Genomic DNA, 72089 nt, shown 5'->3' on the forward strand with positions numbered 1-72089 from the left:
AAAACCAAGGGATATATATTAAAACCCTGAAACAGGGTAAGCACATGGTATGGCATTCATTTAGGCACACGACTGTACTCCTAAAACACCAGCAATACTGTGTTTTGTGTCGGTATCCGTACTTTGCGATGCATAATTACCACACGTACATATTAGTCACGGGAACAACATTCAAAGAAAGAATATCAGAGCTATTGTTCTTCATTGTTCACTTTTTACCGTCTCACTTCCTTCTCGTTAGCTGAAATGATTTTGGTGCGTGAGCTGTAAACACGGCCATTATTAGATGGTACAACTTGTGCTTCAGGTCTCTGCTTTGCGCGTATCCCCCTGTGCAAAAGCCTGGTTTACCAACAAAGGCACAACAAAACATGGGAGCTCTGTCACCAAGCTAAAGAGGCAAACGGAAAAACAAACGGCAAAAACGCTCGTGTGACAAACCTAACGTTGCAAACTTTCAGCAGCATAGAAAAACTGGTCTTGGCCGACTAACAAGGCTATGGGAGGTGCTAGGCTAGCGTATTGTCCTTTTTGTGTCGTAAAAACAAAACAACTAAATCACGACAGTACTCCCCCAGCATTCATAGGTTGTTTTTTTTTTGTACAAAATAAATACTTTCAACTCATCGAAATACAATACATGTATATATACATCCTGTATATGCATGTATGTTAGCAATTAGCAATGCAGTCATCGGAAGTGCCGCGCATCTCCAGTCCCGCCAAATCAAAACTTATATTCAAGCAGCGGCACGTGTCCCGCCTCGCTGGCCTCCAATCTGTTGTCCTTTTTGTGTCGTTCCCTTGCAACGTTTTTCTAAGGCTGACTGGTTGAGAAAAATCAAGGAAGGGGGAATGGGGGGGGCACCTCCTCTGGGTTAGGCATTACTTCATTGGCTCGTTTTCCTTCAATCACATATTGTGCTGGATATATTAACTCTTGTTTAGCTTAGTATTAATACAAAACATTAAAAAAAACACAAAAGGTGAATTGCAAAGTGTCTTCCTCAAGTTTTTTTGTTTTTTTTTTTTTTAGTCGATCCTCTCCACCTTCCCCAGGATCTTGCCCTCGTACATGGGCAGCACCGAGGTGTCCTCCCACACCTCCTCGAACACGGCGCCGCACTCAAACTCATCGCTGGCCTTCTTAAAGTAGTACCTGTGGAGGGGCGACAAACGGAAAAATTTTTTTTTAAAAAATGTACATCTTATTATAAGAAGGAGTCTGCAAAGCAAAGCGCTAAGCGGTTATTCCTCGGGTTAGCATTTTGCTGGATTTTATCTGTGTTAAAAAAAATTGAAAATGATTTTGATGAGTATCAGGAATTTTCGGAATTGGGATATGGAAGAACTGATTCAAAACTCAAAATTTTCCCAAATTCTTCCAGAATGGAAAATACCTCAGATTTAAAGAAGTCTAGCTACTTCCAAATTCCACATCAAAGCATCACCTAATAATTCCATAATTGAGGACATTCGTGTCATTTTTTTTCAGACCACAAATTCCCATTTTTCTTGACATTCTTTTTTTGGAATCTAAAGAGTTCAAGCTACGTCATACATTAGGAAGTTGTTAGCATGCTAGCATTGCTATCATGGATAGACACATAAACACTAGAACTATCATGCTAACATGCTTAATATTAGCATAGTAGAATTTTTTTTCAGACCACAAATTTCCATTTTTCTTGACATTTTTTTTTTGGAATCTAAAGAGTTTGAGCTACTTCATACATTGGGAAGTTGTTAGCATGCTAGCATTGCTATCATGGATAGACACAAACACTAGAACTATCATACTAGCATGCTTAATATTAGCATAGTAGAATTTTTTTCAGACCACAAATTTCCATTTTTCTTGACATTTTTTTTGGAATCTAAAGAGTTTGAACTACTTCATGCATTGGGAAGTTGTTAGCATGCTAGCATTGCTATCATGGATAGACACATAAACACTAGAACTATCATACTAGCATGCTTAATATTAGCATAGTAGAATTTTTTTTCAGACCACAAATTTCCATTTTTCTTGGAATCTAAAGAGTTTGAACTACTTCATACATTGGGAAGTTGTTAGCATGCTAGCATTGCTATCATGGATAGACACATAAACACTAGAACTATCATACTAGCATGCTTAATATTAGCATAGTAGAATTTTTTTTCAGACCACAAATTTCCATTTTTCTTGACATTTTTTTGGAATCTAAAGAGTTTGAACTACTTCATACATTGGGAAGTTGTTAGCATGCTAGCATTGCTATCATGGATAGACACATAAACACTAGAACTATCATACTAGCATGCTTAATATTAGCATAGTAGAATTTTTTTTCAGACCACAAATTTCCATTTTTCTTGGAATCTAAAGAGTTTGAACTACTTCATACATTGGGAAGTTGTTAGCATGCTAGCATTGCTATCATGGATAGACACATAAACACTAGAACTATCATACTAGCATGCTTAATATTAGCATAGTAGAATTTTTTTTCAGACCACAAATTTCCATTTTTCTTGACATTTTTTTGGAATCTAAAGAGTTTGAACTACTTCATACATTGGGAAGTTGTTAGCATGCTAGCATTGCTATCATGGATAGACACATAAACACTAGAACTATCATACTAGCATGCTTAATATTAGCATAGTAGAATTTTTTTTCAGACCACAAATTTCCACTTTTCTTGACATTTTTTTTTGGAATCTAAAGAGTTTGAGCTACTTCAAACATTGGGAAGTTGTTAGCATGCTAGCATTGCTATCATGGATATACTTAATATTAGCATAGTAGGATTTTTCGCCATTTTCATAGCTAGACGTTTAATGTAAACACCACAATTGTCTGCATCCTTTCATCTGTGAGTTCATCAATTATGTGCATATTGTTAGCCTTCCAATCAGTTTAATTAAACTTTACAGTTCAGATTGAAATGTAGGGTTCCTCCAAACCTCCGACTCGATGTTATACGTCCACAAACAAGAGGCATGCCTAGTCTCAACATGGGACTGTCGTGACCAGAACGACCAGAATGTTCTTGGTCAACCATCGTTTTTTGGGACCGCTGTCGACAAACCCAGCTCATGATATTAAAAACACTTCTCCGAAGGTCATAAACAGGTTATCGATGCGCTAAGTAGAAAAATATTCCATTTATAAATAAATTGACTTGTGACGGTCGGGTCTGGAAGCAATTACCGCCATCAACGAAAGGGATTGTCTATGCCGTATCGCCATTGGCTATTTCTCTGTTGGTTGGATTTAGAATGGTGCGACATTCTCCCTCGCAAATACGTCAAAGTCATCACTTTGTTTCAGAGCGTGAGGGACTCGGACGCACACACGGACACACACACACACAAAACGAAGCCTTTCCATCCAGGTTTTTTTTTTTTTTATGTGGAAGGATTTTTTCTCCCTTTGCAACATCTGGCACCAATATTGTCTGGCAGAGCTCTAGCGTAGTGTTCTCTGCTGTACCAGCGCCATGTCCAAATGAACCAGTTCCACACATTCTGCTCCCATTCAAGCCAAACGCATCACCCCCCACCCCCACCTTTTCTCCCTCGTGCAACGCCTGGAAAAAAGTAACCATTTATTTATTTCGAAATTGTAATTAACAAAACAAGCAAATGCATATGTATTATTATTAAGTCCGTCTTTATCTGACATGGATGGATGGGAGTTTTCAGGGGCGGCAACTGATTCCACTTCAGTCCAGTCGATGTGGAAGAGGAATCTGAAGGCCTCTCAACAGCCTTTGTGCGCCCGCTCTTCAAAGCCGTTTTATTAAGGCTGCCTTGCCATCAAAATCAGTACCAGATGTGTAAACAATATTGCTGCAGAACACCCCCCCCATACCCCCCCCCCCACTCCAAGTTTCTTTTCAACTATGAGGCTCCAGCACTTCACATTCCCTTCTTTTTATCCTAAGAGCATATATTACTGGTGTCATTGAACACAGCACATCTAAAACGCTGGGAAGAGATGGTGCTTTCAATTCACCCTAACATGCATTTGCTTTTAATTATGACTTGGTTAGAACTTTTTTAATCTAACTTTTCACCAACGCAAATTTCTCAACCTGCTTTGTTAGTTTACCCCAAATATTAGGACTTAAATAAGTCATATTTAAATTATATGCAAAATGATATTTTCCTCATTTTATTACCACATTATTCTTCTAAAATCTCCTTAAATTCTAATTCTTTATGTTTTCTTGTTCAGTTACATTTTTTACAATGTGCCACAAGTGGCCCCTGGGCCGCAAATTGGACATCCTTATGAGCCAAAGAAATAGTGATGATCAGCAACACAGCAAAAACCCCATTTGAAAGTGAAAACAGAGATTGTTTATATGTTTAAATCAATTAATTCATGAATTAATCAAATACCAAAATAGTTGTCGATTACTTGACTTTTCTAAGAAAGAAAAAAAAATGTACTTTTACACCATTTGAAAGTGAAAACAGAGATTGTTTATATGTTTAAATCAATTAATTCATGAATTAATCAAATACCAAAATAGTTGTCGATTAATCGACTTTTCTAGGAAAATATATATATATATGTACTTTTACCCCATTTGAAAGTGAAAACAGAGATTGTTTATATGTTTAAATCAATTAATTCATGAATTAATACCAAAATAGTTGTCGATTAATCGACTTTTCTAGGAAAATATATATATGTACTTTTACACCATTTGAAAGTGAAAACAGAGATTGTTTATATGTTTAAAACAATTAATTCATGAATTAATCAAATACCAAAATAGTTGTCGATTAATTTACTTTTTTAGGAAAATATATATATGTACTTTTACCCCATTTGAAAGTGAAAACAGAGATTGTTTATATGTTTAAATCAATTAATTCATGAATTAATCAAATACCAAAATAGTTGTCGATTAATCGACTTTTCTAGGAAAATATATATATATGTACTTTTACCCCATTTGAAAGTGAAAACAGAGATTGTTTATATGTTAAATCAATTAATTCATGAATTAATCAAATACCAAAATAGTTGTCGATTAATCGACTTTTCTAGGAAAAAAATATATATGTACTTTTACCCCATTTGAAAGTGAAAACAGATTGTTTATATGTTTAAATCAATTAATTCATGAATTAATCAAATACCAAAATAGTTGTCGATTAATCGACTTTTCTAGGAAAAAAATATATATGTACTTTTACCCCATTTGAAAGTGAAAACAGATTGTTTATATGTTTAAATCAATTAATTCATGAATTAATACCAAAATAGTTGTCGATTAATCGACTTTTCTAGGAAAAAAATATATATGTACTTTTACCCCATTTGAAAGTGAAAACAGAGATTGTTTATATGTTTAAATCAATTAATTCATGAATTAATACCAAAATAGTTGTCGATTAATCGACTTTTCTTTTGTCTAATTACGTGTTTCTGACTCGGTGGACTATTTCCAGTGTTTTTCTTCATTTTTGTGTTTGTGCTATATTTACCGGTAGTTGCCTTTCTTGCTGAGCTGTTCTTTAAAGTGTCCCAATGTGAGGCAGTGGGTCTTCATTACGCTCCGGTAAGGAATCTCCTCACCACAGAAGAAGTAGGTGATCATGAGCTCCTTGGACCTGTGTGCGCAAAATCAGTCCATCAAACACAATCTTTGCTGGGTTCCGTGAAAAAGGTGGACGACTTGGTCGTGAGATCCTTACTCGTCTGACTGGAGTCCCGAAGTGGCTTTGGCGTTACCGCTGGCGGGCACGGCCGTGGCTGGATGGTTCCTGTCTCTGAAGCTGAAGACATTTTGAATTAGAGACAAAAATGTCATGCGATTGCGACGCTTTGCTGTCATTGCAGCTGAGACCAACCTCTGTTTTGGGGGTTTAGAGACCCCCTCCAGTCGGCGACAGGCCTCTTCGAGCTGTGCTAAAGTGTTGGGCGGCGGTAGAGGCGGAATGGCCGGGTCCAGTATGAAGGGATGGCCAGGGTGGTGCCCACGGAGATGAATGCCGGAACCGATGCCACCTCCGCCCCACAAGGAGTGAATTCGACCAGGCTTGGAGTCCAGAGGGTTGGGCTTCTTAAGGCCGTGAGAGCTGTTCAAAACGGACCATACGGGTAAGAACTCACGCTAGTAGCACTGTGTCAGGTCCGTATAGGTAACAATTACCTGTGGGCCCTGTGTTTGCCCTGCCTCTCGCTCTCCAGAATCCACTGCCAGACGTTCTGAGACCGGTCAGATGCGTCGAGCGGAAGGCATGGTGAAGACCAACCCTCGGTGGAGGATTTGATTGGTCGTCTCGTCAGCGTCCTGCAGGGAGGCCGTTCAAAAAATAACGTCTTTAACATCCAAGTACAAAAAGCGAGCAAACGCTTTGAAGTAACACTCACGCGGGGCTAAAGTCCGAGTAATTGGTGCCTCCTGACGGGCAGAAGCACGGCACACGCTGAGCTGCTTCAACCTCAGCCTGCTCCTTGGTCTTGGGCCCGGCGTGATGGTGGTGGATGTAGTGGTGGTGAGTGTGTTTTGTGGATTGCCGCCCTGACGTTGGAACCCTGGCGGCCCCCGGACAAGCGTGGCCCGAAGAGAGCGAGGCGTTGCTCCGTTCGGGGGATTGCGAGCGTGGCGAGTGGCGAACCACAGCGGGCGACTGGCAGCCGGGCGTCTTCAGGACCCGCAAGAGGTGCTCATCTAGGATAGCTTGGGGGTCTTCCTCACACTGGCTGCCGGATGGAAGAAGAGCATGATGGGAGTCGTTGCTGATTTCTTCTTCCTGGTTGGGCAAGGAAGGGAATACAGTTAAATGTGGGAACTGGAAACCACTCAAAATAAGACAAAATAATCTACAAAGCCAAGAAAAATGAGTGGTTGTCGTTTTAAGATGTCTTGGTAGGCGGCCCATCACATGCATCAATGATCTCTTTCTATCTGTTTTTATATCTTTAGAACTTTAGTCAGCGTAAAACACAACACCATGTAAACAGCCTGAATCGCACAGCCGCCCAAGCATGCTCTGCTAAACTAAGCTAACCAAGCTAGCTTCCGTTCACACTCCGTAAAGCCACCGTGTGGGCTTCTACGGCTGGTCTACGTTCACAAAAACAAACTTTTAAAAATTTTTTCAAGTTCCAATACCAACTTTGGTCATTTGTACGTTTTTCTTATTTTCAAAAATTAATCGCACTTGTGACGTAGCCATAAGAGATGAGTTTCTATGTTTTTACGGCAACTTTTACAGTTTGCGCTAACAACGACTTTAGGGGAGTCAAACAAACTCTACAGGCGCCGACCTTTTTTTCAAGTTCCAAGACCAATTTAGGTGATTTGTACATTTTTATTATTTTCAAAAATTAATCGCACTTGTGACATAGCCTTAAGAGATGAGTTTCTATGTTTTTACGGCAACTTTTAGAGATTGCTGTAACATCGACTTTAGGGGAGTCAAACAAACTCTAGAGGCGCCGACCTGTTTTTCAAGTTCCGAGACCAACTTGGGTCATTTTTACGTTTTTCTTATTTTCAAAAATTAATCGCACTTGTGACGTAGCCTTACGAGATAAGTTTCTATGTTTTTACGGCAATTTTTAGAGATTGCTGTAACAACGACTTTAGGGGAGTCAAACAAACTCGACAGGCGCCAACTTTTTTTTCAAGTTCCAAGACCAACTTGGGTCATTTTTACGTTTTTATTATTTTCAAAAATTAATCGCACTTGTGACGTAGCCTTACGAGATGAGTTTCTAAGTTTTTACGGCAATTTTTACAGGTTGCTGTAACAACGACTTTAGGGGAGTCAAACAATCTCTACAGGCGCCGACCTTTTTTCAGGTTCCAAGACCAACTTATGTCATTTGTACGTATTTGTTATAATTTTTTTTTTTTTTAATCGAACTTGTGACGTAGTCTTAAGAGATGAGTTTCTATGTTTTTACGGCAACTTTTCCAGGTTGCTGTAACAACGACTTTAGGGGAGTCAAACAAACTACAGGCGCCAAACTTTTTTTTCAAGTTCCAAGACCAACTTAGGTCATTTGTACGTTTTTTAAATTTCTTTTTCCTAAATAAATCGCACTTGTGACCTAGCCTTAAGAAATGAGTTTCTATGTTTTTACGGCAACTTTTCCAGGTTGCTGTAACAACGACTTTAGGGGAGTCAAACAAACTACAGGCGCCAAACTTTTTTTTCAAGTTCCAAGACCAACTTAGGTCATTTGTACGTTTTTTAAATTTCTTTTTCCTAAATAAATCGCACTTGTGACCTAGCCTTAAGAAATGAGTTTCTATGTTTTTACGGCAACTTTTCCAGGTTGCTGTAACAACGACTTTAGGGGAGTCAAACAAACTACAGGCGCCAAACTTTTTTTTCAAGTTCCAAGACCAACTTAGGTCATTTGTACGTTTTTTAAATTTCTTTTTCCTAAATAAATCGCACTTGTGACCTAGCCTTAAGAAATGAGTTTCTATGTTTTTACGGCAACTTTTACTGGTTACTGTAACAACGACTTCAGGGGGGCGGGATAGTGTTTGTGGTGAGATTCCGCCATGATGGAGCTGTCCGCCCGGGAAATACTTCCCCGCACAAATGACAACATTTAATTCACATTGTGTCAATTTCCGCGAGTTCCCGCGTTTAACAGTTGATTCCGTTTTTTTTTGTCAATTCTGCGATTCGGTGGAAATCCCAGTGTCCTATATCTATCACTCTCTGACAGCAGATGCCTGCAGAACGATTAGAATTTCCTTTCCGCTGCACCGTTACGGCGGCTAACAGGCTTCATCTATAATGCAGGGTGTGCCTATGCATCACAAAGAGTGGCGCCACACATATTCAGCAAACGTGCCACCAGAGAGTAGCTAAGTGCCGTTTGAAGAAACTTCCAAGTGCGTCGAGAAACATAAGTTTGAGAGTTCCGCCGGATGAAATATTGGGAGGACGGCGTGGAAATGGGAAGACGGAGACAAGACGACACCGCTTCTTCGACATTCTCGAGCTGCCGCTGCCGCCTCGCGCCGCATTGGAAATTGGTTCGATGTTAGAAGTTGAAGTCAAGCGGCGTGGAAATGTAGAACGGCTCCCCGGGAGTCTACCTCTCGGATCCGCTGCAGCCTCTCCGCTAGCGAGCTCACGGTTTCCTGTTCTTGCTTCAGCTTCTCCAGACGTACAATGAGTTGGGCGGCAAAGGCCGAGGGCTCAACGGGGGTCATCTCCTTGGGCAGCCGATGCGTCCTCTGCGGGGTAAACAACACAGCGGCACATTAGCGTTACACTTTCATATGAGCTAGCTTAACCGCGCGGTTTTCCCGACAGATCCGCCGCCCTTGTCCTAATCCGGACATGCAACCGTTCCAAAAAAGGCCCGATGGTCCAGATGCCCTCGCCCTCAAGCTCACCCCAAACTTCACCGCCGCCCCTCACTCCCCCCCCCGGCTCTCCTCACGGCCAACGCGCCCTTGGCAGCGCCGGGCTGGCGACCGGCAGAGGGAAGCGTTAGCGATGGCGGTGTAGCAGTTGGTCGCTTGCTCGGAGGGGCGGCCCCCCGCCTGCGCCCTCTGTAGCCCGACCGAGCCATCAGCTAGGCAGCCTCTGAAGTCAGCACACTTCAAAGGGCCCTTGTCAAACATCAAACGCACGCTCGGGGTGGGAGGGGCCGCAGCTTTAAAACCTCGCAATGAAAGCCAGTTATTGACAGTGAAGATGGGGGCAAGTAAAGAAGGCAAGAAAATGGGAGAATTATGACGAAAAATGACAATAAGAAACAGCGAGCCGGAAGCGGCGACAAGAGAGCGAGCGGGCGAGCGGGACGGCGCAGGCAAAGCTCAGATAGAAGAGAATCTGTAGAGATACTCGGAGATACTGCGACAGTATCACATTGTACTACTTTTCCTTGAAATATATGTAACTTTCATTTGGAACGCTGGCTTTCTTGACTTTGACTCTTTTTGTTTCTCTCGTTTCTTTGTATACCAGGATGAAGGGAAAAGAACAAAGGCGAGAGAAGGCTGCTGGCAAAGGAGCGCCAGCCCTACATGGGGCCCCCCTGCCTGGGGCTGGTACATCCTGGGAGACGGAGCCATCTCCAAATCAGGAGGGAGACATTAAAAGAGTGCAAGTGGGGAAGGGGGCAACAAAAAAAAAAAGAGATGGAGACAAAAAAAAAAGTGAGAGGAAGGAAAAAAAAGTGGACCAAACAGCCACATGGAGTGCACATACAGAAAGCACACAACTTTTCTACAAACAAAGACGCGTTAGATATGAAGACCAAAAACGTTGTCTGCAGACAGAAGAGGCTTTTTTTGGACGTTCCACGACAACGTCAGAGAGTCCAGTTCAATAGCGCCTATTAGCTGTTAGCAACGTTTTATATTGTTTTTGAATTATGCTCCACATTAAGAGTTCAGGGCGGCACGGCGGTTGAGTGGTTAGCGAGCAGACCTCACAGCTAGGAGGACCAGGGTTCGATTCCACCCTCTGCCATCTCTGTGTGGAGTTTGCATGTTTTCTCCGGGTACTCCGGTTTCCTCCCACATTCCAAAAACATGCTAGGTTAATTAGCAACTCCAAATTGTTGAATGTGAGTGTGAATGGTTGTTTGTCTATATGTGCCCTGTGATTGGCTGGCCACCAGTCCAGGGTGTACCCCGCGACCCTCATTTAAAAACAAAACAAAAACCTTAAACTGTATTATGGAAAGCAGGAAGTGAACAAATGTAATAGTTACTGATTTATTGGAATATTCCTTTCCATGTATACCAAAATGTAAAATGCTATGCAGCCTTGTCGCTACCATGGAACCGTGTTTAGTAGACGTGACTGCTCTGTGGCAACTTTGACACGGTGGTCATTTTTCCTTGTTTTGTGCACCGGCAGAATAGCATCCCTTTCCATCATGCCTTTATAGCGTACTTTCCCACTCTTCATACAGTGTGGACGTGGGCGTTAGAGAAGTAAGACTTACGGGAAAGTGGGGAAGTGTAACCTGTCCATTGATCTTGACGCTGCGATTCATCTCCCGCTGGAGATGCTTCTTGGTGCCCAGCTTATACGGAGGTATTCCATCTCTGTAAAGTACAACAATGGCACGTTAGCATTTATTTACAAAAAAACAAATACTCAAATCTCTCATGTAGACGATGCCTGCCACCCATTCCTATCTGACATAACCCCGTCCCAGCACAAACCACACATCCTTGGTAGGCAAGGCAACAAAAGGCGAGGCTTTTTTCCCGGTGTCTGAAACGCTCGTATTTTCTGGACTATAAGTCGCACAAGGCCAAAAATGCATAATTAGGTAGAAAAAAACATACATAAGTCGCACTGGAATATAAGTCGCACAAGGCCAAAATGCATAATTAGGTAGAAAAAAACATACATAAGTCGCTCCGGAGTATAAGTCGCACAAGGCCACAAATACTTAATTAGGTAGAAAAAAAACATACATAAGTCGCACTGGAATATAAGTCGCACAAGGCCAAAAATGCATAATTAGGTAGAAAAAAACATACATAAGTCGCACTGGAATATAAGTCGCAAAGGCCAAAAATGCATAATTAGGTAGAAAAAAACATACATAAGTCGCACTGGAATATAAGTCGCACAAGGCCAAAAATGCCTAATTAGGTAGAAAAAAACATACATAAGTCGCTCCGGAGTATAAGTCGCACAAGGCCACAAATACTTAATTAGGTAGAAAAAAAACATACATAAGTCGCACTGGAATATAAGTCGCACAAGGCCAAAAATGCATAATTAGGTAGAAAAAAACATACATAAGTCGCACTGGAATATAAGTCGCACAAGGCCAAAAATGCCCAATTAGGTAGAAAAAAACATACATAAGTGGTACAAGACCAAAAATGCATAATTAGGCAAAAAAAAAAAACATACATAAGTCGCACTGGAATATAAGTCGTACAAGACCAAAAATGCATAATTAGGTAGAAAAAAACATACATAAGTCGCACTGGAATATAAGTCGCACAAGGCCAAAAATGCCCAATTAGGTAGAAAAAAACATACATAAGTGGTACAAGACCAAAAATGCATAATTAGGCAAAAAAAAAAAACATACATAAGTCGCACTGGAATATAAGTGGTACAAGACCAAAAATGCATAATTAGGCAAAAAAAAAAACATACATAAGTCGCACTGGAATATAAGTCGTACAAGACCAAAAATGCATAATTAGGTAAAAAAAAACATACATAAGTCACACTGGAGTATAAGTTGCATTTTTTACGTTCATTTACCAGGAAGTCCTGCTAAGACTCCGACCAACCATGTGATCGGAATCGTGTGATTTCACTCATGGATGATCGGAATGGGAATCGGCGGCGTACGTTCTAGTTTCCTGACAATGAAGTTATTATTATTATTACGATGTGGGAATCTTATTTTCTCCAGTTTGTCCTTCTGTGAGACGTTTGAGTCAAGTTGACCAAGAGTCAATCGTCTTTGGTGTTTTGGTTGCTCAGAAGTGTCTGACCTAGCCCAAATGCTACTTTTTCTTTGAAATCTCAGACACATACACACACATATATAGTATATATATATATATATATATATATACACAGTATGTGTACATGCACACGTTTGGCAAGTACTTTGCTGTGGGCCTCTGATCTGAGCAACATCAAAAGGCTGGTTTGTAAGATAAGGTAATGTTTGAAGTTGGTGGAGTAACATTCCCCAGCGTCCGAGTAAATTCATAAATAAGATATAAGCAACAACTGAACCCCCCCCCCACCCCCCCCCCCCCCCAAAAAAAAAAAATCTTATCTTGTACTTTATCTGGGAATTTTTACATTCAAAAATGTTCACAGGGCATTTTAAGCGATTTAAAAAGAAAACATGCGAATTGTTCCCTTAAAAAAACGGAAGAAGCGACATTTTTTGGTCCGTTATTGAAATCCTTTTGGGTTGATAAGACAAAAGAAGCGCAGCAGTCAAGGACAAGGACAGAGATCCTTGTCAAAGACCTTGCTGAGTGCTATTAAAGTGATGCGGTCACATTGAACAGAACAAAACGAGCTTTTATTAAATTAGGTGCCAACGGTAGTCCTGGTATCTCCTCAACTGTGCCCTTCAGAACCCAAGGCATCCGCCCTCACGGCGCCATAAGGAGCCTGGTTAGCAAGCAAAGTAAAACATCGTGCACGCCACGATTTGATCAACCTGAACCGTCTGCGACCTGGTGAACCGTTTGACGGCTCGACGCTTTGTGGCGGTTTCGGAGGAGAAAACAAGACACTCTTTCATGGCGTGGTGGCCACTTTACAAGAATCTTTCCTATTCAGTTGTGCGAGTCGTTTTCAAAGCAGCCAGCCACCCTTTTATCCCCCTAAGACCCCCCCGCCCCCTCCCTCTCTCACCCAACAATCGGCTGAAAGCGATTCAGTTAAACCCTTTATACTCCGTGTGCTTTATTTTCTCACTCCTTTGCACTTTGAGCCTCCCCGCATCTGCCTTGGAAGGTGCAAAAGGGGACGGGGTCGGATTATTGAGAGCGCCCCCGTCCGGCCAGGGCAAACATCTACCCATTTGGCACCGCAGGAGCGGCAGGAGGCTCACAAGTCTTTATTTGCAAGTCCAAGTCAAACTGTCATAGGTCATGAGTCACTAAAAAATGAATCTTTTAAAGACACTCCAACCTCGCAGGACTACGTTTTCAAGGCAGAGGATAAGCGTTGGGGAGACTGCACTGCAAAAAAGGCCAGTAAGGATAATTCATAATGCCGCCTACAGAGAACATACTAACTCTTATTTCTAAAATCAGAAATACTTCAACTTGCTGATATAGTTCATCTTCAAACAGCTAAAATAATGCATAAGGCTAAAAATAACCAATTAGCTAAAAATGTCATCCAATACTTCTCTACAAGAGAGGAGAAATATTATCTCAGGGAAGAAGTACATTTGAAACACTTCTATGCTAGGACTACGTTAGCGTTAGCATAGCATTTCAGAAATTTATAGAAATTTATAGAAATTTTAGTGATATTAGATAGAAAATAAAAATTAAAAACCCATAATATTTTGACTTTATTGTGTTTTTTAATAACTTTTTTTAACAAATATTTTGATTTTATTCTCATTAAATAACGTTTAAAAATATGTTTCTGTTATTTTTAAAAATGTTCCAACTATTTCAACATTCTTTGCGTACAATTTTAATTACAATAATCATTTAATTCAATTAAAATAACTTTATTCCCATCATATTTGGACTTAATAATTAATCATAATTTGTAAAGTGTGTTCTATTTTTGCTGTTGGTACCCATTATGGCATTGGATGCTCATATCACCGAGTACTTCGATACGAGGTACATTATTAAAAAAAAAAAACTTAAACTGTATTATGGAAAGCAGGAAGTGAACAAATGTAACAGTTAGTGGTTGTAAAAGTACCAGATGGAGGGGTAGGATTTAATAAGCTTTGCTTCTTCCTACTCCTTTTGGACATGTGGAACTGGGAACTGATTATGGGATGCATGTTCAAATGAAATAAAACCATTACCATTACCATTACTTTCCCGTTAGCACATATTTTATTTGGCCATGTTTGCATCGCACAATAACATAAAACAAAGGACCACAGGAACCTTTGAGTTCCGGGAAGCCCCATTCCAAGAAGAGTTCCTGAACATTTGGTGGAAAGGGGCTAATGAGTAACCTCTGTGAAAGCCTTGCAGACACATGATCTCAGCACGCCACAGAAACGAGTGGCAAGAAAGCGACCCACCATGTGAGTAAGCCTCCTTTCATTTGGTGCCAACATTTTTCAATGAGTCTGTCTTGAGGCCAAAACGGCCATTTATCCCCCCACCCCCGCCCCCCTTCTTTAGCTTTTCAAGACAAGAGCATTAGATGGTATGAAGGGAAAAGATCAGTTCTGTCAGAAGCATGGAGGAGTAGACACTTTTTACGTTTGAGTAATACAACGCAACACCCCACCCACATCGAGACAATCTGATATACCCCCCACCCCCCGGCCCCCGCCCTCCACCTGTGATGCACCAGAATAAACTTCAGAAGGTCTTTCACACAGTCATCTCCCTGGAGGCCTTGGCAACGAGGCATTCATGAAATTACCATCTGAATATTACGCTTTCACAAGTCATTTTTCTGCAAAGTCGTAGACCCAACTCAGGAAGTGACGATTCAACTTAATGTCCAGAGCCAAACAACTCCATTTCGGTGTTTGATCGATTGTTTTTTGATTGGAAAATTGAAATAATCTGATTTTAGCCTCTCAAATTTGAATATTTTGATATTTCCTTCATTAGCCATGAAAACAGACGTATTATATTTGGGTTTTGGGGGTCAGTTTTGACTTTGGAAAAGAGCAATTGATTATCTGATGTGATGCCAACCAAACCAGTGACAGTTTGTGTTTTTGGTCCTTCTAGAACAGTGGTTCTCCACTAGTCTGGCTGCGGCAACGCAAGCTGTGGAGCTGAGACACAGTGTCTTCTCTAGCAGATATCTGCAACTGTGTGTCGGACGGACGAAATCCTAAGTCTATACCTCATGTCCTTCGTCTCCCACTCAGTCTTGACAGTTTGTTTTCCCGGGCAAAGACCCGTGAGCCATTTTTGGGTCCCGACCCACCAGTTAAGAACCATTGGTCTAACTTAAGAACCATTGGTCTACCTCGATTAATCGAAAACAAGCTTCAGATTAAAGCCTAGGTCCCGACAGAATGTATGAGAACGTAGTTTGGGGTGACTACTGACCATGAGGGAGTAAGATCTCTACAAAGATGGAGGACGTATGAAATATATTTGGGGGTGTTTGCGTGGCGTACGACACACACAGGAGACATTCTGCCCAAACCTAGACACCAACCAAAAAAAAAACAAAGTCTACGCCTCGAAAATCATCATGCCACACAATAGAAGTGATCAACACGATGGCCACCGCGCCAACACTTACACACTGCTGTCCGTCATGGACATGGAATCGTCCGTCGCAGCATCACTGGAGATCTCGCTGTCGTTGGCACTGGTGGCAGGAGCAAAAATGTAGCCAGAGTTGACAAAATAAGGGCTGGCGTTGTCTCCTCGATGGTGCGCCCTGCAAACCCAAGGAGAACTGTTAGCATTTTTATGTCATAAAACGTATTTTACGGACTATAAGGTTGGCTGTTCCTGCGACTTATACTCCAGAGCGACTTATGCATGAAAAAAGTGTTTATGTTACATAAACACTGGACACCTTTTGTGTTCATGTTTATTTTTTGTGTAGCTTAATAAGCATTGTGTTAGCATATCTTACATCTATTCAGCCTGTTCTGCATTTTTGGTCTTGTGTGACTTATACTCCAGTGTGACTTATGTATGTTTTTTTCTACCTAATTAGGCATTTTTGGTCTGGTGCGACTTATACTCCAGTGCAACTTATGTATGTTTTTTTCTACCTAATTATGCATTTTTGGTCTGGTGCGACTTATACTCCAATGAGACTTATGTATGTTTTTTCTACCTAATTATGCATTTTTGGCATTGTGTGACTTATACTCCAGTGTGACTTATGTATGTTTTTTTCTACCTAATTAGGCATTTTTGGTCTGGTGCGACTTATACTCCAATGAGACTTATGTATGTTTTTTCTACCTAATTATGCATTTTTGGCATTGTGTGACTTATACTCCAGTGTGACTTATGTATGTTTTTTTCTACCTAATTAGGCATTTTTGGTCTGGTGCGACTTATACTCCAATGAGACTTATGTATGTTTTTTCTACCTTTTTTTCTACCTAATTATGCATTTTCGGCCTTGTGTGACTTATGTATGTTTTTTTCTACCTAATGATGCATTTTTGGCCTTGTGTGACTTATACTCCAGTGCGACTTATGTATGTTTTTTTCTACCTAATTATGCATTTCTGGCCTTGTGCGACTTATGTATGTTTTTTTCTACCTAATGATGCATTTTTGGCCTTGTGTGACTTATACTCCAGTGCGACTTATGTATGTTTTTTCTACCTAATTATGCATTTTTGGCCTTTGCAACTTATACTCCAGTGTGACTTATGTATGTTTTTTTCTACCTAATTATACATTTTTGGCTTTGTGCGACTTATATGCCAGTGCGACTTATGTATGTTTTGTTTTTTTTTTTACCTAATTATGCATTTTTGTCCTGGTGCAACTTATACTCCAGTGCGACTTATGTATGGTTTTTTTTCTACCTAATTATGCATTTTTGGACTGGTGCGACTTATACTCCAGTGCGACTTATGTATGTTTTTTCTACCTAATTATGCATTTTTGGCCTTTGCAACTTATACTCCAGTGCGACTTATGTATGTTTTTTTCTACCTAATTATGCATTTTTGGCCTTGTGTGACTTATACTCCAGTGCGACTTATGTATGTTTTTTTTTACCTAATGATGCATTTTTGTCCTGGTGCGACTTATACTTGGGAGCAACATATAGTCCAGAAATACGGTATTTCAATGTGAGTCGGTGGGGACAGTCAGAACCCGTCCGGGGACATTTAGAAGTTTATTTTGCTGACATCATGTGTAGATTTATAGATCGATTTATAGATCGATAAAGGATTTGTCAACCACGTCAGAGATGAAAGTGTTTGTGTCTTTCTTTCTTTCTTTCTTTTCTTCCCACTCTTTCTCCATCATCCAGTCTGGGAATGCTCTCATTCCTAATCTTCCTTGCTCCTTTGTGAAGTCCTTCTGTGAGACTATCTACTCTCCTGCTGTGTTGCATTCCAGTTCCAGTAGTGATGGGGGTGGACGAGGAAGAGAAGGAAGGGGGAACTTGAGCTTTTAAGAGTGTGGGGGAGATTCAACGGGGGGGAAGGAGGGCCCCTTTCTTTATGAGAATGCCTTCTGCTGGGAGTGCTGAGAGAGGAACCCCAGCGTGACTTAAGACGTGGGCCCCAAGCGCAAACCTGACCTTTGGAAGGTCCACGCAAGGAGTCAGGTATTTAGCACAGCTGGGCTTTCTGCAACCCCGCTCTTCTTCTCCGGCTCTTCTCCCTTTCATGACACCCCCCCTTTTCCTGCCTTCCCTCTTCCTCCCCTCTTGTCTCTCGCTGCAAAGCATGCTTCGGCTTTGACAGGGAGATTTTTTTCCACAACAGGGGAGATAAAAGTGTTGGATTGCAAAGACAGAGGAAGGAAAACACAAAGTCGTGGAGCTGAATCGGGGATGTTTTTTTTTTTTAACACTCTGGAGTTGTGTACGGGAGAGCTACAAAAAAAATGGAAGAATGGAACAGAAAATCTGTGCGGTGCCAAAATTAGTTCCACATGTTTGAGATGGAAATTGGTTGACCTGCAGACATGCTGAGGGCCAGGAGACGGGATGGGGGGGGGGCATGTGATGCAAGAAAGAGAAGGGGGCTCTACCAATAACAGGGTGACACGTTCACATAGTTTGGGCCGCCCTCAATGAGTGGCTTACGTTTGTAAATATACCTTTACTACTACAGTAATACTACACTTTTTGGAGAAATGTGCTCATCATGGACAATCCTGGGAGACATGAACGCATCTTCCTCGTTTGAATGCACGTACTGGGAATCGATAAACTCTAAAAAGCGGCAACAACGTCCCATTGACATGGAAAATGTGACGTGCATATTAACCGAGCTACATCGACTTAAGCGGAAGGACTACTTTAGTCGCACTTTGACACCAAGCTAGCTACGTGCCGGCTAGCGACTACTTCACCACACACTTGCTCACAACGCCTCAAGCAAGCACCCAAGGGTAACGCTACGTATCGGGAGCGCTAGCTGTTGGCAAAGTTAACTAACGCTAGGCGTAAGCATCCGTTGTGGCACCCAGGAAGGAAGTTCCGCTAATGCTTAAAATTAGCAAAATATGTCAAAATACCGTGTTACGACATAGTCAGAGCATGTAGCGTTTTTTGTAGTATGCATTGGTGTGACCTATTTTTATCTGTTTTATATCTTTAGAACACACCACCAAGAGGCAAGCACCCAAGGGTAACGCTACGTATCGGGAGCGCTAGCTGTTGGCAAAGTTAACTAACGCTAGGTGTAAGCATCCGTTGTGGCACCCAGGAAGGAAGTTCCGATAATGCGTAAAATTAGCAAAATATGTCAAAATACCGTGTTACGACATAGTCAGAGCATGTTTATAAAACTTTGTTTTTAATAGCGGTCTTTTTAGGATGCATTGGTGTGACCTATTTTTATCTGTTTTATATCTTTAGAACACACCACCAAGAGGCAAGCACCCAAGGGTAACGCTACGTATCGGGAGCGCTAGCTGTTGGCAAAGTTAACTAACGCTAGGCGTAAGCATCCATTGTAGCACCCAGGAAGGAAGTTCCGCTAATGCTTAAAATTAGCAAAATGTCAAAATATGTCAAAATACAGCATTACGACATAATCAGAGCATGTATATAAAACCTTGTTTTTAATAGCAGACTTCTTAGGATGCATTGGTGTGACCTATTTTTATCCGTTTTATATCTTTAGAACACACCACCAAGAGGCAAGCACCCAAGGGTAACGCTACGTATCGGCAGCGCTAGCTGTTGGCAAAGTTAACTAACGCTAGGCGTAAGCATCCATTGTAGCACCCAGAAAGGAAGTTCCGCTAATGCTTAAAATATGGCAAAATATGTAAAAATATGTCAAAATACCGCGTTACAACATAGTCAGAGCATGTTTATAAAACCTTGTTTTTAATAGCGGCCTTTTTAGGATGCATTGGTGTGACCTATTTTTATCTGTTTTATATCTTTAGAACACACCACCAAGAGACATGTGTCCATGTCTTGCATAAGGATTGTGGATGACGGGCAATACCCCCTTCCCCCCCCCCAAAAAAGCAGTTTTCCTTTAATAAGTAAAATTAGACACACTACAAAGAATTGTAGTGCTTAGTTTAAAAAAAAAACTTTTTTTCTTTCATGTGGCTGTAACAGTCTGGCACTTTGTGTATGAATTCATGCCTGCACCGGAGGAAGGGTTTCAAAGCACAGGAAACTTGAGCAAGCCAGCAGCGGGCTGCCTTGCCTGCAAGACAGCATTTACTTAAAAGGAAGGCAGCGATCCATTGATGTTTTGTACCCAACACCCCCCCACCCCCTAACCCCTTGACTAACTGCAAGACAGGAGAGCACAAAGATAACAGTATGTTCTTCTGAGAGCCTTTGATCAACACCCCCCCCCCCTTAAAAAGAGCGAAGTACCCAATGAAAACAAACATGTTGCGGTGCCACAGACAACACATCCGCTCTGGAACGTCTTCTCACCTGCAACCGTTCTCCACCATTCCAGCTGCTGTCCCGAAGGTCGCGGCGGCCCTCAGGGATTTGGCGGACAGTCCGATAACAGAAGCTAAAGCTTTAGCCTTCAGGTCATGACAGCTCCACTCCTCTTCCTCCAGAAGAGGAGGAAGATATCCGCACATCAGCTTGAGGTTCCCGTGATTCACGTACGCCGCGTTCTCACAGCCGGTGCGCACGTAGTTGCGGTACATGTCCGAAGTCAAAAACATCTGGTAAGCGCTCTCTTCCATGTTGGACTGGATCTCCATCTGCGCCTGGTCGAACATGGCCGAGTCTATTTGTTGCTTTTTGATACTATCCCTTATGAAGGTCTTGGTGGCGGGTTTCAGCTGCTCGGCCACAATGTTGGTGTTCTCGATGTACCTTTTGAAAATAACTTTGGCGACTCTCAGCGTTTTGGTATCCTTGAGGTCCATTTGCCGGAAACCGTTGCAGGCGAACCAAAAGTCCAACGTGTCCACGCAGTTATCCTGCTCCAAGAAGGTCCTGAAGAGGTGAGCACCATCTTGATCGCCGAGAAGAAAATGTAAAGACTTTGTCCACCGGATCAGCGGCGAGTCCGGGGACGCACTCCCCTCCGGTTCCCCCAGTCCATCCTCGTTCCTCCGTGGTGCGGAACCGGGGAGCGCGGCAACAGCGGCGTCTTTAACCTTGTTGAGGGCTTTCATTTTCCCAGACCTGCTGGAGATATAGCATGACGACTCTCCCTCCTCCCCCGGTACCGGAGGACGAGGAGCATCTTCGCGGAAGCTACTGCTGATGTGCTCAGTCAGCGCCCTGCTCATGGCTCCAGCTCCGGGTGCCTGTGCGAGAAGAGTGGCTGGGTGCCTCCGCCGAGCGCCAGCTTAATCCTCCTCGCTTCTCTGAAAGCAGCGGGGGAGCTTCTCAGCTTTTTTTCCCACTCTGAAACACACAAAGTATTGATCTAATCAAAGCCGTATCCTGCTGAACTTCAAAGAACCACATCAAGTAAACACTCCCTTTTAAAAAAAAACAGCAAAAAGAGAAATGAAAGGCTTATTATTCTATTTATAACATAAATCAGAGATCCAAAGATGTCACATCAAAAACACTTAAAGTCCTTAATGTCCACGCCAAAGCCTCCAATGACAATTACCATCTCAGTCCTGGTTTGTACCACATGGCTTCATCACTTTTACATTTTACACAAACCCACGCTAACCCACTCACAATCGCAGACATCTCACATGACCTTCCAACGTCGTCATGTGCAGGTTAGAGGTCATTACCGATAAAGAAATAACCAACAGAGAACATTTTTCATGCGTTCCGGTGCGTGCGTAAAAGGTTCCATCACCGCATAAAGCAACCTACCATCGCAGCCTGAGTCCAATCGGACTTGTTCGGAAAAAATATCAACTCATACTCCATTTCCGGTGGCCAACTCTTAAAAACTCGTAATCCAGGAACAAAAAAAATGCGCACCACATGCGTCGTGCTCCGTTCAAGAACTGACCTCTACGGAGGAAGGCTCCGTTCCTATGCGGCTCTCAGGGGGTGTCACAATCTCAGGCAAATAAACCAAAAAAGGAGGAGGCTCCGGTTGTGGAATACATCCCACTTCCCCCCCCCACAGCTATAAGAGACGCGCCGAGCGACAAATTGTACTTTCCCCCCCCCCCCCCCCCTTTTTAATCTGAGCCACATGGACGCGCGCAGGCGCACACACTCGCATCCATAGACAAGACACATAAGCCTCTTATCTCGTCGTGTTGCTCGCCCACAAACAAGAAACACAGCCCCGCGTTTCTCAACTTCAAAGCCCAGCAGCAGCACATCAAAGCGTCCGTGGAGTGGGGCTCCGTGGAACACTTTCACTACAACTTACCGTCCGGGTTCTCATCCCGCCTGATTCCGAATCGTTCAAAGTTAAGCGGTCCGGATTCACACCGAGCGTGTTATCTCGTAAGGACAATGGAAACCCCCCCATTTCCAGCCCAGGTGATGTGCCAAGAGATGAAGTGTCATCCACGGAGGATGTTTCTACACCAATGGAGCTCAACGTTCAAATGTGGACTTCATAGCGGAGGAAAAAATACAGACTGGCCTGGTCCCGGAAGACACATAACAACACGCGACTTGTTCCTTCTTTAAGAAATAGCAACAAACGCAACATAATGACACAAATGTACTTAAATTGATACATATGTCATTGTCAATCAAATGAATACGTTTGTGAGTAAACTATTGCCTCATAATCTTGTGTGTAGAATGATTTAATTTACTTGCATGTCAGGACCTTAGCAATGCTACAATACGGCCAAGTCACTGATGCTTTGGAACGTCAAAGATATCAACCATCGCTTTATATGTACTAACAACACCAATTATTGCGCAGATTAAGCTTATAGGTCGTGTTGTACTTTTAAAGGATCGGACTATATATAAAACAAATCCATATGCTGAAAAATGGAGTGACTGAGTGATTGAATGTCTATTTTTGACACTCGACTAACATTATACTCATGTTGATTTCAGATCTGGAATCATTAGGCCTATTTTAGGGGGTCTTCAGCTCCCTAAAAATGTTCCAAATCTCCCCTAAATAATTTGATAAATAATTTGTCATTTTTTATTGATTTTTTAATTTTTTTAATTGATTTTTTTACAAAAAAAATCTGACAAATTTCATATAATAGGGCAAAAGCAGGCTAATACTAGCTTACTACTACTACTACTAGTAGTAGTTTTTTTTGTGATTTTTTTTAATGTCTACTACATTCATTCATATCCTGTGCATCTTCAGGGGGCAAAGCCCCCCTAAAATGTTCCAAATCCCCCTAAATATTGTACTTTTTCATAGATTTTTTTAATTAAAATTTTTTTTTTTTACAAAAAAATCTGACAAATTTCATATAATAGGGAAAAAGCAGGCTAATACTAGCCTACTACTACTAGTAGTAGTAGTTTTTTGTAATTGTTTAAATGTCTACTACATTCATTCATATCCTGTGCATCTCCACCCCCCCCCCCCTGTCCTCAGAACCTAGTGACGCCCCTGTTTCAGATCAACATTTGCAAGAACGGCGTCGATCAGCATTTCCCGCAACTTAACATTTTGGTCACAGATTCCCTAATTTGCAGGGGCCGGGAAAGCTGAAATGAGAACATGCTGGAATCGTCTGTATACGCTGCTACATCAACCACGGTGAGCTCGCTACGCACACAAACACACACACACACACGCACAAGTCTGGAGGACTAATGGTGAGAGAAAAAGACAAGCTGGAGGGAGGGCGGGGGCCGTTTATGCCACCAGGAGACAAATCCGTGTCACATCATATGAAATAAGTCAATATATCAACAGTATACAGTATCTACTGTATAAAAGCCTTTGTTTCTCTTTACAATTTAACAAGAAAATAACACATTTTTTCATGGCCATTTCAGTTCTAAGCTACTAAAATGACATTATTCCCTCATTACTAGTTTATTCTTGTAATATTGCAACTTTTTTCTCTGTTCCCACTCCTACGTTGAACATGAACCCCACATAGAATAATAGCCGCGTATACAGAGCAGTATCTAAACAAGCTAAAACATATTGAAGTCACAGCCTGGGAAATGGTATACGAGTCCTTGTCAAACGGAAGACATATTAGTCTCAGGCCGTACCACAAAGATGTCACCCACTACAGTTATTAGTTCCACATTCAGGGAAAATGGCACACTACGACATTTTGACTAAAATTGGACAGAGAGCAAAGGCAAGAGCTGTTTGCTCGTCTTTTAATTCACATGACTTCCCTAATGTCATTGTGACAGAATCTTCTTGGAGAGGGTTTAGACAGTGATCCAGTCTCATGGTGCTTCAAAGGTCCCTTTGATGTTGAAAATCAACTTCATGGAGCATATCATCGTGGAAGTCAGACCACTGAAATTCTAAGACTCTCCTGATGGCACAGGACACAAGAACTAATGGAAGCCAGCATCTGACATTATTCCACGGTGGGTTGTGGGGAAATAAATAGAAAGCTGATAGCAGAAAGCTGAAAATGAAAGGAAATAAGTTGGAATATGAGAAACAAAAAAAAATTATAATAAATGTGCCATTTTTGGAAAATTTGGGAATAGGTTCTAATTTTCATTCATTCATTTTCTACCGCTTATCCCCACGAAGGTCACAGGGGGTGCTGGAGCCTACCCCAGCTGTCTTCAGGCAGGCTACGCCCTGAACTGGTGGCCAGCCAATCGCGGGGCACATAGAGACAAACAACCATTCACACTCACATTCATACCTATGGACAATTTGGAGTGGCTAATTAACCTAGCATGTTTTTGGAATGTGGGAGGAAACCGGAGTACCCGGAGAAAACCCACGCATGCACGGGGAGAACATGCAAACTCCACACAGAGATGGCCGAGGGTGGAATCAAACTCGGGTTTCCTAGCTGTGAGGCCTGCATGCTAACCACTGAAGGTGGTTAACAAACAAAAGCAGAAACGCCATGAAAGAATCGGTTCAAGCAAGGGTAGTGGCGAAAGCTTATTGGTCCAGGACTCCAGCCTCTTACACAATCTTGAGTGTATAAAAGGCCGGGCAGAGAAAGAAAGGGTGCTTTTTTGATAAGACCTGCTTACTTGTAGGTACACAGGGACTGCAGATAAGCCCAGACGTCTGTATTAGGTATTGTTGTCAGGAATAAACGATCTGGTTCTTATTCTTGGATTCACTTAAGAGTCCTCAGGGGGAGGACTTCTACACCACTCATCCCAAGTTGTAATATTATGATAGTAAAATCTAAATATTGTCATGATAGAGTTATAATATTACAAAAATATAGTAAAAAAAAAAGGAGGAAAGGTTTGTACTTTGTTATGTTTGTTGTTTGTTTGTTTCCTTCAAAATATAAAAAAAAACTATCTCTACTTATCTAGACCGCTTGATTTAAAAAAATGTAAAAGAAATCAAACCCTATGCAGGTAAAAAGTAATTATTGTTACAAGCAGTGAAGCACCGTACCGCGAGCGGGGAATCAAACCGACATATTCAGACAAAGAACTAATAAACTGAACCTTAAATCAGCGGCAGGTGATGTAGGCAACAGGAAACAGGAAAGTTCCGACTAGTTCAGAAATATCCGATCGCAAGTTCCATCTCCACCCAGTTATGACGATCGCGGATAGCCGCCATTGATCATTTGAGTCCACTTTCCGCGACCACACCTGTTGACCCCTTGAACGCCCACACTTGTGTTTATCCGCGACAAAGGAGGGAGCCGTAAAGTAGCCACACCAAAGCCCTTTTTTGATGTCGACCCTGCCCTGACCCCTTTGTTGGTGCCCTAACCAATTCACACAACCACCCAAAGCCTTTAAAAGCCCAAGACAGGATGGGAGGGCAATTATGCCTCAATAAAGCAGGGTGACCTGGAGGCTAATTGGGAGGAACGATGCCCGCCTGGTCTATCAGCCGAGATCGGAGATGGAGCTGTTGTTTAATTACACAACCGAACTTACAACACGGTGAAAGTGATTTCTCACTGTCGTATCATATAAAAGTGTCCTGTGGTCAAGACTGTACCATTCCAACAACATGGGGGGTTATTTGGGGTGCTTCCGAGGACATATGTTTTGTTATAAATTGTCCGTTTTGATTGAAAAAGCCTACTTTGTGTTAATAAAGAATAAAAAAATGAGGCGTGTATTTAACAGAGGTCGTTTACGTCAGTAGCCACGTTTACATGAGGAGTTTTTCTCTTTCCGAATTGAATCTTTCCGAATGACCTTTCCAAAAGCAATGGTATACATGGAAAGGAATATTCCAATCGCGCTATAATCAACCAGAATAGTCAATGGGGCATGCCCAGTAAAACGTAAACATCAACATCACGTGATACCGACTTCCTCGAGTTTTTCTTTCACTTGTTGGAATAACTAATAATTTAGTTTGAATCAAAAACAAACTTTCCTTAGTAGTCCAGCGCCGATTGATCGCCCAATTTTTTTTTTTTTTTTTTTTTTTTTTTAAATCGAACAACGTCTCGACATGCGTTTACGTCATATCTCAGCATTGGCTGAAAGAACGCACCCGGGAACAGGAAAAGATAAAGTTCAGTCTTGCTAAAATTTTATAATTCAGCTGGGCACATGTTTTATATAGATATGTATTTTCTTTTTTAATAAAAGTGGACTAGTGAATGGCGTATAGAAGGGTTTAGATTCTGTTCCGCAGATGGCGCTAATGCACACCAAAGCTGCTTGCCAACCGCCAATAAACAACAGAAGAAGAAAAACACCAGGAAGAAGAACGCAGTCTGACAACTTTCCCTTTGATACCTCGATCGGATTGGGGAAAGGAATATTCCACCCCTATGAATCCGATTATATATTCACTCGGATTGGCACTTTTCTTTGGGAATGAGGTGTATACCGTTTCCGTTTGAGCAAATAACCCGAATGGAATTGGAATATTTGGGTCCATGTAAACGTGGCTGGTGGCACAACCCAGAGGAGCTGAGGGGAGCAGTCGCTTTGGACTTTTTGGACCGTGCTTACTCCTTGATCTGAGTTTTAGCGTTTTTTTCCCTTGACGTGGAAGAAGCCGCCTTGTTTGTTGGGACTTTTCTTGAGAACTTTGGAGATGTGCATCAGCCCACAGTATCCGGCATGATTCCGTTTCATCACCCGACGCAAATCCTACAGAAGCGGGAGAGGGCGGATAATTGCACATAACCCGATATTTGGGAGTTCAAAGGCTTTGGTGGGTTGGGTGATGATTTTGGCTGAAGCATCTCTATAAACACTAATAAAATTAAGTGCGTCTGAGGGGGTGTGGCCGCGCATCCCTTTGAAGAGACCCTGTGATCAGTTCCCCCTCTCAATTAGCGTATTGTCCACTTCTCCTTTCAGAACGGGAGCGAGGGGGCAGTCTCCCCTCTAGCTTCTCTTTGAAGTGATTATCCCTTTATCTCAAGTCTGAGCGAGGAATATCTTGGGGGACAATGGCAAATTAAAGCCCATATGGAGAAAGGCGTGAATGGCTGTTTGTAGGCTCAGTGTGAAATAATGAGGGGAAAAATTGCAGTAAATAGAGCAGGGAGCGGAATCGTGCCGCTTGCATGGAATGAGTGCTCCGTGTCAAAATCCATAGCAAAAAGTCATTTCAGGCTCACGCTGGAGTTGACACTTGTAGCGGAGCGACTTAAGAAGATCTGTCACGACGGACGGCGGGAGAAAGAGACGGAAAGATGGCCGTGAAAAAGGGAGAGGACTGCAGTTGTCAGCAGAATCAGATGGCGGTCAGGCAGACGGGCTTGAAGAAGATACAATTAAAGTGTGGAGTTAAGACAGGCTTTGAAGTTAGACATGGTTCATAACACCCTTCAAATCGGGGAGGCCAGCCATTCGTCTTCGTGCTACGGCGAGTGAAGGCTGTGCCTTTTAAAAGCTTCAATTTGACAAAATACACTTTTAATTCCGAGTTTGGACTTGGATAAATAAATCAAAACTGGTAATAACTGAGGTTTTCGACGCGGCTAAAAGAGGAGGAAAAAAGGAAACGTCATCTTTTGAAACGCGAGCCCAAGAAGGCTCGGGTCCGTGTGTGAACACGGAGAATGAATAATTACTTTCTCTGCCCACTCTCGAGCTTTTTTCTCTCACAATCCAGTTTTTTTTGGTGGCTTACAAGTTTAATAATGTATAGAGACAGCGTATCTGATGTTCGGCCATATCCTTTGAAGCTTTGCGGTAAGCAAAAGCCAGCTGATGCTCACCAAGTCAGCCTGGAGCCTCAAGAAAAAACCTCAACATAAAATAAAGGATATCAATTCTTTTGGATTTGATTGAGCGGGATATGTTTTTGATCCCCTGTCAAACAAGCCGGTTGTCACATTAGTGCTGTGTTTGTAGGAAAGAACTCCTACGAAGCTGCGGGAATGAAATCATTCAAATGACAGCTACTTCAGTAGCGTCCGTTTTATACGATTACAGAATATTGTCTTCTATGGCTGCATACAGAGGAACACGTACAAACATTATACCCCGGTCTTTCACCAGAAAAAAGTTTAGTTTGACCTTTTTCCATTTATAGAACAAAAGTAAGTTTCAGGAAAATATCAGTTCCCGACTAAAAAGAGAGAAAACCAGCTTATTGCGAAAAGATATATCTCAAGCATATCTAAACAACTATACCAACGTCCTTCCATCCATTTTCTAACACTATTAACTATTTATAATGGTGCCGTTTGGAACTGAAAATGATGTGTTCATAGGAAAGAACTCCTACGAAGCTGCGGGAATTAAATCATTCAAATGACAGCTACTTCAATAGCGAGGGCACACAGAATATTGTCTTCTATGGCTGCATACAGACAAACACATAGAACATACCAAAACAAAGACTTAGTTCGACCTTTTTCCATTTATAGAACAAAAGTAAGTTTCAGGAAAATATTAGTTCCCAACTAAAAAGGGAGAAAACCAGCTTATTGCGAAAAGATATATTTCAAGAATATCTAAAACAACTATACCAAAGTCCATCCATCTATTTTCTACCGCTTATCCTCACGAGGGTCGTGGGCGGTGCTGGAGCCTATCCCAGCTGACACCCTGGACTGGTGGCCAGCCAATCACACGGCACATATAGACAAACAACCATTCACAATCACATTCTTTGGAGTGGACAATTAACCTAGCATGTTTTTGGAATGGGGGAGGATCTCCTGAAAGTGTGGCCAACATGATAACCACTCGACCACCGTACGGCCACTATTTCTACAAATATAACACCATTAACTATTTATCATTGTCCCGTTTGGAACTGAAAATGATGTGTTCATAGGAAAGAACTCCTACGAAGCTGCGGGAATGAAATCATTCAAATGACTACAAACTGTTTGCGTCTGGTCAAGCATCCCTCTTGCATGTTGCCCACTTTGTTTTAAAGTGGAAATCAGACTGATGGCACACTTGGCGAGACGCCCTGCGGCGAACATGAAAGGAGAGGAAAAAACAGCGGTTCATTTCCTGCTTTGACCTTTGCTTCTCGCTGGTATTTCATAAAAACAGATTTATGGAGGAGCCCAACAGCTGACTGCTGAGAGAGAAAGAGGGCGTCTGGGTACGAGGGTTAGACCCGTCGTCCTCAAACGTTAATGACAAGCGGCGACCCAAATTGCGGACATTTTGAAACATTTAGTTTGTACTTGTTTGCTCAGCAGACAGATACGTTCTCAACAAAGAGTTCAGTTGAGGTTCCTTTCAAAGTGAAGGCTTTAAACTCAACAGGCAACCACATAATGTACACATTTGATGTAAACAAAATGCATTTCAACACAGCTGGGATAGGCTCCAGCGCCAAACACTTCCAAATGAGACAATGAAACATATCACTAAGGCGTACGTTCCACTTCAACAGACGATACAATAAGCATAACCTCAGTAAGAGACAGGACTGGCACCTCAACCGTGTTGCTATGACAGCAGGTCTCGAGTAGCACTACGGAGCCACCAGGGGCGTCACTAGGTTCTGAGCACGGGGGGGGGGCTTAGCCCCCTGGAGATGCACAGGATATGAATGAATGTAGTAGACATTCAATCAAATTTTAAAAAATCAAAAAAACAAACAAGGAACAAGAACCGGGATATAACTTTCCCATTTTTGGACAGATTTAGTAGAGATACTCAATTGTTTTAGGCCACCGTTACATTTAAAGTACACACAATCTACACTGCAAAACCAGTGGACCGTGATCAATTATATAATAATCATTCATATATTATTGATTAGCCTATCATTATTACTATCATCATTATTCTTCTTCTGATTATTACTGCGACTACAAGTAGTAGTAGTAGGCTAGTATTAGCCTGCTTATTGGCTTGCGTATTAGCCTGCTTCTGCACTATTATATGAAATTTGTCAGAATTTTTTTGTAAAAAAAAAATAATTTTGTATTTTTTTAATCAATAATTTTTTTTAATCTATAAAAAATGACAAATTATTTAGGGGGAATTTGGAACATTTTAGAGGGGGCTGAAGACCCTCTAAAATAAAATATATAATAAATAATAATAAAAAATCAATATGTATATTTTTTTTATCAATAAAAAATATCAAATTATTTATAGGGGCTTAAGAACTTCAGCCCCCCCTAAAAAACTAATTACTTTTGTAGTGTAGTAACTCAGTTACTTTTTTTGAGAAGTAACTAGTAACTAATTACTTTTTTAAAGTAACGTGCCCAACACTGTTGATGACGCTGTTGCCGCATTCAAAAAAAATAACACGACAAGACGCGCTCCGTATTCTACCGTAACCGGACAACGTATACAAACCAAGGCAAAATTGAACGGTAAAAAAGGCTAAACCAGGTTTCACCGTCTCGTCATAAAATGGACTGTTTAATTATCAATCACATGCTATTGAGGAAAGTCTCCAGTTCCAAGTTGTTCCTTCAAGTGTGTCTGTATAAAATGAACATGACTTACAGTCGGCGGCAAAAGGAAAAGTCAGACTGCACCAATTTCTCATTTTTCAAAAGTAGTACAAAAGCGAGCCAGGTAGCATCCCCGCCAGGGCCCCACTGATGTATGTTGAAAGCCGATGACTTCTTCGTTTGCATTTGATCTTGGTCTTTTTTTAAACAGCCACGTGAGAAAGCCTGTTAAGGGAAAACTGCACAAGGCAGCCACGGAACCAGCTCCCGGGCCTTCAGAAGTCTTGTCAAAAGCTCTTCCTTCAATATATTGTCCCGCCGATATAGCGGCTTGCCAGCCCAAAACTGAGTTGGGGCTTGAAAAGAACTTTTCAACTACAAAGAAACACCTCACAACAAGACAGTCAAAGAAGCGATAGTGGGATTGAGGTGCCATGTTTGAGAACCGTGTGTTGTTTGGTCTTGTGTCAGCTACAACCAACAATATCATCTTGTTAGTCGCAATTTTGCCCCAGAAATACATTTCGATTGCAAAGATGTTGGCAGAACTTGGAATCAATAGCCGCGTTTACATGAGGGGTTTTTCCTTTTTCCCAATGGGATCTTTCCGAATGACTTTTCCGAAAACAATGGTATACATGGAAGAAATATTCCAATTGCCGCTATAATCAAACGGCACAAAAACTGCGACTTATACTCCAGCGCGACTTATGTATGTTTTTTTTTCAACCTAATTATGCATTTTTGGCCTTGTGCAACTTATGTATGTTTTTTTGTACCTAATCATACATTTTTGGTCTTGTGCGACTTATACTCCAGTGTGACTTATGTATGTTTTTTTTTTTTACCTAATTATGCATTTTTGTCCTTGTGCGACTTATACTCCAGTGCGACTTATGTATGTTTTTTTTCTACTTAATTATGCATTTTTGTCCTTGTGCGACTTATACTCCAGTGTGACTTATGTATGTTTTTTTCTACCTAATTATGCATTTTTGTCCTTGTGCGACTTATACTCCAGTGCGACTTATGTATGTTTTTTTCTACCTAATTATGCATTTTTGGCCTTGTGCGACTTATGTATGTTTTTTTCTACCTAATTATAAATTTTTGGTCTTGTGCGACTTATACTCCAGTGTGACTTATGTATGTTTTTTTTTCTACCTAATTATGCATTTTTGTCCTTGTGCGACTTATACTCCAGTGTGACTTATGTATGGTTTTTTTCTACCTGATTATGCATTTTTGGCCTTGTGCGACTTATACTCCAGTGCGACTTATGTATGTTTTTTTCTACCTAATTATGCATTTTTGGCCTTGTGCGACTTATGTATGTTTTTTTGTACCTAATCATACATTTTTGGTCTTGTGCGACTTATACTCCAGTGTGACTTATGTATGTTTTTTTTTTTACCTAATTATGCATTTTTGTCCTTGTGCGACTTATACTCCAGTGCGACTTATGTATGTTTTTTTTCTACTTAATTATGCATTTTTGTCCTTGTGCGACTTATACTCCAGTGTGACTTATGTTTGTTTTTTTTCTACCTAATTATGCATTTTTGTCCTTGTGCGACTTATACTCCAGTGCGACTTATGTATGTTTTTTTCTACCTAATGATGCATTTTTGGCCTTGTGCGACTTATACTCCAGTGTGACTTATGTATGTTTTTTTTCTACCTAATGATGCATTTTTGGCCTTGTGCGACTTATACTCCAGTGTGACTTATGTATGGTTTTTTTCTACCTAATGACGCATTTTTGGCCTTCTGCGACTTATACTCAGGAGCGACTTATAGTCCAGAAAATACGGTAATACCAGCTTTAAATCTTTTGTGACTTTGCGGATGTACAAGTTGAACAGTTTTGGTCCCAGGATTGACCCCTGGGGTACTCCACATGTAATATTTAAACTGGTAGATGTGCTTTTGACCCAATTCAAAACTAGTCCTCTTATTCTGTACCTTTCTAATTTAGTTATTCGGATGTCATGATTGACTGTATCAAAGGTTTTGTCGGATTCATAAATACTGCAAATTCTTACAAATTTCAAATCCTCTCCCGACTTGGGTTTGAATTTTGAAACTTTTTCATTCGGGTTGGTTCAGCTCGATCGGTGCTCAGCGTGCCAGGGCTTTAGCAACACTAATCAGAAAGCATGATGAGGTGCTCAGCGGTTTTGTGGAAGGACGGAAAGATGAAAAACCAAGCCTCCTAAACGCGTCTTCCCGCTTAAGAACAATTTAGTTCTTTTCACACTTTCAAGCTTGTAAGTGGAGCGAGAGAGTCGCCGTTTCATCTTTTCTCTGCGCTCTAGTTGAAAAGTTATTTTGCCGATGATAAAACACTCTGTATTGACACCTTTGAAGGTGGAAGGAACATTTTATCTGTCTTTCTATACAGTGTTAAGAGTGTGTCTGTGTCTGACCTAGAATGCATCTTGTGTTGATGCGGATGACAGCTGCTGCTTGAAAGACACGGGGAACCTACTGAAGACTCAAAAGAAGTTTTTGCCATGACGACAAGTGCTGGATGTATGCTAATCAATCAGTGGGGTTTGAAAACATACTTGCTGTGGAAGCCAAAGAAAGCGGAATAAAAAGAGGCAAGTGACAGAAACTTGTCAGGCAGCACTCACGGAGATATCAAAAAGTCACTAAGTTTGCGTCGCCGCACAAGAGCCCACATGGCATGTGGTGTACGCCATCAAATGTTTGACTTGAAACGCCTTGCGTTTGTTCAAAGGAAGAAGGAACGGGCACAGTTCTCCATATGGTGTCCGAGGAAGCTAGCTTCTTCTGGTCTTTCGACTAGGCTTTGCTTCTGTGACCCCTGCGAGGAAGGGTTTGTGAGAAACTCGACAACTAAAAATACAACAGATGATGAAACGCCCGTGTATCAGCACAAAATGTTAACTATAAATATGAAATACACATTTAAATGTAAACCTAAATATAAATGATCGTGATAAATTTAAATATGAATATAAAAGCTGAATTAACATTTAAATGTTATTATAAGATTATAATAAAATATTATAAGAAAATAGATTATAAATATAAAGACACTGTCCTCTATGGCGCTCTTTTCCAGCAGATATCTGCAGCTGTGTGTTGAATGGACAGCACTGTTCAATCTTAAATTCTAATCTATCACTGTTTTGTTGTAGATTATAATCTATTATTAGTCAAAGCATATTGAAATACAATTGATATGTAATGTTGTGGCCACAAGGTGGCAGTAATGACACATTACCTTACATTACATTACCTTAACAATGCATGACGTCATGAAGCCAGCCATGGCATGTCCGACATGATAAAGCCAAAAAGGTTATCCTCCCATTCCGTGTGGAAGTGGTACGTTTTTGTCTTCTTATGTTTAGAAGAAAGCTCACTAGCTAGTCCCTGTGATGTAATCAGTGACTAATAAGAGTGTAAAGGTGACTATAGGTGTCTTATTTCATGTGTTAAAAAACATATTTAGAAAGTCATGAACAGGTTTTTTATGCTAGATAGCTAGGTGTGATACAAGTTCATGTAGTAGGACATTGGGCTCCTAAATATTGACTAGTATTGACTGAAATATGAAGAAAATTAGTGAACTGTAACCAGAACAGACACTATCCAAGGTTCCACTGTATTCTTAAGCCAAGGAATTCAAAGAAAGCACTTTCACCAGAGTTGCATGGAAGCCATACTGTAGCCAGATGCTCACATGATGCTTGTTCTTGAGGTTCTTCTCCAGCCTTCCACATTTCAACTTGTGAGGACCGTTCCTTTCAGGCTTTAGCTCAGCTGCTGGGTCTTTCATAACAGCAACAATCCTTTCCAGATGTTGATATCTGGGAAATTCAAGGAAAAACACGAGCTTCACTGATTTGTTCGTCCATATGTATGCTACATGTACAAGTACTAAAAAAAATTGTGCTCCACTGTAAACAACCATAATAATGATGTTGCACCTGAACGTTGACGTTGCCATGTTAAGGTTGGTAATAAATGTACGCATCAGCATCAGAAGCATCAGAAGATGTCCAGGTATCACGGGAAGGGGACTCTGAGGTCGAGGAGGGTCATCGACACTTCACCCACGTCACTTCACCCTGGGGAAAGGAAGGGAGCCTTTTTGCAGCTGCGCTGTAATAAGACCCGCTTACTTGTAGGCATACAGGGACTGCAGAAAAGCCCGGACGTCTATATTAGGTATTGTTGTCAGGAATAAACGATCTGGTTCTCATTAAGATTCCCTTACCCTCTATTCGAAACCCACTTAGAGTCCTCAGGGGGAGGATTTCTACAACCCAAATTGCCCCCCGGAATCCCCCCAGCTCTGCTTTGTTGACCAAAACGCTGTGACAAATACAACTTTAACCCCAAACATCTCAAAAATGTGATTATTTGATTTGATTTAGTCTAAAGACCAAATACAGTGTGTCCCTGGTCGCAGCACGCAACCATGGTAGGTTCAAGGACCACCCAATGCCAAGGATTGATGAAAGAACGACGTAAACATAAAAACTGTGTGCTTTCTAAAAGCAGTACAAGTGTATGCTGTACATTTTTATGTATTAGTATTTTTTACTGACTTATAGTGAATGAGCTAAAAATAAAAATATACATTTTTGACCATAAATCTGTGAATTTGCATGGCTATGAAAGCTGAACGGGATATGTGTGGGGATCAAACATTAAGCCCGCTTTGTAAAGACAAAGTCATTATTCATAAATCATAGTTTTTGTATCTCTCCCAAAGCACAAATTCCCTTTCAAATCCATTTTGAAGCAATAAATCATCACATGCTGACGTATACAATCATGAATTAAACAATAGTAACGCTCGCTGAATAAATCTGCTTGCAGACACAAAGACACAGAAAGATCAAATATGATTCACGTCACGGAATGCTTTCACATCTACACTTCAAACACATTCTTGTTTTAATAAGTTGTGGTCCGAGGAGAGCTTGGTGTCCGAGGAAGTGTGCCACACCAGCCCCGTCCTCGCTGGAAACAACGCCCCTCCCTGTGAGGACAACAATGGACAGTCCAGCTGCTCCGAGCCGTGGAGTCGCATGAACGAGTGATGTCATGAACATCGGACATCAGACCCGGACACGGCCAAACACCAGCAGCGGTGTCATCGGGTCAACACGGGGGGGCGGACAGCTGGGGGGCAAGGGGGTGGCAGACGTGAATAGAGAATGTTTGTGTGTGTATTCAAAGTGCTGATGAAAGAAAAGCCAGTAGTGGATAAAATAAAAGGGATTAAATGAGAAGGCCTGAAAAAGACAAGACTTTGTGTAACAGTTCCCTTTTTGGGCCCCCTAGTGGCAATTTATTTCTTTTCCAAACAAGTGTGCTATTATTTGTTATTATTAACTAGCTAAGTAGCTAAGTAGCTAAGTAGCTAACTAGCTAATGACTAAGGCACATACATTTAAAGTACTTACCGACAGTGATGGGTTACTAACACCGTTACTTCTTTCAGTAACGGGTAATCAAACTTATTACTTTTACTGTCAGCATAACGTTGTTAACATTTTCGCCACCCCGTTACTACACGTTAGTGAAGCCGCCTAAAAATATATCACCGATTTCATCTAATCTAATCTAACTAATATGCAGCGCAGTGAGAGTCAGAGAATCAGAAAACTTGAGTGGGCGGGTGTTTAGAGCACAAAAGCAATGAGGATTGGCTAAGGTTTAGTAAGATTGCGAATTCAGCCAATCAGAGAACTTAAGTGGGCGGGTTTTTAGAGCACATAGGCAATGAGGATTGGCTAAGGTTTAGTAAAATTGCGTCTTCAGGAAATCAGAGAACTTGAGTGGGCGGGTTTTTAGAGCGCAAAAGCAATAGCGATGCTTGTCTTCAGCCGATCAGAGAACTTGAGTGGGCGGGTGTTTCGAGCACAAAAGCAATGAGGATTGGCTCAGGTTTAGTAAGATTGCTAATTCAGCCAATCAGAGAACTTAAGTGGGCGGGTTTTTAGAGTACATAAGCAATGAGGATTGGCTAAGGTATAGTAAAATTGCGTCTTCAGGAAATCAGAGAACTTGAGTGGGCGGGCGTTCAGAGCACAAAAGCAATGGCGATTGGCTAAGGTTTAGTAAACTTGTCTTCGGCCAATCAGAGAACTTGAGTGGGCGGGTGTTTAGAGCAAGTCCAAACAGCGTTTACCAAATGGAAGTACAGACGCCACTTTAACCTCGTTGATGTCAAAGGTAAAATCTACTTTATGTCTCAAAAAAAAAACTTTGTCCACGTCTTGTGTGAGCAACTCAAACCCACAGAAACACCTGTCAATTGCAATAAATGCAAACCTCTGTAATGATACCTAGTGGTATGGTACCACCTAATGGTGGTAAGTAGTTACTTTTATAGTGGAGTAACTCAGTTAGTTTTTATGAGATGTAACTAGTAACTATATCTAATGACTTTTTTAAAGTAACATGCCCAACACTGCTTACAGAGGAACTAATGAGGAACTAATGAGTAGTTAGGGTTAGCTAGGTTTATTCCTCATTGACTAATTGTATATTGTATTGTAATTGTATTTTTGTGTACCTTATTGAAAAGTGTTAACAATTGTCATTTTGCACTGGAAAACTGCACTTCATCCACAATCCTTGTGCAACCGGAGAATAAAATGTGGTATCTTCCACCCCTAACGGTCCCCTCTGTTTGGTTGGTCGGGGGTGAAGATGGTGAACATCTGAGGTATGCAGGATGTTTGACTTTCCTCCATGTTTATGCGGCGCTCAAGTAAAAAAGAACTGGAAGCAACCCGCTTTGTGTCTGTGACAACGTTCCGCCATCTCCGTTTCATGCGGATACCGGAACACAACAACGTAGGTATATTCACAGTTGCTGCTTTCACAAAGGGGAGGGCAAGAAAGACACAGGAAAGATGCTTTTGCTCTTTCTCTTCCTCGCTCGCCACCGCTCTCGCTCACTGGCAACGCATCTGACGTCTTTCGGCAAAAGAAAAATTCCGTTTCGCTTGTTAAATCGCCAGTCACAGCTGCATTTCTCTCTCTCTCTCTTTTTCTGTGTGTGACTGAGCTTCATTTCTTGCGGATGTGGGTGTTGTGATGGTCGCTTCCATGCTTTGCAAATAACAGTTCACCCCTCGCAAACACCCCAAGTTTCCTCTCTGCCAGAGCCTTGCTCATGCCAGCGCATCCTTTGGAAAGCCTTGAAGTGACAACAAACGCAACGCATTTCTCACTGCTGGGAGAAAAGACAGGCCCATTCGCAAGGCACCGACGTAATCAAACTACATCTAACACTCTTTGTTTCTCCCAGCGAGAAGGGAGGCTCTTTGTCACAGACGACAATATTCTTTCCAAATGAAAAAAATGTATATAAGTACTCTAATTTAAACTTTTAAGAGGACAAATCTTGATTGGACATCTTCATTGTTCATCTTTAAGAGTTAATGTTCAATTAAAAGCACACACCAAAAGCCAAATGGATAAGTGAAATGGTTCCCCCTACTGGTGAAAAAAGTATTGCATGTTTTTCATGACCGTCGAGGCGTCCCTCGCTACATCACGGTTCAAACATTGCTCCCTCACTGTATCACGGTTTTTCATCAATGTATGACCGTTGAATACCGCCTACAGTAATATTAGGACCTAATAAATATGCTTTTTTTGCATTATTAGAGCCCTCTACACATTAAATAACACCCCTATAGTCACTTTTACATTTGTATTGCGCAATATAGTTGACATAATAATAACAAATAAGACATTACATACACATGACATGTTAGCATTGACAGGATACATGGTGGTTATCGTTTCATCATATGCAAAACTTATGCATATATTAGCAAATTGTGCAATTTATCTACCAAAATTACGTATTTTTTCAATCACAAAAATGGCAAAATACCTTGTATTTGTTTTTACATCATCCAAGTATAAAGCATTTTGAAAATGTTAGCCTGGGAAGTGAATAGTTGCTAAGTGCGAACATGCTTAGCAATGTAGCGAGTGCTAGTTAGCAGTGAGAGTGCGTGAGACCGACAGCAGCTCCTGTGTGCATCTTCACTATGCCATTGCGCCGGCCACTAGGTGTCGGCAACATTACACTGATGAGACGATAACCACCAAGTATCCTGTCAATGCTAACATGTCATGTCTATGTAATGTCTTAGCTATTAGCTTAGCCGTCTTTGCTATTATTATGTCAACTATATTGTGCAATACAAATGTTAAAGTGACTACAGGGGTGTTATTTCATGTGTAGAGGGCTCTAATAATGCTAAAAAAAGCACATTTATTAGGTCTTAAACAGGTTTTCTATGCTCGAAATACCGGAATATACCATTTATAAATAAATGCGGAATAGTGTCTAGAAGAAATTATGTAACCAAGACATGACTTACACTCTTGTGCCAACTTTGTGATCATTCTTCAATGTCTTTTTTCCGTGTACCATCAGAATAGCAAGCTTTGTAAAGGCGTGCCTTCATAGCAGTCATCAGTGAAATGATCACTGCAAAGAACAGAACTCCAGTTGGTCGTCCATCTGTCTCTCGGATTCTGCACTTGCTTCGTCCATTGTTGCCTTAAACCTTCCTCTTGGGGGAAAGAAAACAAACTTACAGTCTGACTGGGATACTGTGAACATCCAGCAGCAACACAACATTTTGGCTTTTTGACTACTGTATGCATGAAACTGAACCATGTCGATTACATTTATCATACGAGTATTTTCACCCAAATAATATTAGCACACCACGACTGGCTGGGATACGTTACCAATAGTGATTTCAGAGAACAGGTCGTACAAAAGAAGAAATTAAAAAAAAATCCGCAGGCAATCGCTTCACCTCCACCCTTGCTTTCCTTTCTCATTGTGACGCCAAGAGGAGAACATTCATGGGGCAATCAAACACCAGTCACCAGAGCTGTCGCTGCCGCCTGCGGAATGAAACTGAATCCGAGTGCTGTCCTTCCCACGGGCAAAGTTTTTCCTGTCAAAAATAACTGACGACCTCAACATCTTCAGACGTGGCGAGGTGTTTCATCTTTCAGACTAATTACTATATTGAGAGTCCTGTAATCGTACAGTCGAATAATAGCTGGAACCAAAACGACGCTAAATTTACACGACAAGTGAAAATGAACTGTACCGTTTAGGATGCAAAAAAACATTTGGAAGGTTGGACAAAACAAAACCTTGGTTAGCATCCGCCCTGGTTAGTGTGTTTTTTGGTTAATGTTTACAATTTATGCCACAATTGTGTATTTTCCAGTTAGCGTAAAATATGTTGTGTTATTAATACGTTCCATGGTGGTGTTTCAAAAAATAATTATACAGTAGCAATAGCAATAGCAATAAATATGTAGTATTCTGGCCACTAGGCTGACATCCAATAAAAAAAGATTTGCCTCTCAATCTGTGTGGAAGTGGTAAAAACTGTTTGGAACACTTTTTAAAGTTTAGAATAAGTAAATTGGTCCGGCTAGCTGGTTAGCTTGCTAGCTTGTTATGGTCGAGGCTGCCTGTGCAATGTGATGTAAACAAAGAATAATAATTAATTATTAATAATATTAATAATAAGTGACTAGTGGAGTGTTATTGTCTTAAAACCTGTATTTAGAAAGCATTTTTCTCTATTTTTCCACTATAAAAATATTACTTTTATGAACATTGGCTCCTACTTCATGGTACTTCCACCAATTAACCACAATAAACATGGATGATGTATTTTTTAAATCACAAAACATCCTTCCTCGTTAGCGACCTGGATGACGGCAAATCTCCACGGAGCTGTCTGATCACGGAATGGGAGTGAAGAGCACATTTCATTTGTGTGTCTGCGACTGTAGCATCGCTATTTTGATTTCATGGAATGGTTTGACTTCCTTCCACATTCCAAAAACATGCTTCTTAGGTAAATTCCCATTCAGTGTTTTCCGTAGGTTTCCAGCTGTGAGGCGCTGGGGTTTGACTATCTACAAGAGGCAGATGGCAGCGACAAAAGCTTTCTTTAATTCAGTCGGCAAGGGTAACAAAAAGCAACGGGGCGAGAAGGTGCACACCGTGAGGAAGCAGGCATAAGATAAGGGCAGATAAGAGCCGAGCTGGAAGGCCAGGAACCACAGGGCAGACCTCCAGGAGACGCCGGCTGGAATAGTCAGCGACTGCAACGGAGAACAGCAGAGTTGGTTTTGAGAAAACAGAAAAAGCAACAAAGCCACAATGAGCTTAAAGGTAGTCAGTCACCGCTTGTGGAGACAAAGAAGAATCAACCGTGGCAATCAACTGCAGGCGTGCCCAGTGGTTCCGCCTCCAGTCGGTGTAGGGGTCTCTGGAAAAACTGTGGACTAACAAAACTTACTCGCACCTGAAGAAAGGAATCATAATAAACCAAAATGTATACACGGAAGTATGCGGAAGTATCAGAGCAGTCTAAGTTAAGGATTGCGCCTACATTATGTACAATGCAGTGGACTGAAGTGAAATATAGTAACAGTAATTACTGTTTGGAAGCAGGTGTGCCCTACATGAACAACAATGAAAACATGACAGTCAGGTCCTTATCCACCTGCACGGGCAAACTACGGAAAGACAGACTGTTCCGCTTAAATACCGCGACTATCTCCCGATGACAAGGGTTTACAGCCAGAATTGAACGGTTTCTAAACCTAATGCATAACGATGAGCCAATTCAAGAAACAATACAAGCAGTTGATGTTTGCTAAATACAAGGATGAAGAGTCTTGAACCAGTCATGATGTGCTATGTATATCACTATATTGACACTTACTATGGTACCCATTATGGCATTGGATGATCATATCACCAAGTAGTTTGGTACGTGACAAAAAATTTTAAATTTTAAATTTTAAATTTTAAATTTTAAATTTTAAATTTTAAATTTTAAATTTTAAATTTTAAATTTTAAATTTTAAATAAAAAAAATGTAAACTATGACACTTACTATGGTACCCATTATGTCATTGGATGCTCATATCACCTTGTACTTCGGTACGTGACAAAAATGTAAAAAAAAATTTTGATGTAAATTTTTTGTGATTTTTTAAGAAATCTTTAGAAATTTTAGTAAAATTTTAGTGATTTTAGATAGAAAATAAAAATAAAAAAATATATATTAGGAAAGCAGGAAGTGAACAAATGTAACAGTTAGTGATTGTAAAAGTACCAGATGGAGGGGTAGGATTTAATAAGCTTTGCTTCTTCCTACTCCTTTTGGACATGTGGAACTGGGAACTGATTATGGGATGCACTCAATTGGAATCTGATGCATGTTCAAATGAAATAAAACCATTACCATATTACCATTAATCAAGCTTTACGTTACAAAGTTCTGCAGTAAAATGATATAGTATTGACGAATGGGTGTTTCTTACCGTTTGCGTTTTGCCGTGTTGTTGTGTTTTTCCATGTTTTTGTCAAGGCGGTCGATACACAGCCCATTCCAAGAACGGTGGACGTCATCTGAATCCGGAATTTGAAATTAGCCCTGAAAAAAAGCAATCAAACCAGATGATTTAAATATCATTTCCATCCAAGAAGAAAAGTCCAGACTCCCTGTATAATTTGTCTCCAGCACCTCCCGGAGCATCCCAAGGTTTTCCCAGGCTGAGGGAAATAGTCTCTCCAAATTGTCCTGGGTCTTCCTATTAGCTTCCTGCTTTTCGAACAATCTCTCTAAGCGACCACCCTATGCAGGAAATGTATTTTGGTCGAACCCAAAGCTACCCAAAGCTAAAACCAGAAATCAGGATGGCTGGTTTGCCTCTTCGCCACGATGGACTGATGCAGAGTCTGACTCCCATCACCACGGAATTTACCCAACCTCTGCATGGCATCATGAATGCTCCACTCTCAACCAAAACTGGTTGATCTTTTGTACCAGAAGCCATTCAGCCATTTTGGTCATCATCAAAATGAGAGAATTTTTGTTTCTTAGATTTCCTTCCCTTATCTTTGACAAGCGATACGTCCGTCAAGCCTTGGATGATTGGATGTAAACTAAGACGGACAATAGAGGACAGTCCTCGTCCACCCACACAACAGACCTTAAGACCTTTGAAGAATAACACTGGAGTGAAAAAGTACTGTTTTCAAATATTTCTACTTAAATACCAGGAAACACTCTTCAGACGATGACACAACAATCAAATCTCCCCCAAACCGTGGGCGAATGTTTATGTAAGATAAACATCTTAACACCGCTTCGTTTCTTTGTCTGTGGGAAGATGGTAGAAAGAAAAAAAAAAAAAAATCAAGAACACAAAGCTTTTTTGTCGCAAATCCCAACGTGAATGTGTCGGCGAGCTTGTGGTATGCAACAAGATGAAAAGTAGAGACCAAGCCTTTGAAATCCTCCTCAAGTCAAAATTACCATTTCATTTCAACCCTAGCCAGGAAGCAGAGCGTGGAGCCGCTGTTAACTGCTTTAGGCGTATCGTTATTTGTTGTGTGGAGGAACAATATTGCCTGGGAAAATGTGTTGTGTGGGTGGTGGAAGTAAGCAGTTGGCGCAACCACAAAGGCGGAGATCAGTCCTATTTTCTCCATAGGAGGAACACATAAAAGTGAAAAATAATGCCCATTATTACAGAAAAACAACATTAGCCTTTTGTGCTCCTAGTAGCGTGCTCGGTTGCCTCGAGCGCCACAACCGACCGCTTGACCTTACTCGGGTATCTGGATCGGGTTTTTTTTCTCTCAAGCTTTAATTAGCCCACTTTGAGAGTTAAACGGGCTAACTGTTGAACTTACTGCTTTCTCCTCCATCAAAGCATTGCAGTATCTTTTAGTTTTATTTAGTTGCTTTTATTTACTTCTCAGCTGCAGGGGTCAGCATGACAGGTTTGGTCTGGTCATTTTGGGTCCTTAAAGCGGACCTGGTATTGTGTTCTGGAGTCCTGTAGAGCAGCTATACTCAATAACCCGCACAAAGCTTTCCAGATCTTCCAGGCTTTGCGCCTCTCGTTGCAATGTTTGCATGGATTTTCCCGCCGCCCACTCAACAGTCTGTGTCATTTTCTCCACTGTTATCGGTCGCTCCAAATAAATGCTCCCGAGGACTTCCGGACAGCTGCCGAACCCTTTTTCTTCGATCACTTACACAAAAGTAGTTCAGTTTCGTATTGTGGCCCAATTTCACAAAACCGTCCCATGTGAGGAGCATATTTTTCTTTTGCTGGCCAAAAATCATAAAATCCAGTTACTTCAAACAAAATTAGCTTTGCCTCACACCGGGAAATTTTTTTTTCCCGGTAGCCGTTACTCAGCCAGGCATGCCCATATAAGGAAATCTGGGCTGCAGTGACCTCGGTAGAACGGTCTAAACATACAAGCCAACCAATACTTGGTTAAAGTCCCTTAGCAAGCTTCATCTCAAGCAGATTCATTTTGTAGCCGTCAACAATCTTCTGGCAGAATTCCGGCTGGAAATTTCACTGCCTGGCGGTTGAGCATAGTCCAAACATTTTCCAAATGGCTGAGTTCTGGGCTTCCATTTTAGTTGTGAGGTGTGACATTTTATGTTAATGCGCGGCCACTGACCTGTTAAAACACCCATAAGGCATCCGGCTAGTCGATGTTGGAGCTACCTGGGTCGGTACCTTTTAGCTCATGATGATGTAGCGTTGGCTTCACTGTGGACAATGACACCGATGTTCCGGTAGTTTCCAGTTCAGGGTAGAGTCCAGCCTTGTTCCAGTGCATGCTCACCAATTTCCTTCCATCTGAGGGTGAAAGTATTGGTTGTCTTGCAGACTTTGTCATATTGGTGACACAATGCCAATAATTCAATTCAATTTTGTACAATTGTTGACAGTACTGATTTTAGAATCTGCAGCTTCAAAAGATTTCCCCAACATGTGTAAACCAGTCCCCCCTTTCAAATTGGAACGGCCGTGAAAACATGACCGAAATGAACTGAGAAGTGGTGTAAACCAGGGACAGAAAGCTTGCTGGTTGGTAGATGACCCAAGACTTGTTTCCTTCAATCACATTTGAACCTTTATTTAAGATATCTCTATTTCTCTCAGTTAGAGTAAACCTAACTGGCTCTTCCCCCGTTCTCGGCTTGTGCTGCCAGAGGCTTTCACTTAGCTGGTCGTCCTTGGGGGCCATCTTCTTGATGTATTCTTGGAGGCCTGTTCTTTCTTTCAGGATCGGGCCTGTGACACTCACTAGTCCTCGGCGCTTCTCTTTTTGCTCTGTGTACAGCCTCGGGATGCTGGACTCGGGGTAGAAGCATCCATGCATTGGAAGGAGCTTTCTTGTCTTGGTATTGGTACAGTTTTTGTAGCTGTCCTGTACTTCTGTTATGTTTCAACCCCTTTCCTCGTCTGGATATCGTTTGCACACATTGATCTAGTCTTAGCTCAGTTCAGTGGGTACCCCATGAACTGGCCAGAACTGCTTTCCTCAACACCGAAAACTGACCGGAACTGGACACATTTTGGGGAAGCGATATCCTGGGAGAGTCAAAAAACAACCACAGTAAAAGTGTGTATAATGACTCAGAGTTTGAACCTGAGATGGACAGGCAGATTGGTGCATCAGCCCGTCGTGGCGATGAGGAACTGACACATAACTGACGCATTCTGAATTAAACACATAACATTCATTTACAATGGACATACAGTAAAGTCTCGTTATATCGATATCGGTTATAACGAATTACTGCTTATTACGATACTATTTTCATTTCCCGGCAAATTTCTAGTCTTTTATGATATAATTAGTTCCGTTAGTACGATACCCGGTTATTATGATAATCCGGTTACTACGATGCCCTTTTCATCTCCCGCCAGCCAATTTGGTCTGCTTATATCGATACAAAAGCAGCTTAAATCAATCTTTGCTTAAGGATTTCAATACCAAAAAAGAACACGGCGAACGGCTGCTTCCAGTCAACTTTATTTTTCACACTTCCACCACCAGAGCGCAGCACACACACACCGATTCCCACACTTCCTGGTTCACAGGTCATGCTCAACCCGCCCCACATAGCTGGCCAAACACATGCCTGCAACAGAAGAACCAACTGACATAGCATACACACCTATTCCAACGAAGACACAAGCGTACAAATACATGTATTTAATTGTGTTGTATTCAGATATCTTTTTATCGCTTGCAATAATCACTGTTTTTCATATGTACATGCTGGCGTTGGCCGTGTTCTTTTTTGGTATTGAAATCCTGAAGCAAAGATTGATTTAAGCTGCTCGACATTGTTCTATACTATAGAACAATGTCGAGTGCATTATTGCCCACTTTTAATGCAGTTCGGCGCAGGATCGGATATATGGATAGTCCGGTTATATCGATATTTTTTCCGACTCCCGAGAATATCGATATAACGAGACTTTACTGTATTTGCATTCCATCAATTAAATAAATGCCCTGGTTGACTTTTTTGAGAGGCCATCCACGTATGAATATTGGCCTTATATGCAAAGTACCGATGGTTCTAGACTGTGACCTTGGAGAGACACACAACTCAGATTTCCATCTGCTTACACTTACATTGATGGAAGTCTCATACCCCCCCCACCCCCCATTCCTCCCTCTCTTCAGTTCTCTTCCTCCCTTTGTTGTCCCTGTTGTTGTTTCCATGTCTTAAAAATATCCCACCCCTGTTCTGTACATTGTGTTACCATGGCGATCGCCACGTCCGGCAAGCAAAGGAAGCGTGAGTGTGTATGTTTACGTCTTTAATGTGTGTTCACGTGCCAATTGCTGTGCTATCAGCTACGCGCAGCTATGCTACGACGTACCAATGCTAGTTCTTGTTCTTATAAAGAAAGGAGAAACATCAGCAGCATCCAGGCTTTGTCTCCTGGTTCTCCTTCATCCTTATCTTCTCCACTAAACAAGCCTCCCAATATGACTCCAATATGGATTCCTTTGTTTCCTTAGTTGACAATTAACACTTCTGATAAGCAGAAGAAACAAATCCATACATGCACGGGCTGAAAAGGTCCGAGTCCAGGATGTTGTGATGGTTTTGGCTAATAGAGGTTAGCCACACAAACACACCAACACACACAAGCAAAAGCGGGGATTAGGGATTGGAGACGGAAGCTGTCTCCTCAGCGAGATGATAGTCTGGCTAAGTCAACTTATTCCACCGACACCAGTTTGCGATAGCTTGAAGCAGATAGCTTTTTCTCCTGCGAGCTAGCAATCCCTTCAAACAAACTTCTCTAATGAAAATACATTCCTGACTTGGGCAGATTTACAAGATTTCTCCTTCTCCAAATGTTTGTGTGCAAGTACTGTCGATGGGGTGGGGGGGTGATGGGTGGCTGGGGAACCCATTTGACAAAACGCTGACACTGGAGCACTCGGCCTTTGTGTGTGGAATGAGCTATGTACGTTTATATCACCAAACAGCTTAGCGAGACCTAGCAAGAGCAGGCGCTAACACATAATAAGGCCGAGGTTGCAGGAAGCTAGCAGTAAGGACAGGAATGGAGGTTGGATCTTCTCTCTGGTTTTCTCTCCTCGTCCAAAACATGCATGTTAGTTTCATTCGGGGAACTGTCATGGCTGGGATCCCGACCCAGACCCGTATATAAGTTGAGATCTGGTCTCGGCGAAGGCTTGCTTAATCATTCCGGTTTGGGATCATTGCCCCGTTTGAACACTCAAACACTTTTTTTTGGGGGGGGGGGGTTGAAAACGTCACACATACATAGTGATGAGTGAGTACACCACTATCTGTATTTGTATCTGTTCACTGTAAATCTAAATTAACTGTATTCATACTCTGATTGGGCGGGGCATAAACAGGAAGTGGGTGTGGTTTACCCGTCTTGATTTTCTAGAACCCGCTTAATGCCTTCATTGTAAGTGTGACGTCATTATTATTGCTAATCAGATCATAAAATCCACAGTACTCATCCTGGACGGGGCTTGTCGCTGCCGTCCTTCCATAGAGAGGAATGGAAAAAAAATAGCATAAAAGTCCAAAAATGCTTTTATGCTGTGAATGAATGAATTAATTTGACTGGCAAGATGGAGGACAATATACCCAAGCTCACCAGTAGGTTACCAGACTTTTACAAAAAAGTATCAGAACTTTGGTTTGGATTTCGATTCATGGAGGTTCTGTCCAGTTATTGTCAAATAAGGAATAAAATAAGGAATATGTCACACAAAAAGGGATATGTAACGTCACAGATTTTGACATGAAATGATATTTATGAAAAGCAATCAATAAATGAACTAAGTAACCTCGACTCTAGTCAATATGCCTGCCCACCGACGTTTTAATGAGCTCATGTGTCTCATTACCGAACAAAGGACAAACCATCACATGTCGTCCACAGACTCCGGTCAGGAAACTTCTTCTCCAGCTGTTCCTTGTCATGCTTCAACGTCCTCTTCAAACGTCTCCGTTTCCTCATGGGAGCTCGGAGTTCTGCCAGCCGAGCCACCTTCCCCACCGCGGTCTCCACCGTGGTGGCCCACCGCCGCCTCTTTCCGCACCCTGAAACACAAAGACCACGTCAGCGCTCAAGGTACGCATACATAACTCTTACTGCAGGAAATGTATTCTAGAACTCCCAGCACCACGAGGGAATCAGACGTCCCCACGTGACGGCATCAAAGAGCCGAGGTTAGAGCCCCTCAATGTGCCCCGCATTGAAGCAATTCCCAGGTGGGCAGCCGATGGCCCCTTCTCCGCACGCTCCAATGGGATCAGGAAAGGTCACTTGGCAACACAGGTCAAAGCTTTGATCCAATCAGAGGAAAATCCACTGACGGGGGGGCTTTTATGTTTGCAGGAAATGGTTGGCTGTCATTTTGGATTTGAAGGCAACCCGGTAGAATCCCAAATTAGTTGCTTTAGATGCATGGAATCTAACATTCTACGACATCCCAACAAAAGCCCGTCCAAAGTTACACGATATTTGCATGCAGATTTAAAAAAAGGTACAGATATTGACCTTCAAGGGTGACAGTGACCTTGCACGCTTTGAACATTTTCTGGTCTACACCCCCGCTGTCTCTCCTTCTTTCACTGCATGCACTTGATCCCTGAAATGAAATGAATGGCCGTGCCGACCGGTCGGGGTGCTTAAGTAAAAACTACATTAGCAAGGCAAATAGCAGCAATGCTTTTGTTCAAAACCAGTGGATGGTCCCACATATATGGAAATACAGCCCCCCCCCTCCCCCGCTACGTGGTGCTTCCCTAAAATGTCTTAATTAATACAGGATTCCTGATTCATACTTGATTACGACTTATTATTAGTCCAAAAAATACATTGTACTTTTTTCAGCTTGTATTGAGCATTTTCATGTATAAACATGGATTAATGAAGTAAAATATGAATATAAGCCATTAAGACCACCATTCCATTCTTGGATGTGGTGTGTGTAGTATTCTACATGGGCCACTAGGTGTCAGTAATTGTTTGGTGAGACAGGCACCAGACTTGATCGCCTTTTATTGCAGGTTTAAATAATAATACTAATAATAATAATAATAATAATAAAAGTGAAATAAAATATAATAAATACAAATAAAATGCAATAAAATAAAAATTAATGAATGAAAAAATATTATTATGCACTTAATACATTATTATGCAATAACGTGCAATTATTATAACTATATAATTATGCAATAATAATTATTATTATTTAGTTTATTTTTATTTATTTATATTTTATTATTATTATTATTGTTAATAATAATAATAATCATCATTTTTATTCCATTTTATTATTGTTGTTGTTATTATTATTAATAATAATAAATAACAACATAAAATAATAAAATAATAATACAAAAAATATAAAAATAAATAATCTATACATAATATATACATCATAAATTACTATTATTATTGTTATTATTATTATTATTATTATTATTATTATTATTATTATTATTATTATTATTATTATTATTATTATTATTATTATTATTATAACACAGGCTCCTGTTGCAGCCAAAGCCCACAACAAGCGATTAGACATTGAAAAGCATGAGCACCCCTCCTTCACAGACACAAAAACAAAGTTATAGATTCAGTACTAATTGAAAAGATAATTTGACAACTGGTCGTAAAAGGAGTGGGCTGAAGCCTGGGGTTATTCCGCCCACCCAGGATTACCCAACCAAGATCAATCAGCAATGACCCCCACCTACACATTCAGCACTAAATCAAAAAACTAACAGAAATTCGACCTTAATTGTGACACAAAAGAACATGTTTCTGTTTTTTTTTTTCATTCATCACATTATTTTTCAACATTCTTTGAAATGTAAGACTGGAGTAAGTTTTTTATTATTATTATTATTTATTATTGTTATTATTATTATGAATAATAAATTCATCAGAAAGTAATTATTATTATTATTATTATTGTTATTATTATTATTATTGTTATTATTATTATTATTATTATTATTATTATTATTATTATTATTATTATTATTATTATTATTATTATTATTATTATCATTGTGAAGCAGAATTCACCAAGCGTTGGATTGTTCACCCACCAATAGGGAACGTGAGACAGGTTAGTTTTACCCTACTGATGATGTGTCGTCATCATAATAATTATTATGATATTGTCATAATTCAATTTTTATTGTACTCATTTCTTGCAATGACAGGACTGCTGTAAAAAAAAAAATGTAAAACCGCAGAACAAAAGCCAGCAACGTCCTCCTTATGTCCTCTACGAGAAAGACAGACATACAAAGAGTCCCTCCATGATCAAATGCAAACACTCCCAAATACCCCCCCCCAATCTCCTCCACACACAAACACCCCCAAAGTTAGACGGGCGGGACGTATGGGAACGACTGTGATCTCCAACCTGTCTTCTCCCGATCCGAGATATTAGTGACAGAACAATAAATGACTTTATCGAGGAGGTGATTGGGGAACAATAATTAACCATCAGCATGCAGCGGTACAAAGATGCTCTCCAAAGACTTGCCTGCCGAGCCCCCCCAGGGGACGGAATGGAGCTTCAATTAACTGACAGGCGCATGTATTAGAATTTCTATGGTGGGCCTGGGTGGGATGGTGGGATGGTGGGATGCGGGACGACAATGCTTTGAAAAGCAGTGTGGTTTCCCCATCAAACACGTCCTCCGGGTCCTTTGATCTGTTGGGTGGTATGTGTCCTTGGAGATACGTGTCCACTTCCTCAAAGCTCTTTGTCGCCGCCGCCTCGTTTTGCCGCGCCGTATAGCTAGCTCAGCTGCATTGAGAATACTACCATCGTATAAGAGGTACACAATAATACATATGTACATACTTCCTATACTGGTTATCCTGGTCAGGGTCACGGCGACGATGGAGTCCATTCCTGCTGACTTGGGTGGATGATATCAATTCTTAGTGATATCCATTTTTAGTGATTTTTTAGAATTTTTTTTAGAAATTTTAGTAAAATTTTAGTGATATTAGATAGAAAATAAAAATTAAAAAACACATAATATTTTGACTTTATTGTATTTTTTTATAACTTTTTTAAACAAATATTTTGATTTTATTCTCATTAAATGACGTTTAAAAATATGTTTCTGTTATTTTTAAAAATGTTCCAACTATTTCAACTTTCTTCTCGTACAATTTTAATTACAATAATTATTTAAGTCAATTAAAATGACTTTATTCCCATCATATTTAGACTTAATAATTAATCCTAATTTTAATTTTTCAAATTTTTTTTCTTGATGAGTGTTCTATTTTTGCTGTTTTTTTTAAAGTTTATATTTTTATAACCAGTCATGATGTGCTATATATATATTACTATATTGACACTTACTACGGTACCCATTATGTCATTGGATGCTCATATCACCGAGTACTGCAGTACGTGACAAAAATTCAAAAATAATTTTAGATATACATTTTTAGTGATTTTTTTGAATTTTTTTTAGAAATTTTAGTAAAATTTTAGTGATATTAGATAGAAAATAAAAATTTAAAATGCTCATATCACCTCCTACTTTGGTACATGACAAAAAAAACAATAATTAAAATTAAAAAATATCAAAATAAAAAAATTTAAATATTATTAAAAATATTATTATTATTAAAATAATATTATTATATTATATTATTATTGTTGTGCATCTGTAATCTGCCAAGGAATATCCATCCAACCATTTTCTCTACTGTACCCTTACCATGCTGACTTAGGGCGGAAGGCAGTGGATGTAGACCCTGGACTGGTGGCCAGCCAATCACAGGGCACATAGAGACAAACAACCATTCACACTCACATTCATACCTATGGACAATTTGGAGTCGCTAATTAACCTAGCATGTTTTTGGACTGTGGGAGGAAACCAGAGCACCAGAAGGAACATGAAACCTGGCCCAGCAAGGTGCACTGTGGTCGGACACACTCTCCAGGTACCCGACGTGCCACCCTGGAGGTCACAGGAACTAGGGTAGCATTCCACCCAGCTGAACCGGTTTACTCTTCACTTCCCGAGGGGGGCTTCTGTCTTGGAGCGGACTATTGGCTCCCCGGCACCACATTCCCATTTCCCATCTCCGCATTGCTACAAAAGCATCACTATCCGCTCCTCCATCTGCCCCTCCCCACTGTCATTTCAACGCTGTATCAACACTCAAGGACCCAATGTCGGGTATCATCTTGTCTGGTGTTGGGCGTCTGGTGACACTCCTAGTAATTAGGCCTGGGCCGGTATGAGATTCTGATGGTGCAATACCCTTGGGCAAACACATCACTGTTTCACGGTGTTATAAATACAGCTCTAAAATGTGTAAAAAAAAAAATCAGTGTAACAGCCTAATACAGTGCTTTTCAAATAGTGGGGCGGGGCCCCCATGGGGGCCGCAGTGAACAGGGAGGACTTTCAATATTAGCGCAAACCTGCCAACATGTATGAATTTGTCATCATCAGCATGCAATTTGGGATGCTTCATTGCTTTCCCTTCCCCGGTGGTGGTTGGGGGGGGGGGGGGGCATGACAAAAAAATCATTGGTGTGACAGAAGACGACGGAAGTGGAACGTTTGAATTCCAAATATATTTAAAAGGCAGATTTCTTGAGTAGTTGATGAATTCTTTATGCCGTCTACTTTGTCTTACCTTGCAGCTCAACTCAAAACATCATACGGATTTTTGTCATTGAAAAAAACTAAGCAAAATGCAAATGAATGCATCTGTATGAGGTTTAAGAAGGTAACAAAAATATGAAAACCAGCATGTAGACTGGCCTTTGGCGCCCGTACGACCGGTTGTGACATCGGTTAAAGAAGAGGGTTTGGGCATCGGGCATCAACGGGAACCGGAATCGTTCATTTTTTTACATTTTGAGTCCTGTCTTTGGTGATCCACCAGCCTGTTGGATGGATGGATGGATGTGGATGGATGGATGTGGATGGACAGATAGATGGATGGATGGATGGATGGATGTGGATGGACAGATAGATGGATGGATGGATGGATGGATGGATGTGGATATGTGGATATGTGGATATGTGGATGGATTAATGGATGGATGGATAGATGGATAGATGGATAGATGGATGGATGGATAGATGTGGATGGATGAATGGATGAATGGATGGATCGATGTGGATGGATGGATGGATGGATGGATAGATGTGGATAGATGGATGGATGGATAGATGTGGATAGATGGGTGGAAAGATGTGGATGGATGAATGGATGGATCGATGTGGATGAATGGATGGATGGATGGATGGATGGATGGATGGATGTGGATAGATGGATGGATGGATGGATGGATGGATGGATAGATGTGGATAGATGGATGGATAGATGTGGATGGATGAATGGATGGATCGATGTGGATGGATGGATGGACGGGCAGATGGATGTGGATGGATGTGGATGGATGGATGGACGGACGGACGATGGATGTGGATGGATAGATGTAGATGATGGATGTGGATGGATGGACGGATGGATGGATGGATGTGGATGGATGGATGGATGTGGATGGACGGATGGATGGATGTGGATGGACGGATGGATGGATGTGGATGGATTGATGTGGATGGATGGATGGATGGATGTGGATGGACAGATGCATGGATGATGGATGATGGATGATGGATGATGGATGGATGGAGGTGGATGGATGGATGGATATGGATGGATGTGGATGGATGGATGTGGATGGACGGATGGATGGATGTGGATGGACAGATGGATGGATGGATGGATGGATGGATAGATGTGGATAGATGGATGGATAGATGTGGATGGATGAATGGATGGATCGATGTGGATGGATGGATGGACGGGCAGATGGATGTGGATGGATGTGGATGGATGGATGGACGGACGGACGATGGATGTGGATGGATAGATGTAGATGATGGATGTGGATGGATGGACGGATGGATGGATGGATGTGGATGGATGGATGGATGTGGATGGACGGATGGATGGATGTGGATGGACGGATGGATGGATGTGGATGGATTGATGTGGATGGATGGATGGATGGATGGATGTGGATGGACAGATGCATGGATGATGGATGATGGATGATGGATGATGGATGGATGGAGGTGGATGGATGGATGGATATGGATGGATGTGGATGGATGGATGTGGATGGACGGATGGATGGATGTGGATGGACAGATGGATGGATGGATGGATGATGGATGGATGGAGGTGGATGGATGGATGGATGGTGGATGATGGATGATGGATGATGGATGATGGATGATGGATGATGGATGATGGATGGATGGATAAATGGATGGATGTGGGTGAATGGATGGATGGATGGATGAATGTGGATGGATGGATGGATGGACGGACAGATGGATGGATGGATGGACGGACGGATGGATGGATGGACAGATGGATGGATGGATGGATGGATGTGGATGGATGGATGGATGGACGGACGGACGGATGGATGGACAGATGGCTGGATGGATGGTATAGTGTGCTACACCTCAAGTGGGTGTAGTGTGCTGGTTTAAAAACATTCAAATTCCTAACCTGAAGGCATGAACCCAAGCCAGTCGTGTGAATCATATTCCTAGTTATATTAGTCATATTACATCTAGTCCAGATGTGAGTCGTATGAAAACACAGATGCTTTCAGATGCTTTCAGACATCAACGCCTGAGCCTCTTTGTGGACACCAGCCTTTTTTTAATTGCATGCGTACCTTCTGGAAATGCTAATCCAATGGCTGACATGTTCTGCAAGCGTGATGCTAGTATCAGAGAGAAATCCTGGGCTCCCTCGGGATCACAGCAAAACTCAGGGAATAACCATAACGGGGAATTGAAAGGTTGAGGGAGAACATGCTTGTGTTGTTTCTCTATGAAAACACTTACAATGAAAGGAATGGGGGGGGGGGGCGATGGGGGGGGGGGGGGGGGGGCGAGAGTGGGCCGCACAGATACAGGAAACACTTGATACAATGGAAAATAATGACCACATATCTGCATTATTAGTGTCATCCACTCAATACCGTGGAATACAATAATGCCTTGGTTAACATCATCAATCTGTTCCAGGAGGTTCGACTCAAACCAAAACGGACACTAACCAAAAAAATTTTTCTGAATGTTAACAAAATACATTTTATGGACAAAAACGACACAAATCCACACCGCCAGGAAAGCAGTGGTGTGCTAATGTCCAAAACCATGACAATGCCAAAAAACTGTTGTATCGCAACATCTAGAGAGTTAAATTCTCTGTTTGTACGTAAGTGACCTTTTCTATGATTGAAATTATGTGCGAGCGATAGAGAACTATACAGACCCTGAGCCCCAAACCAGCGTGTCCTGCAGTGACCGCATATTGAATACCAATCAGAAGCACGGCGTTTGCCAGCCCGGGTGCGGCGCTCATTCCCAGTGCGCCCACTGCAGCTCAATCAGAAGAACCCCGGTGGATAAAAAGAGATCACTTGCTCTTGCAGCGGCTCTGTGAATTTGAGCTAATACCACATTTGCAAGTCTTCAAGTGCAAAGGGGGCGGTGGTGGGGGGGGGGGTGGAGGAGCTGGTCGAGGACGTTGTGGGATAAAGAAATGAAGCAGACGGAAGAACAGGATAGAAACACGGTAAAAGTAGCAAACTAGGACCTAAACATGAATGAATTGCAATAAATAATGTGGGCCACTAGCGATGGAAGTGATGCCTGGATGGGGATTACGCTCTTTTCATCATAAAGCCCCATCTGGTCTACTAGCGAGATCACGTCTGTCCGGGCCTCTTGCCCTTTAAAGTGCCGGCTTGGGTTACACATCAATGCCGTCCCTTTGCAGCTGTGGGGAAAATAAAACGCGGCGATCCTGTAAAAAAAAAAAAAAGTGTGCACGCATACGCACGGTATGGTGCTCATCAATGACGAGTGTGTGTGTGTGTGTGTGTGTGTGTGTGTATAAACGAGGTGAGATATTACACAGATTGGCTGCACACATTTACATATATGCATGTAGCCCCTCCCCCCACGTCCCACAGATGGGACAATGGTCAAACAGCGAAGGTTTTTGAAGTATGTTTGATTGTCAGTTGAAAGAGCCAACCATAATTAAAACCAACGGGCAGTCATGTGACGTTAATGAACAGAAGTGGTCCTCGTTTTTTTTTACTAAACTGCTAAGCTAAACTAAACAGATGTCTTTTTTAATTCATGTAGAATACGGATGTCCGCATAAAATGGCGTATCGGATCGATATCATTAGCCACGTTTACATGGACCCAAATATTCCAATTCCATTCGGGTTATTTGCTCAAAACGGAAAGAATGTAACCTTTGTATACGCCTCATTCCCAAAGAAAAGTGCCAATCCCAATGAATATATAATGGGATTCCCAGGGGTGGAATATTCCTTTTCCCAATCCGATTGAGGTATCTTGTACCCGCTCAATCGGAAAGTTGTCAAGATAAGTTCTTCTTCCTGTTGTTTATTGGCGGTTGGCAAGCAGCTTTGGTGTGCATTAGCGCCATCTGTGGAACAGAATCTAAACCCTTCTATACGCCATTCACTACTTCAAAACATTCAATCACCTTTCACAAATTTTACTGCTTTTCAAACTGTGAATTTTTCATGGAGATGGATGGATGATGGATGTGGATGGATAGATGGATGGATGGACGGCTAGATGAATGGACGGCTTGATGGATGGATGGATGGATGTGGATGGATGGATGGATGTGGGTGGATGGATGGACGGATGGTTGGATGGACAGACGGCTGGATGAATGGACGGCTGGATGGATGGATGGATGTGGGTGGATGGACGGACGGACGGACGGACGGATGGATGGATGTGGATGGATGGATTTATGTGGATTGATGGATGGATGGATGGATGGATGTGGATGGATGGATGTGGATGGATAGATGAATGTAGATGCATGGACGGATGGATGTGGATGGATGAATAGATGGATGGATGGATGTGGATGGATGGATGTGGATGGATAGATGAATGTAGATGCATGGACGGATGGATGTGGATGGATGAATAGATGGATGGATGGATGTGGATGGATGGATGTGGGTGGATGGACGGACGGACGTGGATGGATGGATGGATGTAGATGCATGGACGGATGGATGTGGATGGATGAATAGATGGATGGATGGATGTGGGTGGATGGATGTGGGTGGATGGACGGACGGACGTGGATGGATGGATGGATGGATGGATGGATGTGGATGGATGGATGTGGATGGATGGATGTGGGTGGATGGACGGACGGACGTGGATGGATGGATGGATGGATGGATGGATGGATGTGGATGGATGGATGTGGATGGATGGATGTGGGTGGATGGACGGACGGACGGACGTGGATGGATGGATGGATAGATATGGATGGATGTGGATGGATGGATGAATGTGGATGGATGGATGAATGTGGATGCATGGATGGATGGATGGACGGATTTGGATGGATGGATGGATGTGGATAGATCGATGGATGGATGGATATGGATGGATGGATGTGGATGGATGTGGATGGATGGATAGATGGATAGATGGATAGATGGATAGATGGATAGATGGATAGATGGATAGATGGATAGATGGATAGACTGAAAGACCGAGACCGAGAGATTGACCGACACTTATCGGCCGTTCATTCATGACCGACTTGTTGAGTCGGACGAACGTGAACATGAGTGAACAGACTGACTCGACAAGGCTGACAAGGCTAACCAGGCTAACGACGATTTGACCGAAATGACCAAAACAAACAAAATGAACGAAATGAACAAAATGAACAAAATGAACAAAACAAACAAAATGAACGAAATGAACAAAATGAACGAAATGAACGGAATGAACGGATCTTTTTACTGAATGAACCGGAATTATCCGGTTCACTGAAATGAATGTTTTGCACAGGGGTAGATCGCAGGCTAACGACCAGTTGACCGAAATGAACAAAATGAACGGATCTTTTTACTGAATGAAGCAGAATGATCGGTTTCCCCCACCAGTACTCTGCTGCATGTATGCACACTCTATAATGCTACACAGACAACCACTTTTGGCTGATACCATCTGCAGTCTCTGTTCCGTGTTTGAGAACTTAAGTGTCTAATTTCTCTGGCTAGCATGTCCACGCTAAAAAGATACGTCCATTCCAGATCACTCGGCATTAATGAACGAGCATCCATTTAAGGGGAAAGTGATTTCGGTCAAATCTGTCCTGCAGATGTACTATAAATTACCTTTCATAGACCAAAGTGCCTTTGAGCCACAAATGATATTTGATGTCCCGCATTAACCTCAAGGACATCATTCCGTTTGGTGCTCTGCAGACTTTTTAATTCAGTGTAAATTAGCCGGGGAGGACGAGGAGGATGCTTCTTCATCTTTCCGCACCACTTTCACTATCATAGGAAGAAAGAACCGCAATCTCGTCATCTTTCAAGAACTGTTCCAAGACCAGCAGAACGAGAAGAAAGCTAAAGATATTATTATCGGTAATCTCAGTAGATTGACTACAATTGTAAAATAATTTCAAAATGTAATTTGATTAGTTTGCCATCAAATGCGAGTCCAACAACAAAATCGGAAAGTGTTGCCGAGTAACTAACGAACAAAGAGATGAAAGACAGCGAGTCTGGGATGGGATGGAGGGTTGGAAATGGTGCTGTTAATAAACGAGCGGGTCTCAGCTGTTTCCCGAGTCTTCAGCCTCTGGGTGCATTTGTCTGTCTCTTTATTGTGCTTCCGTCAATGCCGGACCTTGGCTGGCGTCTGGACAGCTCAAATGACAACGCTGCCGGCAATACCGAGATACTTCATGGGAGAAATGGGAGACAAAAGGAGCCCCGATCATTGCGTCCGCCCCTTCCTCCCCGAGCAGCCTCAAGGAGATCAAACCTTGATTTCACGTCTGTGTTTACAACCTGACCGGAATCCTGTGTGTGCTCCGCGTCTGGCTTTATTAAATCAGAGGGAAGCTGGGATGCGTTCATTGTCCTTGGTTGGACTGCGTACTTTTATGCGCTTCCCTGACAAGTGACCGCCGATTCATGGCGGCTAACAATAACCCCGTAATCATTGAGTGGACACCTCTGAAGAAAGACAACCTCCATTTGACCTCCATCCATGACGCCAAAAGCTAGCTTCATTGCAGTATAGCAATTTGTAGCATTGTGTACAAAGGCTCACGTCCCATCAGAAAATTTTCTGAATCACAGTCGTCTCTCTAATTCCAGACTTGACTCGAGTTTAATGAATTTCCGTGAAGTAGGATTCATTAATAAAATTAATAAATGACATGTGTTGCTTGGCTGCACGGCGGTCGAGTGGTTAGCACAGCTTAATACGCATTACTACGGCTTCTGTTTGGACTACTTGGACTGTCGACCACCCACTACTACCAATAGGCTGGACTGAAGTAGGAGGATAGCCCAGGCTAAATCGCTAATTTGCCTCCAGACCACGAAAGAGAGAGACCGACAAAGTGTGTGATGAAGGAATGATAAGGCTGTTCAATTGTGATGGTTGCCAAGATGAGTTCTTTGAAATATTGACTTTAATTACATTTGTCAACAGGTTACACATAAGTTTGTTATATTTGTTTTTTTTTAATTATATATTTTTTGAATTACGTTGGGCTGTACGAGTGGTTAGCACTGTACTCCAGTCCCCCCCCCCAAATGTGTTTTTTAAACATTACCAGAGCCCTGTAGATATGAAATAACACACCATAGTCGCCTCACTATTCCATGTTTACACCGCAACGCAACTCTTGTGCAGCAAAGACTGCTAGCCAGCTAGCTAATAGCTAGCTAACCAGTTAGCCTCTAATTTATTTCTTCTAAAATTAAGAAGCCAAAAACTCTCCACATCCACACGGGATGGCAGGAAAAGTTTTTTCACTCCATGGCTGACTTCATGCTTCCATATCCATTATCCATAACTTTATACCATGTTAAGGTAATGTAATGTAAGCTAATGTCCCAATGTTTGGTGTCGTTACTGCCGCCTAGCAACCAGAATACTACATACTATCACTTGTATATTGCATGTCTTACATGTTTGCTAAATACAAGGATGAAGAGTCTTGAACCAGTCATGATGTGCTATATATATCACTATATTTACACTTACTATGGTACCCATTATGGCATTGGATGCTCATATCACCCAGTACTTTGGTACCGGACAAAAATTAAAAAAAACATTTTAGATATAATTTTTTTGTGATTTTTTAAGACATTTTTTTAGAAATTTTAGTACAAATTTTAGTGATATTAGATATTTTGACTTTATAGTATTTTTTTATAACTTTTTTTAACAAATATTTTGATTTTATTCTCATTAAATGATGTTTAAAAATATGTTTCTGTTATTTTTAAAAATGTTCCAACTATTTCAACTTTCTTCTCGTACAATTTTAATCCCAATAATTATTTAATTCAATTAAAACAACTTTATTCCCATCATATTTGGACTTAATAATTAATCATAATTTAAAATGTTCAATTTTTTTTTCTTTTTAATAACTTTTCTTATCAAATATTTAGATTTTATTCTCATTAAATGACGTTTAAAAATATGTTTCTGTTATTTTTAAAAATGTTCCAACTATTTCAACTTTCTTGTCATACGATTTTAATCACAATAATTATTTAATTCAATTAAAACAACTTTATTCCCATCGTATTTGGACTTAATAATTAATCATAATTTTAAATTTTCAAAAAAAAATTTCTTGATGAGTGTTCTATTTTTGCTGTTTTTTTTAAGTTTATATTTTTATAACCAGTCATGATGTGCTATATATATATCACTATATTGACAGTTACTATGGTACCCATTATGGCATTGGATGCTCATATCACCCAGTACTTTGGTACGGGACAAAAAAATCAAAATAAAAAACAAAAAATTCACTTAAACTCTATTAGGAAAGCAGGAAGTGAACAAATGTAAGAGTTAGTGATTGTAAAAGTACCAGATGGAGGGGTAGGATTTAATAAGCTTTGCTTCTTCCTACTCCTTTCGGACATGTGGAACTGGGAACTGATTATGGGATGCATGTTCAAATGAAATAAAACCATTACCATTACCATTACCATTACCATTACCATTACCATTACCATTACCATTACCATTACGCATCAACTAGCGGTTTCCCAACTACTACAAAAACATGCTGACAACGTCCATTTGATGGTGAGGTTGGAAGCCTTGAAGACAATCTGTGTAGAGTTTGTCGACCCACAGAGAAGCCATGCTACGTGGAGCCCGGTTGAGCGAGGGAGGGGGGTAAACGAGGGAAAATGTTCCGTGCTGAAAAAGCTACAAACTACTCGGAAATAATAAACTCAAGGACTCGCCGGTATTTAGTACCCAACTCCAACTGCAAATACGTGAAATTTGATAAACGGTAAGTAATAAGCTTAAGAGGACGATGATGACCGTAACGGCTACCTGCGGTGCACGGACAAATACAATGAATGCGCCCCCACCAAGTCCTCCATCTTTCACGTTGCCAGGGCTTCTCCTTTGGTTAAACAGGGGGGGGGGGAATGAAAGGAAAAATCCTCCCTGCAGTTTGGGATAAAAGGCCCGACTCAAGCTATCGCCGGGAGAGTTTTTAGCTCACTCGGCTACCTGCAGTTTTACGTATATTAGCCTTTTTTACGCCGCAGTCAAATTAATACCCGATGACGTTCAGGACGTTTGTTCGATTCTTTGTGACATTTCCAGCCCTTTCATGGAATTTTGTTTTGTGGCTAAAAAAAAAAACAAAAAAACACCTGCAAGAGTGTTTTACCATTTTTGCAAAGTGCACCAAAGAAGCTAGATAGCTTAGCAACTTAGCAAACATCAAGTAAGTCCTAAAAAAAACACAACGTTTCATCGCTGGAAAACACTTTAAAGTAATAACGGGATTGAAAGACGTTTTATCGGAATAATAATTAAGACCCCCTACCTGGCAGCCCCTGGATCCAAGACCCCCGCTGATGGTGCATTGTTAAACCATGGCATCCCATTGACAACATCCCATGGATTGTCAGTTTTTCCCTTTGGTGGTCTTGGATTTCGCTTGTCCTTTCTCGGAATTGTGCAACCGGAATAGGTGCGTTCCTGCCCTGTTCACGCTGCAACGCTAGTTCCTCGATGTGATTGGACGACGGCAGAGCGAGACTTCATCCTTGTCGTCATGACAACTTGCCAATACCCCAACAGGGGTGTGTTTGTGGCAGGCTGGACCGGATTCCCGAATCGTTGTGCATCACGGTTGCCGCATCGCTTACAACTCCGCCCCCCTTTCCTTCGCGTCCTAGCATGCTACGGTAATCTTTTTAGTCGGGTATGTATGGACGACAATCCGAGTCTTGGAGCAGCTGTCCCATGACGGTTTAATAGCCCAGCGTCTTGCTCCGCAGGACGCCAAATCGGCTTAGAACTATTCAGAGTCCTGACAGACGTCCAAAGACGACGTGACAAACTAAAACAAAACTCATCCAAATTAATAAAAACAATGACAGATTTTTGAAGACCACGTCTGACCGAGGAAGATCCGGTATTTCGCTAATCCAAACGGACTTTGTCATCTTCCAGAATCATCCCACAACCGAGTCCTTCTCAGGAATATCTGGGAACTGGAAAGTCTATCCAAGCACTTTTTGTACCAGACTGGAACAGAGAACGGATTAGCAAGAAATAAAAGTGACAGATTCAAAACGCATTAGCATATTTTCAGCCATGCTAACCAAAGTGCTGTACTCCTAGCGTGTTAGCCAAACGGCCCGGTTCCCAGGGTTCTTTCCAACGACCTCCTGCCGAGCAGGAGATGATGACCTTGGCCGGTTGAGACGGAGAACCCCAGCATCCAGACTGCTTTCATGACTAATCCCCAAAACAATGTGCGCCGCAAGGCTCCCTACCTGGCCCTCTGGGCTTGGTGGCGGCCATTGAAAGCAGGTGATGAATGGAGCGGAGCTGCTGGAAGCCGGACTCCCTGGGTAGCGGATGAGATCTGCTGGGCCTCTAGAGTCCAGTCTGGTTTTCATCTTGTTTATCAGCCGTTCTGGGGGTTTTGTTCCGGTTGGGGCCATTTGCACTTGTGATTTACGAAACGTTCGATTGCCGCACACCAAGAATGTAAACAAAGCGGATTTTGTACGTACTGCAGATACCCTTACCCCAAAGTTTGGGTCCGTTTGTGAGGTTTTGTAGGTTTTGATGCTGCTTCTGTTTATTTCACGAATGTAAACAATTGTGCCAAATGCTACTTTTGGCTAGCAACAAGGAATCCTGCGATGCTTCTTTCAGTGACGGTTGTGGTACAAGAAGAAACAGCTGGACGCCAAACTCTTTAGGGGCCTGGAGATGATTTCAATGCCTCCTGTCAGGGCAGCTTGACGTGATTATTGCCCCCTGCTAGCGCTGGGATGGCGACGTTGTCTGCCGCTGCCAAGGACGCTCCGGCAGCACCGCAGGACGTCCCTTTCACTATCCCAGCCTCGGGAAGGCGCTTCTGGGAGCAACAGCGGGTGGGACGCATTCACCATCTTCACCATAGAAGGTCTCTGTGCTCATGGCTGTTTGTCTACGTGATGGGGGGGCGGGGTGGGGGGATCGGTACAATATCTATACTATTTTTTATTCATGCTTGCAATTAAAATGACCTCTCATGACATCCTCTTTTAGGATTTAAGTATTCCGGGTCCTCAAGCAGCAAACAGCCCTAGACCATCACACTACCACCACTATATTTGGACTTTTTATGTCAAAATTTTCTGTCTAGTAATTTAGACTTTCTATCTCATAATTTCCACTTTTTATTTCCAAATTTTTATGTCATAATTTTGACTTTTTATCTCGTAATTTCAATTTATAATTTCATAATTTTGACTTTTTAATCTCATAATGTCGACTTTTTATCTCGTAATTTTGACTTTCTATCTCGTAATTTTGACTGAACCAAGTTGGTTTCAGCTTGAGGTTACCAACCGATGGCCGGACATCCTCTTTTAGGATTTCAGTCTTCCGGGTCCTGAAGCAGCCCTAGACCATCGCACTACCACCACTATATTTTGACTTTTTATCATGTCAAAATTTTTTAACTAGTAATTTAGACTCGTAAATTAGATCTCGTAATTATTTTAAAATCTCAAAATTTTGACTTTTATCACATAATTTTGACTTTTTAACTCGTAATTTAGACTTTTTATCTCATAATTTTGACTTTTTATCTCATAATGTCGACTTTCTATCTCGTAATTTTGACTGAACCAAGTTGGTTTCAGCTTGAGGTTACCAACCGATGGCCGGACATCCTCTTTTAGGATTTAAGTCTTCCGGGTCCTCAAGCAGCAAACAGCCCTAGACCATCACACTACCACCACTATATTTTGACTTTTGAGTAATTTTGACTTTCTATCTCGTAATTTTGACTTTTTATCACAAAATTTAGACTTTTTATCTCATAATTTTGACATTTTATCTCGTAATTTCGACTTTTAATCTCATAATTTTGACTTTTTATCTCATAATGTCGACTTTCTATCTCGTAATTTTGACTGAACCAAGTTGGTTTCAGCCTGAGGTTACCAACCGATGGCCGGACATCCTCTTTTAGGATTTAAGTCTTCCGGGTCCTGAAGCAGCAAAACAACCCTAGACCATCACACTACCACCACTATATTTTGACTTTTTATTATGTCAAAATTTTTTAACTAGTAATTTAGACTTTCTATCTCGTAATTATTTTAAAATCTCAAAATTTTGACTTTTTATCTCATAATTTTGACTTTTTAACTCGTAATTTTGACTTTTGACCATCACACTACCACCACTATATTTTGACTTTTGAGTAATTTTGACTTTCTATCTCGTAATTTTGACTTTTTATCTCATAACTTTGACTGTTCATCTCGTAATTTTGACTTTAAATCTCATAATTTTGACTTTTTATCTCATAATGTTGACTTTTCATCTCATAATTTTGTAATTGTAAAATTGTAAAAATTGTAATTTTGTAACTATTTTGTCATTTTGACTGAACCAAGTTGGTTTCAGCTTGAGGTCACCAACCGATGGCCGGACATCCTCTTTCAGGATTTAAGTCTTCCGGGTCCCGAAGCAGCAAAACAGCCCTAGACCATCACACTACCACCACTATACTTTACTGTACTTTTCTGTTACTTGACAAACTTTCCAAAAAGTCCAATTTCTGTCTCGTCAGACAGAAAAAAATGGAACAGGAGAATAATGTGAATGTGTTCAATTCCCTTCATCAATGAGCAGTTTAAGGCCGATTTGTTTTTGACTTCATTTCATCTCCGAGACAGACGCCAAAGTGTTATTTGAGCTGCTTCAGGAGCGTCCCCTCCCCCGCCTTCTTTTCAGTGCAAAGACTTTGGCTCAAGGCTCCTATGGACGGACTCGGTGCCGACTATTGATTGTACGATATGAGGATATCCATGTCTTTTTCCTTTTTCATTTACCATCTTCTTCTTCTTCTTCTTCTCATCTCAATAGCGTTGTGCTAGCATACAATAACTGCATTTAAATAAGTAGCTATACATCACAGTGCGATGATTGCATAAATAATCCAGCGCTTCATTATTATTGATGTGCAAAGTAACGTGTGCAAAACAAGCGCTCCCATGCAATATGCAGCACAGTCCCATGCAAATCAGACCGCTTTGACCACCCAGGAACAAGATCGGGGTGAGCCTTTTGGGATATTTGGGATGTGAGGGCAGATTTCTCCAAACTGTACCACGCAGAAAACCCCCCCCCCCCCCCCACCACCCACTCCTTACTTTTTACGCTATCTCCCCGGAGGCAAAGGGGGTAAAATAAGACTTCAAAGCATCCGCAAAATAATCCTGACACAAACTCATTTCCTGGTGTTAGACGAAGAGGGGGGGGGTCCAAATCTGGTGAGTCTCAATCTTCTGCTGGGTGCCAGCCTTGCAAACATCTTGACAGAGCCATTAGCGCATGTAGCGCATCCTAACGTCAACATTAAAGAAGCAGCTGAGAATATTTCCACGGGTCCGTCTGGTGTTGACGCCGCGCTTCAATGAGCTGAGGGAATCCCATCTGAAATAACTTCAAGGAAAACCGCACTTGGAATTTTGCCCATCATCCGCAATCCTATTATTGTTACACCAAAGAACTACGCTACTGCCGTAGTGACACCTCGCCGCACCGCGCCGGCTAGCTAGCTAGCTTCAGCGCACCTGCTAACACTGCGTCAGGCTGGTTTTGTTTGGACTTTGGAAAAGTCAACGTAGGTGTTAGCGTTCCTTTCTGGGATGAGATGGAAGGTTTTATTTGGAAGCAGTCAATCGTGCCTGGAAGTACGGAAGCACGTTTCCGCCACTGTAAACAAAATTATCCCAATGGTAAATCGAAATAACGGGAAAATCCGAGATAAAAATCAAAATTACGTGATAGAAAGTCGAAATTCCGAGATAAAAATCAAAATTACGAGACAGAAAGTCAAAATTACAAGATAGAAAGTCGAAATTACGAGATAAAAAGTCAAAATTTTGAGATAAGAAAGTCGAAATTACGAGATAAAAAGTTGAAATTACGAGATAGAAAGTCAAAATAATGAGATACAAAGTCTTAATAATGAAATAAAGTCAAAATTTTGAGATAAGTCAAAATTACGAGATAAAAAGTCAAAATTTTGAGATAAGAAAGTCAAAATTACGAGATAAAAAGTTGAAATTACGAGATAAAAAGTCAAAATAATGAGATACAAAGTCTTAATAATGAAATAAAAAGTCAAAATTTTGAGATAAGTCGAAATTACGAGATAAAATGTCAAAATTTTGAGATAAGAAAGTCGAAATTACGAGATAGAAAGTCGAAATAATGAGATACAAAGTCTTAATAATGAAATAAAAAGTCAAAATTTTGAGATAAGTCGAAATAAGAAAAAAAGTCAAAATTTTGAGATAATAAAGTCAAAATAACGAGATAAAAAGTCGGAATTACAAGGATTATTACTTTTTTATCTCAAAAGTTTGACTCTCGTTATTTCGATTTTCTATCTCATACTTTCGACTTATCTACAAATTTCGACTTTTTATCTCGTTATTTCGACTTATCTCAATATTTCAACTTTTTATCTCGTTACTTTGACTTATCTCATTATTTTGACTTTTTATTAAATTATTTTGACTTTTTATCGAATTATTTTGACTTTTTATCAAATTATTTTGACTTTCTACCTCATAATTTCGACTTTCTTATCTCAAAATTGCAACTTTTTATCTCATTATTTTGACTTTTCATCTCGTTATTTCAATTTATCTCAATATTTCAACTTTTTATCTCGTTTTTTCGACTTATCTCATTATTTTGACGTTTTATCGAATTATTTTGACTTTTTATCAAATTATTATGACTTTCTATCTCATAATTACGACTTTCTTGTCTAAACATGTTCACTTTTTATCTCGTTATTTTGACTTTCTATGTCATCATTTCGACTTACCATTGGGATAATATTTTTTTCCATACGGAAGCGTTCCCATCTGATGATGAGTATATTTAAAGAGGTCTGGTGGATCGTGATGAACTATAAATAATAATAAATAAATAATCATCTCAATTTGATGGATGGTAAGCTGTCACTCACACAAGATGCTAACTGCACTATTTACGTCATATGTGCAGCCCTTCTGTAGGGGGGGTGGGGGGGGGGGCACGTATAGGGATTGGTTAATGCACTTTATTCTAATGGGGTTTCTGCACTGCATGCATGTTCACCCACATCGGCACCGAGATTGTGCTTCACATGGAATTTTAATCAGGAATCCTTCCTCCGGAAGAAACCATTTACCACCAAACAATAGGAGTGTTTTTGCAAATGTTACAGGGTCATCCGCACGATCTATTTCAATCATAAAATAATGACATATGCTAAGATTATTCATTATGATTAGGTGATAGTAATAATGGATCATTCCAGGATGCAATATGGCTCAAATGGGAATCAACCGCAGATGCAGCAGATTATAATTAATACATGCACCTAGTCTATCTTTATGGTGAATACCTTCACAGTACACGCTTGTATTGCTTTTTATATACTACAGTATTGGCATATGGAAATAAAATTCATGACCAAAATGATGCTACCAAAATGTTTCTTAGAAAAAAAGCCAAGCAGGGAAAGATGTACTAGTACGCTGTACTAAGACCCAACTTACTGTAGGCGTACAGGGAATCCAACTAAGCCCGGACGTCTGTATTAGATATTGTTTGTATCAGGAATAAATACTCTGGTTTTCTTAACTTTAACTTTAATTAACTCGTAATTTTGACTTTCTATCTTGCAATTTTGACTTTTTATTTCGTAATTCCGACTTTCTATCTTGTAATTTTGACTTTTTATCTTGTAATTCCGACTTTCTGTCTTGTAACTTCGACTTTTTTGAAAATTTTATGAAATGATTCTAAAATGATTCGAAAATGATTCTAAAATTATTCAAAAATTATTCAAAAATTATTAGAAATTCTAATAAAATTATAGAAAATTATTAAAAAAATATAATATTTTATTTAATTTATTAATTTGATTAATTAATTAAACAATTATTTTTTTTGAATTGTCAAACAGCTCCGAAAAAGTATGACTTATTTTCCTTCATGTTTACTTATGTGAAAGAGAACTGAATAGCATCCTGTCTGCTCGTCCTCGTGCTCATCCAATCACCAATCAGAACTCAGTCAGGATGCATTCATGGTCTAACACAAAGTGGGAATTTTTTAACTCATTACAAAAAAACGTGCATTTTCCCCATTTGGGTGTTAAAAAATATTCAAACATTGCAAAGGGAGCCGCAACAAAGACGCTGAAGAGCCACATGCGGCTCTGGAACCGCGGGTTGCTGACCCCTGCACTAGTCCGTACAGATTTGTGTCCTATCGCATTGGTTTGTAGCGAGCACATGACGTCTCGGGATTAGCATGAGGCGCTGCTTTGCTACTCCAGGAAAATAGTTCTTCGTGTTAGCGGCAACAATAACAAATGTCTGTTATAATTATTATAAAAAAAAATGTGAAAAATGCTCGGCAGCATTGGAGTACTGGACTAGCTCTTGTGGTCATGCTAGGAAGTGTAGTGAAAAAGTAGAACATCCTCACTCCTTTTCTTACTTATTGCTTTTGTGTGTTTGTTGTGGAAACACAAGACGAGTGTTGAAGTTAAATATATACCAGCAAATGTACACACACACACATACATACATATACAACCCCCCCCCGCCCCCCCGCCCCCTTACCTCCACCTGCAGAAGGTGTGGAGAAGAGATAAGGCCGCCTCAAATGCGCAACGTGGTATTGATTTCCATGCCAAGCAATCTCACCCAATCAAAAAAGGTCACACTGTGTAGAAATCAAACAGGAGCTTCTTTGTTCCGGAATTGCATACCGGGGTCGCCTTCAGGCAGGCAGACTTAGTTTGAAGCACAACGGTTTCATCTGTCAACCCGCAGATGCACACGGAATTGGAAAACAATGTGGATACATGACCAATGTAATGGTGCCGCAAACGCGATATTCCACTCGGCTTTTGGGCAAGGATTTGGACAAAGTACGCTAATTACATCCTGGAGTTAGTTGGAGCCAATCTTATTTAGTCTTCCAAACTCTGGCCTTTCTGTGTCCATCTGTAAGTAAAACATAACAAACATGGCGACGTTTCAGATTTGGTTGACCTTCTGATGGCAGAAATCCACAGTGACAGATACATAATAATAATAATAATAATAATATAGCTTAGCATCAATGTCTGGGAGGGGCTGCATGGTGGTCGTGTGGTTAGCCCGCAGACCTCACAGCTAGGAGACCGCAGTTCAATTCCACTTGCGACCATTTCTGTGTGGAGTGAATTTGCCTCCAGGCAACAAAAGAGAGAGACCGACAAAGTGTGTGATGAAGGAATGATAAGGCTTTTATTATTCATTTATTCATTTTCTATCGCTTTTTCCTCACGAGGGTCGCGGGGGTGCTGGAGCCTATCCCAGCTGTCTTCGGCGGGGTACACCCAATCACAGGGCACATATAGACAAACAACCATTCACACTCACATTCATACCTATGGACAATTTGGAGTCACCAATTAACCTAGCATGTTTTTTGGAATGTGGGAGAAAACCCACGCGTGCACGGGGAGAACATGCAAACTCCACACAGAGATGGCCGAGGGTGGGAATTGAACCCTGGTCTGCGCGCTAACCACTAGACCGCCGTGCTGCCCTTTTATTATATTTTTCCAAATTAGGCCGAGTGGTTAGTCCCCCCATTTTGTGTGGAAGTGGTTTTTGGCTGCTTAAAGTTTCAAAGAAATGGTAAACCAAGAGTAACGGGAGTGTAATAATAATGTAAAAAAACCACATTTAGACACATACAGATGTATTCTATACTGTAAATGTGAACATTTATTAACATGGAATTGTATATCTCAGAAATTAATTATCACAAACGGGGCTGGAACCAATTAACCGCAGGACGACGGCACGGCGGCGGTACTCGCCAATGCAGTTCTTCGTCATTACGGGCTCGGTTAGTCTCCTGTGATGTGTGCTTTTCATGGATTTAAGTAATTATATCGCTCACGGACGAGGCTGAAATTATGTCTTATTTATTGAATGCTTGTATACAACTCGTACTACCGTTCCATTCAAATGGAAATTTCCCCGGGGCTTTCCATAATTAATTCATCTGGGAATTTCCGTGTTTGAAAACCCCACTATTTCAATTCAGACCTGAAGAATCAACTATGCGTACCGTGTAACATAATTGTTGAATATATTCTTAATAATTACATTCGCATATTCTCATTCATGTTAAAGACTTTGTATGACACTCATCAGATTTCCTCAAATGGAAGAATCCAAGTCCGTTTTTTGAAATTCTTATGTAAATAATTGTTGATTAGATTAAAACATGACAATCCCGATCAGATGTTCCGGTTTGACACCTGATCTGCTGCTCTATTTCACTTGGAATAAACGTGGTTTAGTGGTGGATCATCATCAGAAAGACATCCAAGCTCAGTCAATTTATGAGCAAAAAAAAAAAAGCCATACACAGGTTTTATATGCTTCAAAAATATTATATTTATTAGTATTGAATCCTATTTTGATTTTGAAATGACAGCGAGACACACACCAGACTTGATGGCCAGTACAACAGCCTTTTATTGCAGGCAAAATAATCCCTGATTTAAAAAAAAAAAAAAAATCCTGACTACTGTTGTGGCTGTAAACAACACCCGCATAAAAAGTCTTATTTGTGTCGTAAATGACTTCTTTACGTTGTTTTATGTCGACTATATTCGGTGATAGGAGCGTAAAGGTGATTATTAAGTGTTATGTGATTATTATGTTATGTCTTGAGAGTGACAATAACGTTAAAAAAAAAAGGATTTCAAAGATCGTAAACAGGTTTTTTATGCTCTAACTACAAAAATATTCCATTTATGAAGAAGGAATTTTGCAGAAATTTCTTAGAGTGTGGAACTAGTTACATAACCACTGTAAACGAGGGATTACCGTATCACCATTTAGCAGTAGAAGCCATGTAAATATGTATTGGAAAAAGGGAGTCATTTTTTGCTAAAAAGAAAAAAAAAGAGACATTTTTTTACATACAGTAAAGTCTCGTTATATCGATATTCTCGGGAGTTGGAAAAAATATCGATATAACCGGACTATCCATATATCCGATCCTGCGCCAAATTGCATTAAAAGTGGGCGGATCTTTGATATGGCATGTCATTTTCTCCTTGAGTTCATGGATTGCGTATCTAGCATGCTTTTGTACTACAATACATTTTGTACTACAGTAAATAAAAATAAACTTACGCTGTAGTGATTACCGGTTACCGGGACATAATTCACCCT

At 41.0% G+C, this 72089-nt stretch overlaps 1 protein-coding gene and 2 long non-coding RNA genes across 7 annotated transcripts; all 3 read right to left on the reverse strand.

Annotated features, from left to right (window-relative positions):
• Positions 1-356: 356 nt before the first annotated feature.
• Positions 357-39147, reverse strand: LOC131126482 (axin-2-like). 5 transcript variants are annotated; one of them, XM_078793670.1, is made up of 13 exons: positions 39089-39147; positions 34655-34795; positions 34408-34534; positions 20251-21189; positions 15928-16068; positions 10949-11051; positions 9081-9221; positions 6383-6765; positions 6162-6302; positions 5860-6087; positions 5704-5784; positions 5494-5619; positions 357-1159 (listed from the first exon to the last, which is right to left on the reverse strand). In XM_078793670.1, the coding sequence occupies exons 4-13, from the start codon at positions 21069-21071 to the stop codon at positions 1033-1035; spliced, it is 2292 nt and encodes a 763-aa protein (XP_078649796.1). In that variant the 5' UTR covers positions 21072-21189; positions 34408-34534; positions 34655-34795; positions 39089-39147; the 3' UTR covers positions 357-1032. The 5 variants fall into 5 exon arrangements, with proteins under 5 accessions (XP_078649796.1, XP_078649799.1, XP_078649797.1 ...); XM_078793673.1 differs by lacking the exons at positions 34408-34534; positions 34655-34795; positions 39089-39147 and adding an exon at positions 33424-33519; XM_078793671.1 differs by lacking the exons at positions 34408-34534; positions 34655-34795; positions 39089-39147 and adding an exon at positions 22136-22310.
• Positions 16618-17240, reverse strand: LOC144899839 (uncharacterized). Its single transcript, XR_013628169.1, has 3 exons — positions 17045-17240; positions 16819-16979; positions 16618-16769 (listed from the first exon to the last, which is right to left on the reverse strand). It is a non-coding gene; the product is annotated as an uncharacterized LOC144899839 (long non-coding RNA).
• Positions 39148-40402: 1255 nt separating the features above from the next.
• Positions 40403-42156, reverse strand: LOC144899840 (uncharacterized). The gene is made up of 3 exons (XR_013628170.1): positions 42084-42156; positions 40936-41056; positions 40403-40853 (listed from the first exon to the last, which is right to left on the reverse strand). It is a non-coding gene; the product is annotated as an uncharacterized LOC144899840 (long non-coding RNA).
• Positions 42157-72089: the final 29933 nt, after the last annotated feature.

The sequence above is a fragment of the Doryrhamphus excisus genome, linkage group LG9, assembly GCF_037039965.1.
Source record: "Doryrhamphus excisus strain RoL-2023G ecotype Guam linkage group LG9, RoL_Dexc_Guam_v1.1, whole genome shotgun sequence".
NCBI lineage: Eukaryota > Metazoa > Chordata > Actinopteri > Syngnathiformes > Syngnathidae > Doryrhamphus > Doryrhamphus excisus.

Bases quoted from the DNA above. Each gene is read 5' to 3' on its own strand.
- LOC131126482 (XM_078793670.1), bottom strand. From the start codon at position 21,071: ATGAGCAGGGCGCTGACTGAGCACATCAGCAGTAGCTTCCGCGAAGAT. The intron at 11,052-15,927 runs GTAAGTGTTGGC...TGTACTTTACAG, and splicing joins TCCATGACGGACAGCAGTGT to AGATGGAATACCTCCGTATA. The intron at 6,303-6,382 runs GTGAGTGTTACT...GCCTCCCTGCAG, and splicing joins TACTCGGACTTTAGCCCCGC to GACGCTGACGAGACGACCAA.